This window comes from Andrographis paniculata, unplaced genomic scaffold (genome assembly GCF_009805555.1).
Source record: "Andrographis paniculata isolate CXL003 unplaced genomic scaffold, ASM980555v1 Contig64END, whole genome shotgun sequence".
Lineage (NCBI taxonomy): Eukaryota > Viridiplantae > Streptophyta > Magnoliopsida > Lamiales > Acanthaceae > Andrographis > Andrographis paniculata.
The window spans coordinates 2,569,334-2,641,422 of NW_026137600.1; the positions used below are offsets into that span (position 1 = coordinate 2,569,334).

The window sequence follows — 72,089 nt, forward strand, 5'->3', positions numbered from 1 at the left end:
ATTTTAATTTAATTCAATTTTTATATGTTTAAGTTTTAATTTTTAATTTTTTTTATTTAAAAAAATAAAAAATTATCCACATGGCGCTTACTTTGCCAACATATGTCCGTCAACATGCCACGTAGGTACCACATAAGCGTTCAGAAGTAAATTGAAAAAATTTTTCACTTACGGAACTATTTTAAGACCTCCTCCAATTACACGACTAAAATGATAAAGAAATCCAATTACGGAATTAAAAAAAAAAACGTTTACCTTAAAATTACTAATTATTTTATATAGTATTTATTTTATTTGTAAAATATATTAATTTATTAAATTAAATAAAAATATAAATATTACTCCCTCCGAGTTCCCTTTAGCTTAGACATAGAGTTTATATAATTAGTAAAAAATTAGGAGTATATTAGTAAAAATAATTATAATTTAATAAAAATAATTATAAATTAATATTAAAATGATTAAATAGTTTAATTAAAATAAAAAAATTATAAATTATGAATTTTAAAATGTGATTAAAGTGTATAATTATATTTTCAAATTAGGAATGGACAAATTACGTGGGACAGATAAAAATAAAAAGAGTAGACAAATTACGTGAGACGGAAGAAGTATTAATTTATTTATATATACTATTTATTATATAAATTTTATATTAAAAACAAATAAAATAGATTAAAATATATAATAATAAATAAATTAATAATTAACATAATTAAAATACATAGATTTTATAGTATTTTCAATAAAAAAAACTATTATATTTTTTAATATTTTTTTTCTTTCACACAAATAACTTAAAATAGTAAAATAAATATATTTATTACACTTTCATAATTTTTGATAACCAATAATAAAAATTATCAAAAATTTGAAATTCAAAATAATACAATTGAATACTTTTAAAATACAATATAAATGTTATCGATTGTCATTTTACCTATGAACAACTATTATATCCAACAGTTGTTTTATCAAATACATTTAAAACCAACCGCTGATTGAATCAGTTAGTCAAACAAGATAACTGAATCAACTAAAAATTAACAGCTAATTGAATTAGTTAACAACTAAAAACTATTAACTAATTGTCTTTTTATTTAATTTATTTTTATCCTATTTAGATTTTTTTTTTTTTTTTAGCGCAATTATTTTCAGCGCCTTTTTTGTTATTGTTCCCACCATTGCTATTGTCCCCACCTCTGCTGTTGTTATCTTGGTAGTGATCTCCATTCTCCGGGAGAGTATGTGAGTCTGGTCGATTGGTAGAAAGTCACTGGTGATGGAAGAAAGAACGTTGGTGTTGAGCGACGTGATGGTGGATGACAGTTTGTCACTCTAGTAGTATGGGAGGATTGAGCGGAAGGTGGCAGCGATAGTGATCGGAAGAGTAGTGGAAAAGCTTGTGTCAACAATTGATGCCGTGTTGAATAATAGAGTATAAAATGATCTCTCATGCACATCTAAATGGTGAAATCAATGAAATAAAATGATGATTTATTTTAATTAATAATAATATGAATGTTTTTATATAATAATGAATGCTCAATTTTTTATTTTTTTTTCATCTTAAATTTAACTACAAACTCCTAGTATGTGCATATTTACAATAGAAATTGCAAGCATCATTTGGTTTTGTTAATTTCATTGTATACCAATCAAAGGATCATGTTTACATTAGATGCAAAAATGTAAAACAATATGTTGTCAATTCAATAAAAAAATATTGTCACACATTTTAAAAAATATTGATTTTTGTATCGGGGTTGTATATATGATATAAAGGGTAAACTGATTTTTTAGTTCCGTAACTGAGCTCATTTATCATTTTAGTCCCGTAACTGGAAGCTGTTTTAAAATAGTCCCGCAAGTGAAAATTTTTCTCAATTTAGTTCTCAATGCCTAGGTGGCATCTGCGTGGAAGACTGACAGACACGTGTCAGCCAGCTCAGTGCCACGTGGCTGATATGTGTCCGCCACGTGAATTATTTTTATTTTTATTTTTTTCCAATATAAAAAATTACAATTATAAAATAAAAATAAAAATAAAATATAAAAATATAAAAATAAAATTAAAAATAAAAATAAAAATAAAATAAAATAAAAAATAAAATTATTCATATGTCCGTCAAATCAGCACTATGTGACTTTTAATAATTTATAATATTAGTATATGTTCTAATATATTTTTTATATTTTATTTTTTTATTTTTAATATGAAAAATATAAATTTTCCACGTAGCGGCCACGTGGCGCTATCTGACGGACATGTGGATAATTTGTAATTTTTAATTTTAATTTTTAATTTATTTTTTTTAATATTTTAATATTTTATTTTTTATATATTTTATATATTTAATTTTAATTTTAATTAGTTTTTATTAAAAAAATAAATTAAAAAAATAAAAATTATACACGTGGCAAGACACGTGTCAACCTCGTGGCGCTGATCTGGCCGACATGTGTCAATCAGCATGCCACCCAGATGCCACATAGGCATTGAAGACTAAATTGAGAAAAATTTTCACTTACGGGACTATTTTAAGACAACCTCCAGTTACAAGACTAAAATGATAAAGAAGTCCAGTTACGAGACTAACAAACAGTTTACCCTAATATAAAATGGTCTCTCATGAACACACAAATGCTAAATTCAACTGAACGAAATGCTAAAATATTTTAATAATTTGAGTATTTTTATACAACCATGAATGCTGAATTTTTTATGCATCTTAATCCTAATAACAAATTTCTATTATATACATACTTACAATAGAAATTGTAAAATTTTGTTAATTTTATTGTATGTCAATCAATGTATTATATTTATATTAGATGTTAAAAACATCAAACAATATGATGTATGTTGAATATTAACATACTATCACACATTTTAGAGAGTGAAGAGTTTTATATCGAGTTGTATAATATAGTATAAAATGCTTCATATGAACACGTTAATGCTAAATTCAACAGAATGAGATGCTAATTTATTTTAATTAACAGTAATTTATATATTTTGATACGCAAACGATCGTTAATAAACATGTTGATGTATTTTTTCAACAAACAAAAAGTAAAATTCGAAAATGAGAAAAATCTCCGAATTTGATTAATTAGTGCCTGAGATTAGGAATTTCTAAACACTGTTGGGTACAGAAAATAAACTGGAAAATAAAAGACTGAAATTTAAAGTGGTGATCCCCAAATCTGACTTTGCTTTGTTGAAGTTGATTGAAGATGCCTTGCCAAATGATGATCCGAATCCTTAAATATTCTTTGAAGAAAACGTTTCAAAACCGTCGCCTGGTTGGTTACAGCAACTACTCTTAACCGCCCATTAATTGACACGCGTCTCCACCGTTTCACCAACCGTTCCCACCAGTTACAGAACTCAGAACTGCCTCTTACCCCGACCTGCAGTCCACTGCCATATTTCTTTTGCCCGACTTCGTCCTTCGCCCGACCTATTAGTCACCCAATCTGGGTGCACAATTTTCTGACTTCGCCCGACCTCCTGCATCAGCCGACCTTCTTCTTCGCCCGACCTCACTTAGTCCTAACTCCGTATCAACCGACCTCCGTCATTCTTTCGCCCGACCTATGCGTCACCCGACCTGGGTGTACATATTTCTAACTTTGTTTCGCCCGACCTGAATACATATCTTTTCCTTCTTCGCCCGACCTTGTCGCGCTCGACCTGAGTGTAACCCGAACTGAGTGCATACTCTTTCCTTCGTCTCCAGACTTCCTCTTTCAACCGACCTCCGCGTCTGCCATCCTTCGCGCCCGACCTGAGTGTAACCCGAACTGAGTGCATACTCTTTCCTTCGTCTCCAGACTTCCTCTTTCAACCGACCTCCGCGTCTGTCATCCTTCTTCGCCCGACTTTCTGGGCCGTTTGGCGTATATTCAAACCCATCCAGAATCCTACTGTCATTATTACTATTATTATTATTTTTTGTGCGTAACAAAACAGTTTGTGTGTTCTTTCTCTGTCTCATGGTGATTGTTTTGGATTTATAGTAAGTGTGAGTCGTAGGCTGCCTGATTTATATTCGCTTTCTTGTTTCTTGGCATAGTCACCGGTTTTTGTTGGGTTTTTTAAGGACTTGAGCCTTATTTGTAATAAATTTATTTTATTTGAGGTATGTGATGTGAAAATTCACAGAATCGTTTTGTTTGTTGTTGATTCTAGTTAGATTTGTAAATTTGTTGGGTGAAGATTTGATTTCTATTCAATACGGTTTTAGATTGTTTTCTAACGGTCTTTATATTATTAAAATGACGATTTTAATCCCTTTTAGTCATATTTATGTCAATTTTAATTCTTTTGTTTTTAAAATGACAATTTTTTATCCCTTATATATATATATTACTATAGTTCAAAATTTAGTGTTTAACTATCATTTCCTTAAAAAAATTATAAATATACTTATCATATTTGTTGTTACCCAAAACACCATTTTTTATTTCATCTATAAATTAACATATATTATCTGTACTAAAATTGCTCATTTCTCACCAAATTTTAAACTAATTATATAATATGTAAACAATGTGTATATGCAATGTTATCGGGAAAATTGCAAAATATATCTCACACGTATACTTCATTATCAATTTTGTTTAGTATTTATACCCATGTTTGCAAAAGTCGTTATTTTTATCCTTTGGCCGTGCGTGGTCCGTGCGTGATCGCGCGTAACCGCGCATGGTGTGAATGTCACACGCGGACAAAAGACATAAATAGCAACTTTTGTAAACATGTGAGATATATTTTGTCAGTGAGATAAATTCAGGACAAAGTGATAATATGGTATAAGTATGAGATATTTTTTGCAATTTTCTCCCATGTTATCCTTCTTACAAAATCCATTTGTTAAAGTACAATGCCAAAAAAATTCAATTTTTCTTTATTTATCTTTATCTTTTTATTAAAAAAAAAAAAGAATCGTTTCACAAAAATTATTCTCTTTATACCTATAAACAAAAGATGTATATGCCACAAAAAATTTCCTTTCGTTTTCTTATACTAACAATTTAAAACAAAACTAGCAATTATATTGTTTAGACAAATATTTTTTTAAATCGAGGGTTTGTTTGTTCATACTTTTTTTTCGATACGATTTTCAATAAATATATTTTATTTCTGAACAAAAGTCTTAATATAAAATATTATTTTTTAAATAGTACATACCTTAACCCAGGCCCGGCCCTGGGCCAGGGCCATAGGGGCCCTTGTCCAGGGCCCATTCCCTCTAGGGGCCCATAAGGGGCCCCAATAATATATAGACACTCCTATATATTAATATATATATATTATTAATTTTCTTTATAGGATATATAAAATAAAATTTTAAATAAAAAAAAAATTATTTTATAATTATTTTTTAAATAAATGATTTCTACATTAATTTTTAAATTATTTATTTGTATGTTTTAGTGTGTTTATTTAATAGTATGATTTTATATATTTTTGTGAATTATGTAAAATTAAGAAGATATGATAGAGTAATATTTTGTGTGTTCTTGTTATTTTTATTTTTATGTTTATATGTTTAAATTTGTATATTTTATTATATTTTTTAGTAGTATTTTTAAAAATTTATGTATTGTATAAACACTGAGTTTGTTTTTTTAATTAAACTTTTTAATTTTTACTATTAGGACTATGTGTTTGTCGAAAAAATACATTTTTCTCTCTCACAAACATCCCATCAAACATTATTTTAATCTCAAATTCAAACCCAATTTTTCCCTAAACCAATCAAAAGAAACAAACCCTTAATAAACATTGTTGTTTGAAATTTTCTTTTAAAGACTTTTGATTGTTTATAAAAATATTCTTTAAAAAATATTAATCAAATATATATTTTTTTATTTTTTATATTATACTAAACACGTCACATTAATTTTATATTTATATTTTTATCTTTTAATATATAAAAAAAATATTTTATTAATACATTTATATTAAAAAAATATATAAAATTATTATATTATTATTATAATAATATAATAAATATATTTAAAGGCCCAATATTTTAATTTTGCCCCGGGCCTAATAAAGGTCAAGAACGGGCTGCTTAACCCCCACCTCTCTTATGTTTATAATATGAAAATTTTGCTATGTTCTTTATCTACAAGTCAATTTTTTTCATTTTCTTCCGGAGTAGGCGACGGCTCGAACAAAAAACCTGGGTTACAAAAATTTCTACCGTGCTTGTCGAAGAATGCTAGGATTTGAAGAAGCCCTACGTTTGAAATGTTTCTAATCCCTTTTCTATTTGTGATTTATGTTATTTTTCAATTATTTCGGTATACGATTTCAATTTTTTGAATTTGATTAGTTTATTGTATATTTACTAAGAAATTGGCAAAAAATATGACAATAGATTTTCCTAAATTTTTGCCTCGTTTTGGATGTAGTTGTAATCACTCAATATATTGCGAAGTTGTTCCACATATCCTATTGCATTGCAAATTTTTTGGGAAGATAAGAACTGTGCAGAGAAAAAAAAAATGATTTGTATTTTTACTAATGTTTTTTTTTTTTTTTTTTGCAAATCGTTTTGTAAGTATTATTATTTTTTTATTTTTCAGTAATGGCTTTTTTTTTTTTTTTTGTCTTTTCTGGATGAATTGATTTTTTTGATATTTTATTCTATTTTAGAATAAATTGAAAGTGATTTCATTGATCAAAACCATTGATGAGGATGGATGCAAATGGAGGTAATGAGAGTGTTGGATGTGTGGATGGAATTGTGGAAGAAATATTGAAGTTTCCGACACGAGAAGACCACTCGAGAAGATTGTGGAAGAAATTGGCTTGAAAGAATGTAGGGTTGAAGCTGTGAGAATGGATTTGAAGATGCACAATATGAACTGAGTGGTGAGATACACAATTGTTACAATGAATCTGGTTCTAACAATTCATCTTTAATGTACGGTGGATTAGAAGGCCCATTAGATGATGACATATTCATTGAGAAGAAAGGTACCGAGGAACAAAGGATGAAATTTTTTTTGAAAGAATTAAGAACTTTTCGAAAAGAACAAAAAAAAACATAAAAAAATAAGAGCATCTATGTCAAAGGAGGCCTAGTTAATCTGATTGGGGTGATATAGGCTGGTGTAGTGATGTTGGTGAATAATGAGAAGATTTAGAGATGCCTATAGTTTCAGAAGATAATAGTAATATATCATATCGGTACAAAGAATGGGATGAGACATTAGACATGGACAATTTGATATGGTTGTAGGTATGAAATTCTCTTCCATAAATAAATTTAAAAAATCTTTGAAAGATTAGGTTTTTTGAAGAGAATGAGACTTGAAGTATCTCAAAAATAAAAAATATGTGGTCAATGCAGTTTGTAATAATTGATGGTTGTTACGTACAAAATAATAATAATAATAATGATAATAGTAGCAGGGTCAAAAGAAGGTCGGGCGAAGTCGGGAGGAGAAGGAAAAAATATGCACTTAGGTCGGATGGTCCACAGTTGGATGAGCAGGTCGGATGGTCCGCAGTCGGATGAGTAGGTCGGATGGTCCGTAGTTGGTTAAACAGGTCGGATGGTTTGCAGTCGGTTGGTCCGCCGTCGAATGGTTCGCAGTCGGGTGGTCCATAGTCGGTTGGCCCGTGGTCGGACCAAATAAAGTTGGGCGAAGATGGAGGTCGGTTGATACGGAGTTCGGACCAAGTGAGGTCGGACGATACGAGGTCGGACAAGAGACTAGATGGTGGTCGCTTGGTTGGGCGGCCAAGGAGTCGTTTGGTCTAGCGATCAGTTAGTCTCTGGATTGGTCGGCTGGGTATGCGGTTGACAAGACGGTTAAAGACACGTGTCATTGAGGAATTAGTGGGCGGTTGCTGTAACCAACCAGACGACGGTTCTGAAACGTTTTCTTGAAGGAATATTTAAGGGTTTGGATTTGTTATCTTCAATCATCTTCAATCGACATCAAATTCAAGAGAATTGCCTTTGGGGATCACCACTTTATTTTTCAGTCTGTAGTTTTATTTTCCTAGTTTATTTATGTATCCTACAATGTCTAGAGATTCCTAATCTCAGGCATTCATTTTATCAAATTCGAAGATAATTTATATTTTCGGATTTTAATTTGTTTTGTTGAAAAAATACATCAACAAATTGGCGACCACAGTGGGAGAAAGGCAAGATTACTGATCCTACGTAAAAAGAGAATTTTATACAACTGAGGTCCGGCCGAATCATCAGAAAGATCAATATGGCAGACTCACAGCCCTGAGTATCTTCAACACCGGTGGGAGAAACAATTTCACCACCTGCTATGCTGAATGCAGGGGACGCACCACAAGTACCTGCCGATTGGATGTCTTATGTTCAACAATTGAACAATCAGCATACTCTGGCTATGCAAAACACGTTGCGTGAGCAACAAAATTTAATGCAGAACATGTTGCGTGAGCAACAAAATCTAATGCAGAACATGTTGGATCAGGCGTTCTCCAAAATCACACTACATTCAAACATGCCTCCAGCCTTGTCACCTTCTCGGTTTCAGGCAACTTTTCCAGGATCAACGTTTGCAGGGCCAACATACGTTGATAGTACATTTCCAAGCGCCACAACTTTCAACCGAACAGATAGGGAAGACTCCTCTAACTTTCCCCGATAATGTTCCTTTGGGACCAAGAGTTGATAATACTCAGCCGAATATCGTAAGGGAAGAGATGTTGGGGGGACAGGATCATAATCCCATCCCAGTCGAGCCAACCGTCCCCAGAGAAGAAAGATTGGGAGATCAGATTCATAATATTCCAGCCGCGCCAGCCTTCGCTAGTGGACTGGTCCATAATCTCATTCCGGTGTTTGACCCACTTCCACCCAGGATAGATCCGGAGGACATCGCTCAAGTTCTGCGGGTACATTTTGGAATGAATCCGCAAACGGTGAACCGACCGGCGTATCAGAGGCCATTTCCAAAGAGAATCATCAATGATTATCCTCTCCCGAGAAATTATTGACCACCAGACTTTCATGTTTTCTCAGGAGAAGACGGATCCTCCACCATAGAACATGTGGGTCGGTTCACAGCACAGTTAGGGGAAATCGGTAATAACCCTTTTTATAAGCTGCAACTATTTTGTTTGTCTCTTACCAGAACAGCTTTTTCGTGGTTTGTAAATCTGCCACCTGGGCAAATACAAACCTGGGAAGGTTTAGAGATGGCGTTCCATGCTATATTCTTCAACCCTTTGCCAACTGTTTCTCTTACCGATTTGTGGGAAATAAAGCAATTTCCAGAAGAATCCGCCTCACAGTTCATCGAAAGGGTACGACTGATGAAGGGACGTTGCCCAACAATCATTGAGGAGAGCGAGATGACCAATTTGGTGGTCAGGAATATGCATACACCACTACGGGAGGCTTTAACAGCTCACGACGTTCAAGATCTGGCCAGTTTAGCATCCAAGGCAAGAAGGTTAGAATCCTTTTTTAGAGAAAATGATCACGACTTCCGTCGGGGGGGGTGTTGAAGAAATGGTAGTGCAAGGTCGACCAACGCGCAGGCCACCATCAGTCTACGATAAATGGAGGTCGGGTCCAACGTAGCCTCGAAAGATGGAGGTCGGATCTGAGGCTGACGTGGCCTCGGATGGCGGCCTGCTAACTCCTAAACATCACAAGAAGTGACGCTTAGGAGTCTTGCGGAGGAGGCAAGTTGTTACGTACAAAATAATAATAATAATAATGATAATGGTAGCAGGGTCAAAAGAAGGTCGGGCGAAGTCGGGAGGAGAAGGAAAAAATATGCACTCAGGTCGGATGGTCTACAATCGGATGAGCAGGTCAGATGGTCCACAGTCGGATGAGCAGGTCGGATGGTCTGCAGTCAGTTAAGCAGGTCGGATGGTCCGCAGTCGGTTAAGAAGGTCAGATGGTTCGCAGTCGGTTGGTCCGCCGTCGGATGGTTCGCAGTCGGGTGGTCCGTAGTCGGTTGACCCGTGGTCGGACCAAATAAAGTTGGGCGAAGACGGAGGTCGGTTGATACGGAGTTCGGACCAAGTGAGGTCGGACGATACGAGGTCGGACAAGAGACCAGATGGTGGTCGCTTGGTTGGGCGGCCAAGGAGTCGTTTGGTCTAGCGATCAGTTAGTCTCTGGATTGATCAGCTGGGTATGCGGTTGGCAAGACGGTTAAAGACACGTGTCATTGAAGGAAGAATTATTGGGCGGTTGCTGTAACCAACCAGGCGACGGTTCTGAAACGTTTTCTTGAAGGAATATTTAAGGGTTTGGATTTGTTATCTTCAATCATCTTCAATCGACATTAAATTCAAGAGAATTGCCTTTGGGGATCACCACTTTATTTTTCAGTCTTTAGTTTTATTTTTCTAGTTTATTTATGTATCCTACAGTGTCTAGAGATTCCTAATCTCAGACATTCATTTTTCTAGTTTATTTATGTATCCTACAGTGTCTAGAGATTCCTAATCTCAAGCATTCATTTTATCAAATTCGAAGATAATTTCTATTTTCGAATTTTACTTTGTTTTGTTGAAAAAATACATCAACAATGTGATTGATCCATTCGTGGTTCAAGTATCTGAAGGAGAATACTTTTTAAATTAAGACTTTTAAGGGGAAAACATACTTGTGCACACATGACAAAAAACTCACAAGCAGACTTCAAGTATTATTTTGTATATTACACATATTTTATGGTTGTTTTCTATGAGAAATACAATGTAGTTGATTTTTATTTTCATATATATTGCGATGAAATAGATTTTTAACACAACATTATGTTTGTGGAATGGTATAGGTATTTGGCGAAAATGATCATGAATTATCTAAAAGATAATCCAAATAAATCCATTGAAAATCCTTGCGAAGAAAAATCAGACGAGATGTTGATGTTGAGGTTAGTAAATTTAAAGTATATCGAAGCAAAACAACATGCCCTTGGTATTAAGTTTGGCCGGGGGTTTACTCAAAGTACACTTTCGGGTAGCGGCAACATGCCCTTGAATTACTTAGAGGAGGTGTTAAGAAACAACATGCAAGACTCTACGAGTATTGCCACACAGGTGTAAAGTGTAATCCACAAAGTTATTGTATTTTACATGTTGATCTAGACTTGAATCCACCAATTCTACGAATGATGCATATGTGTTTGAAACTTTTGAGTAATGGTTTTAAGTCCGGGTATACACCAATTATTGGTTTAGATAGTTATTTTTTGAAAAGTATGTACAAAGGTCAGCTGAAAGTGATAGAAATGACAACATCTACCAATGAGTATTATATTCTAATATTATAATAGAACAAAATAATTTTTTGTTTATTTTATTCACATTCATGCCAATTTTAATTTCTATAACGATTTTGATCTATTTTATTCATAGTTGTATCAATTTTAGTTCTTTTATTTTTAAAATGATAATTTTGATCTTTATCTATTAATATAGTTCAAATTTAGTACTAATTATCATTTTCTTAAAAAATTAACAAATATACTAATTGTATTTGTTGTCATTTTATTTCATCTTTAAATTAATTTATATTATTTGTATTAAAATTGCTCAATTATCACCAAATCTTAAACTAATTATATTATATCTAAACAAATGTGTATAGACATGTTATATTGCCAAAAAGTTCAAATTTTCACTTTTCATCTTTATCTTCATTAGAAAAAAATAAAATTATTTTACAAAAATTATTTTCCTTAAAAGTACCTATCAACAAAAAATGTATATGTCACTACATTTAATATAATGCCTTATCCACAAAAATTTCTTTTCGTTTTCTTATACTTAAAAAAAAAAAAAATAATAATAATCAATTATACAGTTTAGACAAATAATTTTTTAAATTAAGTATTTAAATTTATTTTGAAGCGACTTACCTAAAGAAATATGTACATAAAAATGATTGAAAAAAAATATAAATTAATTTAAATAATAAAAAAATTATACTTTTGGGTGAAAATCATATATTACTTCTATCGAGGAAAAAAAAAGTAAGTTTAAAATTTTTAGACACAAATTTTAATGTTGTGTGCATTTTGTTGTCCTTTAATAAAAAAAGGGAATATAATTTTATTATAAACCTTGTCCTTGTGTCCAAGTAAATAATAGGAGTACTTGAAAATTGAAATAACGCCCAAACAAAATGTATTTGCCCTTCTTTCTTCTTCCATTTCTTTATTCGTATCTTCTTCTTTTATCTTCTTTTCGGTTTTCAAAAATAAAAAATAAAAAACAAAAAAAATGCTGAACCGCGGTTCTAACTGGCAATTTAATGTTCGAAGAAAATACGAAACGAAATCGAACCGGTTTCGATTTCGGTTCGGTGGCGGTTCCGGTTTGAACCTGAAGCACCCGTTTGAACTCGCCACCTAAGTCTAACTCTAACATGAATGTTGATAGAAACTAAAGGGGTAATGTGTAATATTTATTGCCGATTAAATATTCATTTTTAACTCGGTATCGGTAGCACAAAATCTCCGGTCTTCATTCGCTCGCCCAAAATCAGAATCTGCTTCCAATTTCAATTTCAATTTCAGATAGTCGAATTAAAAATTGTGTTTGTTTGACTTCAATGAATTTCGTGTTACGAGGGAGGGTTCTCTGTTTGATATTGTTCTCTTTGTTTTAATTGATTGCTTATGTGAAATTGTGATGTTTTTATGAATCATTGTTCTGGCTTGTATATATATATATATTATGTTGATTAATGAATGAAGTGATAGAGCATGGAATATGGCTAAATGTATAAACGGGGCTGTCAGATTGGGGTTCTGTCCAGTCGGAGTTGACAAAAAATTGTTTAAAGTGTTGCCTACTGTGTCTCTCCAATATGATGCATCTTTTATGATTGATTGAAAAGCTTCGTGCATTAGATTATGACATTATAAGCACAGGACAGAGTGTGTATCTCACACCATTTTCCTGAACTAACATATGCTAACAGTTACAACACATTGCTATCATGTTGCAGCTTGGTTTAATTATTTTAATCATATTCTTATTTCTAACCACTTTATTGTTTAGTGATTCAGCACGTTTAGCAATTTTTCTTATTTTGATATTGTTCCTTTCTTCTCATAATGTCATTGTCAGGATGGAAGGTATCAGATGCATCTATTTATGCTGGTCTAGAGCATGCTTATTTGCTTGGTAGGAGCCAATTTTTGAGAAACAAGGAAGCTGAAATGCTAGGAATTCAAGGAGCAACTTTACTGCTCGATGGAGGTAAATATTTTCCTTTCATACTCTATATCTCTAGGCTTGCAAAAATTGTAGATGTTTTTTGAAGTTTTCTATCTAAAATGTTTGAAATATGTGTAAGTCTAAAATATAGATTCATGAAACCACCAAAAATATCTGCATAATCTGGGTCTCTTTTATGTATATATCATTCCATCCAACCTGATATATTGTTTTCATCATACTGTTTTGGGTGAAATTAGGTATCATGCTAGGCACGTAATTGGAGTTTGTAGGATGAGACATTTCAACATTATTCTGGGATGTTTTTTTTTCCATAATTCCATGAAAAATATTATTAATTAATTTTAGTGGAACACTAATAGCATATAAAACTCAATCTTTTGGGTTGACATTTTTAAGTTTCTTCTTCTTTTCTGTGAATAAAATACATACTAGTATATATCCAATCTATCCCACATGGTACGGCCGATTGAGCTCAATTTTAGCCTCTGTATTTTATTCCACAATTCATGAATCACATATCAGTTAGTCATATTTACCTTAATATTAGATTTCTGAAGTTATTCCGAACTTCTTTGTCGAGGATAATTGCCCCTGCCATGATAAATAGATGATTGAACAGAAAACAGGCTTATGTTGGTTGTGTGGTTCAAGTCACAGAACTTTTGCCTCCTGAATGTGCTTCCTTTTATTATTATTTTCATTTTGCTGCTGCTACAATCTTGTAAATACTTGGCAGCTATTTACAGTTGAATATGGTAGCCAATTTAAGGCTATGAACTAATGATAGGTAGGCAGGATGAAAACTAAATGAAAGGGCCTTTCTGGTGAAGAGATAACAACGTGAAACGCTTTTGTAAGGTTGTGCAACACCTGTATAGTAAATTGTAATACTTTATTTGGGTTTTCATTTTATTTTATTTTATTTTATTTTATATTCTAATTTATCTTATTTTTCCATAATGCTTCACATGCAATCCTGCCATCTAGTTAAAAAAAACCCACTCTCCTTTGCAGCTGGATGTCTGGATGCCTCTGTGTTTCACTGAAGTTGATATTGCTGGAGATAGATACCGAACGACTTCATCATCTCCTTTGAAAGATACTTGGATACAAACATGTTGCGTGACAGGTGCTGATTTTCTCAACTGCAAAGCAGAAAAGTATGACTTGACCGAGGATCAAAAAGATATGATAGGAAATCAGTCTATTTTATTCATGGAGGGATCTTTAATGGCTTCTATGAAATTTGGAAGCAAAATACTTCGTGCAAAACATGGAGCCAAACAGGGAATACTAGTTTTCACTGGATCTTTACATATAGTTTAAGCTATTTTAGGCTCCATCAATGGGTAGGTTAGAGTTTGTTATTTATTTTTTCTGTTCATTAGACGTATGAACTTTACATCAATTAATTAGTCATGCAACGGTAACCTTGAGGTTGTTCATATTGAGCGCTCGAGCTGAAGTTGTAAAGGATTTATTTTTCAATGGATCATCGTGTCATTGGTAGCTTATTCATTAAATGATGGAAGTAATCCCTGCTTGTCAGGCATTTCATTTTGAACTTGGCAAAGTTTCAGTGCAATGCATTTCTTATGGATTTTCATCTTTGTGGTGAGGTAGGGTTAATCAAAAGAGAACTTTATTCCAATAAATGGAATCACATAGGGAAATCAATTTGTTCTGTAACTAAATACCAAACTAATGATTGTCTACCCTAACAATAACATGACTTAGATATGCTCTATATATATACATATATAGGCAGACTCATGGCCAAGCTCAAGACTCATAATTAAGAACTAAATAGGAATTAAAATAATAAGAAATAAAAAAATAATTATCCGGTGTTTCTCCCTCTTCTAGTATAGATTTTGACCTTACCCCACTCTATAACAACTCCATCACCCTTGAAAACCGCCTTGTTCTCAAGGTGGAAGTCGGGAAACCGGAGGCGCAATTCCTCGCATCAACCCAAGTCGAATCCTTGTCCGTTAGTCTGCTTCAACATATCAAATCGAGAGGAATGAGCTTGCCGTCTCGCCTCTACCGCGATCTGTTGGAGCTCGGCGGATCTGACCTCATCTTGTGTCTATCCCTCGACCTCGTCCATCTCTTTAAGCTCGGCCACCCAATTCGTGTTTGGGGTCCACCACACAAGATCGAAGGAATTTGCTGGCACACTTATGCAATGATGTATAAGGCTTCTTGCAACGATAACAAAATCGCTTAGACTCAATTTCCAAAAGGGGACCGACCGGGGGACTGGTCCATCACCGCCTGGTGTCCGCCAATGGAGTTGCTATCTGTGCCTGGTCTACTGTTCCCGGAACCGCTCCCAAGACTAGAGGGACCTGCCGGAGGCGGAGGTCCAGTCTGCGGCCCACCGCTAAGGCGCAAACTCGCAAACTGTTCAGGCGGTTGTCCTGGCTGTTGATATGTCGTGGTGGAACCAACATTGAATTCCCACTCAATGTGCGGCTGATTTGGATAGCTGAATTCAAATCTTTAGGGTCTAGTGTCCTTAGACGATTGCGGATGTTATGCTACAACCCCCATGAAGTATCCGAGGTAGTGCTCATCTGTCAAGCCTGGCACCTGTGTAGCCAAGTGGATGAGTTCGTTGATACACTGATCAATTTCCCTTTTTTGTCGAAGTGTGGCAAGATGCTCGTAGGGACTCCCCACGTAACGATCATCAAAACGAAGTATTAGGGCTTGGGAAATCTCCGCCCAAGTGGCGGCTGGATGGCGAAAATGCTGCCATCGAGACCAATGCAGCTCGCTGTGCCTTCCATGGCGATACGCGCTAATGCAATCTTTAAATCTGATCGCACTTGGTGGAGTTCAAATTATTGTACGGCGCGAGCAACCCAACTAATAAGGCTCCGTCCCATTAAACGGTGGTAGCCTGACTTCCGAAAGGAGCAGAGTGACGAAGCCGCCGTGGCAGGGGGTTAGGCCCCCGAACAGTTGAGAATCCGGTGCGAGTGGGGGCGGCGATGCTGGGGCGCCAGAAATTGCGTCGGTGCTGACCCACTGACGCAGTGGCATCTGCAGCGGCGCTGATGCCGCCTGGCGCTGCCGTAATCGCTGCGAGCTCTGAGTAGCTTAATAGAATGGTGGATACATATATGTTTAAATATATGTTTTACATCACATTCCTTTAGATGATAATTTGAATTAGTTTTCACGTTTTTATTTTCCAATATTTTTTCTTATGGAGTTTCTTGCTACTGTTGGTCTCAGGGAATGAACATGCTTTCAGTCATATTTGCATAATAGAGCATTAAGAAAAAAAACAAAAAATCGTTGGAAAGAAAAAATAGGAAATTAAAACGCCAAACTTGGTATATCCAAGTCATTCTTTGCATAAAAACTGAATCTGCCATTTTTACTAACCTTCGCCTTTTAGCCTAAGATTTTTGGAGCTAACATCTTTGTCTCCACATTTATGTAGTCTTTACTCACTCCAACAAATGCACGCCTATCAACATTTGTGGAGTTTCAGTATGTTGTCTGCATATTCAAAGTAATAGTACTCATGAGACAAGGTTTACTTTCTTTATGTTTTTTTCATTTCATCATTGCCAAACATGCATAAGCAAACTGTATATATATTGACTTGTTATCAACTGTTGATTACCTCTAATTTATAACTTATATGTGGTCCTTTGGAGTTTGCTTGGGTTAGGGTCAGAAAAAAACTATGTTTCACCTCTACTGCACCAGGGCATTGCAAAGGGCAAGTTTACGGTGCTGATACAAATTACTATTACACACAAATAAAAAGTGTGTTGTATAGAAATATGACATGTGCTAAAATCAACTATTGTGTACGTTGTATGAGACTATAGTATGTGCTGTATTTATTTTATATTAACATATACAATGTGTTGTCTGTAGTAATATTGTGTGTTACTTGTAGTAATGGTTGCTCTAATTACTCTACCGAAAACCAATATTCACTCTAGCCGATTTATTTTAATATGATGGTTGTGTTTTTGAGTAGTAGACGTATTTTTATATTTTATTGTCTAATTATAAAATAACTAATTTAAAAATATTATTTTTTCTACCGATATTCTTATTTTATCATCAAATTATTATTTTTACACCAAAAAATAATGACAACATTATCTTTACATTATTTTTAACTACCTATTACAATTAAAATATTATTATATTTTAATCTTCATGCTCAAAAGTAAAATATATCCTTTGTGACTGAATTGAAAAAGTATTATTTAATCTAATAAAATATCACATCAAATCCCTATTATACAACTTCAAATTAAACTAAGCCATGATATTTTATTCAACTCGTTTCTAGAATTTTACAATTTATTTTAAAAGTTTACCTTAAAAAAATTATCCGATCAGCTATTAAAAATCCAAGTTACTATACTTTTATGTTTAATTTATTTGTCTACTATAAAACATAAAATATATTTAAAAAACAATTATTTAGTGTACAATTTAAAAAAATAAAAATTCATTATTAAGCTATTAATCCTATGACTTTAAAAATGTGGAAAAATTGGTTTTCGGCATTCGATTTCCCCATAAATTTTTGTTTTCTTTTTAATAAATAATATTGTAAAATCTAAAAAAATAATTTTATTTGGAAAAATTCATGTAGAACCTTCTAAATTTATATATATTTTTTAAATAGGAATTATTTATTTTAGAAAACAAAAATTCATGTGGCGCTATATGGCTTTATATGTCAGCTCAATCAATTCGATGTTGGAGAACTTATAAATTTTGCTATATCTTAAAATTATAGAACTAATATTTCAATATACTGAGAGTTTATTTATAAGTTTAAAATGATAAAAAGAAAAAATAAAGGACAAAATAATAATTAAACTTTTATTTAATGTTTATTTTTAATAAAAATGTCAAAACAAAATAAACACATGTAAACATTTGGGAGTCAATAGGAGAGTGATAGAGCACTTAATTTGGATTGAATTTCAATGCTCTAAAATGTAATAAATAAATAAATAAATAGTTCAATCACTTGAATTACAATTTCATAACCCTTAGGCTACAATCTCTTAACCGTTGTTATGTGTTTTGTTTGGTTTTGCTAAATCTTTAACACAATAAACAATCTCGTTATTATTGCAACTCCAATATAAGATTTGTTTGCCCAACAATTTTTTTTACGTAATTTGTTCCCAATATATAAAATATGTATAAAGAAATATTATGATCGAAACTTTGATTTTAAGTTCTGTAATTGGTGGATACCAAAAAAAATAAATAAATAATACTAAATAACCATATATTCAAAATATTTGAATTCATACAATATAAAAACTTAAATACTTAATAATGAAATCAACAAACAGGTGGGACACCAAAATCACTATCGGAGTCGCGTCAGTCCTTTCGGACGTTTATCCTCTCGAGCTGTTGCATAATCGTCAGGACGCAACTCTCAAAACGATGAAATCGCACTTCAAGTGTGCTAGCGGATTTTCGTTAGTCGTTGTAGCACCAAGCGTACAACCATCACTGGTGAATGAGCTACTATCCGGTAAAATGATCAAGAATAATTAATAAATATATATAATCTACCAAATTAAACACCACTTTAAGAAAGATCTAAAAAAAAAATGATTGGTGTGAAAAAAAAAAAGAAAATGATTAAGATTTTTCTGTGATTTGAGAAATTTTTTATCTGATATGGAGAAACCTCTCTATGCAAACTGTGATAATATATATATATATTTTTATTTACCATAATAGTTTAAAATTGAACTTCCAATACTAAAAATATCATTTTGACTACTGTTATTTTGATATGCTCGTTGTTATCCTTATGGATGATACAAAAACACAATTATAAACCAAATTAGAGTAAAAATTAATATTGATCCTAATCAATTTTTTTTTTAAAAAAAATGATCACATTTAAAAGTAACTATTAAAATTAGTTTCATAAAAAAAAAAAAAAAAAACATTATCATTTTTAATCTTATTGTTAAAATTTCAACGAAATGATTGTGACTTAACAAAAATTGATGCAACCCTACCTCCATCATATTGATAATATATATATTTCTTTACGACGTTCAAACCTAATACTCTACAAATCAGGTTCGATGAAAAAATTACACTAGGCGAACCATGTGCGACAGGTGACCTGACGCGTCAGAGGTTTGAACCCATGACCTCACGATCACAAGTCCAACCCCTACTGTAATGCCCCGATTTCGGAGTGTATAAAATAATATTATTATAGCAAAAAAATATTTTTATAATATTTTGGGATCAAGAAATTAATATTCTGAAACAAATTTTATTCATATTTTGTATATTGGTTATAATTATGGAGACGATTAAATGGGTAAACATCCATAAAAATAAATATGAAATATAATATATATAATAATAATATAATAATAATAATAAAGGTGATACGATGAAGATAATGTTTATAATAATAATAATAATAATAATAACAACAACAACGTTAATAATAATAGTACTCCCCCTGTTACACGAAATTAGTCCATTTTTTTTTTAATCATTCCACGAAATTAGTCTATTTTTCTATTATAGTAATAATTAATAATTAATACTTCTAATTAAAAAAATTTAACTATATTTTATTAATTTATTAATATCTTTAGTTTTATTATTTATTAATTGTAAATTTAAAAATTGGATTAAAATTTTGAATAATAAAAATAATAAATATTTAATATTATATAAATAAATAGTTATTTAATTTTAAATGAATTTCTCCAATAATATGACGAAAAAATAATATAACGTGAAAGAAAAGAGAGATGAAAAAAACCCAAAGCTCTTTCAATAAATTCTATTGAAAATTCTTGTCTCTTTTTTACTTCTAATTTTTTTTTCTAAATTTTTTTTCTTTTTTTTTTTTTTTTGCGCTTTAATTTCTCTTCTTTGTTGTATGGATGGACATTTAATATGTCTATTCTACCTCTGAAGTTTGCAAAATTTACGGGTATGCCATTGTGTCTGAGGAATCATACCTTATATGTCCGTTCTGCTCTTTTTCCTGTTGAAACCTCTTCTATCCCCCTCTCGCTCTCTCTCTCTGAAACCCTTCCATTCATTCCACTCTATTCCTCTTGTGTTTGAGAAGCAATTGACGCCTCCATCTCTTCTACCCATTACCCATTGATAGCGCTGCATCCCTGCTCGCCTCGCCGCCTTCAGCTCAGCCTTCGCACCAATTTTTGTGTATGTGAGAAATTTAAGTTTTGTTCTAGGGATTTATTGGTATTTGTTAAGCTTTTGTTCCTTTTTTGTAACCAGAGAGAGGGCCTTGTGTTTTCAAATTATGATTGCGTACCATTTCATTGTTTAAGATATATTTGTTTGTAAACAGGATGTTTTGAATATATGGGCATAACAGGGTTTGGGTTTTGGATGGTGGCCTACCAAGATGGCGTGCTTCAGGATTTGATGTTGAACTTGAAGACCACCCTCTGTAATGATGCCATGAAGAAAGTATACCAAGGGCAACATGTATGTAGATAACTCTATTTTGAAAGTTGCATGGAGAGTGCCCTCAAATCAACTATAAAGCATTCATTGTTCAGTGTTAAATATGCCCTCAAGTCTGCTCTGTTTTAAGCTTCATTTTTCTCATCTTTACTTTAGCAGGTCGGATTTGTATCTTTCAAACCAAATTCCAGCCCCATCTGATTTGGAATCTCGAGCAAGTGTTTTTCCTTACATTCTCAATTCGTAGTTGCGTCCTTTATATTCTATATATATACGATCATGAGTTGGCTTATCAATTTTATGCTTGGTTCTATTCCCACTGCCTATCTCACATCTACTTTTTAATGTTTGTCAAATGGACATTGCAGTACCTTTGGATTCGTGCTTTGCTTCTCCGGCGATTACAGCGGCGATAGGATTGAATTTCAGTAGATCTTTTCTTTCCTGTCTTACGTAAATAGATCTGCTTTGCATCGTTTCTTCGATCTCGGTTTTTGAATTTATCTTTTGCATTGCAGGTGTTGCCGGAAACAGGCCTTTGCGAGGTTGCCCTCAGCTGCCTTCTGCAGTAATTGTTTCTTGATTTATTTGACTGTTGTGAGCTTATGCATATGCTTCCATTTAGCTTATATCTCTCTTTGTTAAAATGCCACTTTTGCAAGAATTAGCATTTATAATGCTCTATGGAGTTTCATGTTTGAGAATGTTTGGTACATTATTCATCTTGATGCTATACAAATAAATAATAAAAATTATAATTTTAAAAATAAAGTTTATTCAACCGCGATGAAAAAGTGGAATCAAAATATGATATATTGTAGCATGAGCAGCAATAGTTAGAATTTTTATATGTTTTTTAAAGATTTTAGTACTATGTATTCTGGTGTGTTGATTTTGGTTAATTCACAGTTGGATTTTTTTATTGAAATTAGAATGGGACGAATATTTTGAATCCCTCTTTCCATTTGCATCTTTAATTTTTGTGTCAGTTCTATTGTTGTTGTTGATACTCATGTTTTATTATAAATGAATTTGAAAAGGGATTTCGTTCAAGTTTTATGATCTGAATTTAGGAGACTTGAATATTGTTGTATTTGTACTTTCTGGATTTAGGTGGATAAAGACTACTGTATTTTATTTTTTTATTTTATTGAATGGATGGTTTTATAAGGAAATGAGGTTGGATTATGAAATGTACAGTAGTTTGATGGAAGTTGGATGACTCTGTTAGTTTATAGCATTGGTCAAATGTAATTTCTGCATGAGGCTTGGTGTGAAATTTAGGGTGCGATTGTTTTGTGAAATGGTTTGAAGAAATATTTTTCACGTGAGGTATAGAAAATTGCGTAGGTAATATAAAAATAATGAATACGTGTAATATATTAATTTTTAAAAAAAATGTGTGTTTTTTTCTTTTTTACAAAAAGAACACACCCTCGTATTCTCTGATCTTGCTTGTGATTTCATGCAATTTCTTTCTTCCCTGAAAGTTTTTCTTTCCAACTAACTTTTGAGTTTTTCTGCTATAATGAAATAGGATGATGAGTGATTGCAAAGTGGAGATTATCAATGATGGGATGCAGGAGTTCTATATGGATTTTCAAGGCCCCAACGAAAGTAATAAATCTTCCCTTCAAATTTTATTTTTATATTTTTTTCATCTTTAGCTGTGTAATTGAAAGTTGTTTGGGAGTTTTGTTGAACACTGCTGGAAATTTTAGAGCATATGTTTTGTTAAGAATCTTGTGCAGAAAATGGGAAAGCAACTCTTTATATGGTAGAATTTAAATGTTGCACTGACATCCTAATTTTATGAAATGTTGCACTAATCACAAACTTTGACAGCTTGAGATGCAGGAAGAATGGATTGTCAAACAACATTTGTCTAACTTTAGGACATATAATGTTCTAGAAATTTTTATTCCCTCGCAAATCTGTTTGTTTGTTTTGTGAGATTTTTGGGAAAGAAATTTTTTTACGTGAGATATATGGAATTGTGTAGGAAAAATATAAAAATAATAAATATGTGTAATGTATTAGTTTCTTTTGAGAAATCGAGCACTAGTAATTTTATATAGATATGCATGTATATTAATATTTTACCCATACATTTAGATGATACACGGAGATGTGGCTAAGGCCTGCGGCAGCTAACTATGCTTCACTCAATATTTTAGATGCATTTCTTTAATAATGTTACAAAAATACAATATAAAAATATATTTACATAAAATATATAACAAAAAAAAAAAAACTAATAATTTGAGTACAAGATATTATGTTTATACTACTTCTCTGTAAGGGATGGTTTGGAGGTGCAGGGGTTGGACGTGTGATCGGGGCCGGTTCTCACATCATCTAAAAATAAATAAATAAATAAATATATGTATATATATACCTATTTCAAATCAATATACAAAACAAACACTCATTGTTCTTACACAAACATCAATGGAATATGTTTGTTTTGTAATTATAATGTGAAGTGTTTTTTTTTTTTAATGTTTAACTATTGATAAGTATGTTGATAATATAAAATTTTAATATTTTGTATTGAATTATTAAAATTTGTTTGTACAAAAGCTTTCATTCATCTAATATTATTCATTTTTTTTTAAAAAAAATTACGTCAAATACATATTTTTGTTTTTATAAAATATCAAATTAAATATTAATTTTTTATTTTTTTGATTTCTAAAATTCCAAACGTCTGTCTAAATCGAGCCTAATTTTTTGAATTTGACAGAGTATTTATTATATAGTCTATATTTATTACTACCTCCGTCAGTTAATAAATACTCTATTTGACCCAAAACAATAGTCCATTTTGCTAGTTTCGTCTGTTCCAAAATAATAGTCTCATTTCAATTTTTGGTAACTACCTCCCCACATTTTTACAAAATTATCTCAACTTTTTCACAATAATAACATAAAGTAGGGGTATTTTAGTCTTTTAAAAATACTTTTACACAAGTATCAATATAATACTATTATTCATTAATTCTCTAGTCCATTTCAAATGTCTCTATTGTTTTAGGACGGAAGGAGTATAAATTAATTTAATTAAAATTTTAACTTCTTATACATAGCACCCATGTAAAATTTCTTTATTTTTATCTATCTCCTCAATTAACAAATATTTTTATCTACTTTTAAAACTCTCATTTTTTTTTTATAAAACTAATTTATATAAAAAATTTATTTTGTATAAAATGATATTCATATTGAATATATTTTATTGAGATATATAATCTTTAAAATATTTAAATACCTATTTTAATTTTTTTTAATTATTATTAATATTTTTTATTTTAAAAACTAATAACAACACTACTTATATAAACATAATATAAATAATATTATAACTACTATAATTAACATATTAAATTATATTATTTAAAATACGGTATCTCTAACCAAATGGGTCATCTGACCCGGGACGGGGGACTATTAGTTAGAAACATTGACATAGACTATGGGTGTGTTCGTTCGGGGGAAATCCCCCAAATCTTACTATTCATCATTTTTTTTTAAAAAAAAACATAAAATCAAACACTTATTTTTCATTTTTTTTATATTATACTAAAAATTAATTTTACATTCAAAACATAACATCAACATCCATTTATATCACATCATACAACTATTACAATTCAATTTTTTTACTATTCAAATCCCAACTCAAAATCCAAACCCCCAAACAAACACACCCTATGAGATATTCCCTCTATCTCTTAACAAATTATCTATTATTTTTATATTTATTTTGGTCCGACCTATAACAAAATATTCATTTTTTTTAGTAACGGTACTATCAATCTAACATTAATGCTTTTACAATTTATAATATATTACACAAATATCATTACATTTATATTATGCAATACTAATAGGTTATTTTTATACTTTTAGCTTTATTCTTATTGCATATTAATATATACTACCCTCGTCCAATTACAAAGTTGACGTATGTTTTTTACGTGTTGATATTTGAATATTAATTATTACATCAAAAAGCAGTATAAATCAAGAGAAAATGACAAATATTTTTATTAATATCTTATAATACAAATATAATAATATTTATATAAAATAAATATAAAAATATAAAGATATTTTTTATATTAATTATAATTATGCAAAAGGTAAATATAAATTTATTAACTAGACGGAGGGAGTATAAAATTGAGTATAAAATTTTTTTGAATACTTAAGAGACATGAGAAGCAATACAATTATACTCCCTCCGTCCCACATACCATGTCCACGTTGCCGTTTCTGTCCGTCCCATATTCCATGTCACTCTTCTTTTTTGGAAAATGATTACACACTTTAATCTCATTTTAAATTTTTTAATTTTTTTTTTTAATTTTAATTAAACTAATTAGTTATTTTAATCTTAATTTATAATTATTTATATTATAGGATAATTATTTTTACTAATATATTCTTAATTATCTACTAATTACACTTCCCCTAAAATACCGTGTCTGCAGTGTAGCAGACACGATATGTGGGACGGAAGGAGTACAATGCATATATATTATAACATATAAACACGAGATTGTACGGATCTGCCACTTGAAAAGTCTATCATGTCCCTCATTTGGAAAATGACAATTTTGCCCTTTACCTACCTTCTGAACCCTAAACCCTAAACCAGTTCACCCGACCTCTGTTCCACCCGACCAATCCAGACTAACTGGTCGCTAGACCAAACGATTCCTTGGCCGCCCCATCAAGCGACCACCATCTGGTCTCTTGTCCGACCACGTATCGTCCGTCTCATTCTTCTTCGCCCGACTTCACTTGGTCCGAACTCCGCATCAACCGACCTCCGTGTCTGATCTTATCTTATCCGACCTCCGAGCCCGACTTGATCATGTCCGACTTCACTGCCCGACCTTATCAGCCGACCTCTGTCTTCGCCCGACTTTATTTGGTCCGACCACAAAACAACCGACTGCGAACGAACCGAAGGCAAACCACCCGACGGCCGTATCAGCCGACCTCCGTATTTGCCACCCCATCTTTCTTTGCCCGACTTCATCCTGACCGACCTCAACTTGCCCGACCTTCGTATTGGCCGCCTCCTTCTTCACCCGACTTCCTCTTTCGATCGATCTCCGTTAAGACCCTGCTACCATTATCATTATTTTTATTATTATTATTTTTTGTACGTAACAATATTTATATAATTTATTATATTTATTTATCTCATTTTTCTATCCCAACCGACTACCTATTGGACGGTTCTCAGTATATATATCATTTTGTAGAAAATAATTTTTTAATAAAATAGAAAAAATAATATCTAAAGAAAAATATATATTTTTTTAAATTTGTTGGTTACACAGATATAAAACAAATATATTTATATAATTTATTATATTATATTTCTTTCTATCCAATGGTCGCCCCAATCAAGCGACTGAACTACTGTTCATTTAATTGGGCGACCAATTAACAGACCTGTCTTCGCCCGACCTCCATATTGGCCGCTTCCTTCTTCACCCGACTTCCTCTTTCGACCGACCTCCGTTAAGACCCTGCTACCATTATCATTATTTTTATTATTATTATTTTTTGTACGTAACAATATTTATATAATTTATTATATTTTTTAATCTCATTTTTCTATCCCAACCGACTACCTATTGGACGGTTCTCAGTATATATATATCATTTTGTAGAAAATAATTTTTTAATAAAATAGAAAAAAAAATATCCAAAGATGTCCCTCATTTGGAAAATGACAATTTTGCCCCTTACCTACCTTCTGAACCCTAAAGCCTAAACCAGTTCGCCCGACCTCTGTTCCACCCGACCAATCCAGATTAACTGGTCGCTAGACCAAACGATTCCTTGGCCGCCCCATCAAGCGACCACCATCTGGTCTCTTGTCCGACCACGTATCGTCCGTCTCATTCTTCTTCGCCCGACTTCACTTGGTCCGAACTCCGCATCAACCGACCTCCGTGTCTGATCTTATCTTATCCGACCTCCGAGCCCGACTTGATCACGTCCGACTTCACTGTCCGACCTTATCAGCCGACCTCTATCTTCGCCAGACTTTATTTGGTCCGACCACAAAACAACCGACGGCAGACTAACCGACTGCGAACGAACCGATGGCAAACCACCCGACGGCCGTATCAGCCGACCTCCGTATCTGCCATCCCATCTTTCTTTGCCCGACTTCATCCTGACCGACCTCAACTTGCCCGACCTTCGTATTGGCCGCCTCCTTCTTCACCCGGCTTCCTCTTTCGACCGATCTCCGTTAAGACCCTGCTACCATTATCATTATTTTTATTATTATTATTTTTTGTACGTAACAATATTTATATAATTTATTATATTTATTTATCTCATTTTTCTATCCCAACCGACTACCTATTGGACGGTTCTCAGTATATATATCATTTTGTAGAAAATAATTTTTTAATAAAATAGAAAAAATAATACCCAAAGAAAAATATATATTTTTTTAAATTTGTTGGTTACACAGATATAAAAAATATATATTTATATAATTTATTATATTATATTTCTTTCTATCCAATAGTCGCCCCAATCAAGCGACTGAACTACTGTTCATTTAATTGGGCGACCAATTAACAGACCTGTCTTCGCCCGACCTCCATATCGGCCGCCTCGTTCTTCACCCGACTTCCTCTTTCGACCGACCTCCGTTAAGACCCTGCTACCATTATCATTATTTTTATTATTATTATTTTTTGTACGTAACAATATTTATATAATTTATTATATTTTTTAATCTCATTTTTCTATCCCAACCGACTACCTATTGGACGGTTCTCAGTATATATATATCATTTTGTAGAAAATAATTTTTTAATAAAATAGAAAAAAAAATATCCAAAGATGTCCCTCATTTGGAAAATGACAATTTTGCCCCTTACCTACCTTCTGAACCCTAAAGCCTAAACCAGTTCGCCCGACCTCTGTTCCACCCGACCAATCCAGATTAACTGGTCGCTAGACCAAACGATTCCTTGGCCGCCCCATCAAGCGACCACCATCTGGTCTCTTGTCCGACCACGTATCGTCCGTCTCATTCTTCTTCGCCCGACTTCACTTGGTCCGAACTCCGCATCAACCGACCTCCGTGTCTGATCTTATCTTATCCGACCTCCGAGCCCGACTTGATCACGTCCGACTTCACTGTCCGACCTTATCAGCCGACCTCTGTCTTCGCCAGACTTTATTTGGTCCGACCACAAAACAACCGACGGCAGACTAACCGACTGCGAAAGAACCGATGGCAAACCACCCGACGGCCGTATCAGCCGACCTCCGTATCTGCCATCCCATCTTTCTTTGCCCGACTTCATCCTGACCGACCTCAACTTGCCCGACCTTCGTATTGGCCGCCACCTTCTTCACCCGGCTTCCTCTTTCGACCGATCTCCGTTAAGACCCTGCTACCATTATCATTATTTTTATTATTATTATTTTTTGTACGTAACAATATTTATATAATTTATTATATTTATTTATCTCATTTTTCTATCCCAACCGACTACCTATTGGACGGTTCTCAGTATATATATCATTTTGTAGAAAATAATTTTTTAATAAAATAGAAAAAATAATACCCAAAGAAAAATATATATTTTTTTAAATTTGTTGGTTATACAGATATAAAAAATATATATTTATATAATTTATTATATTATATTTCTTTCTATCCAATGGTCGCCCCAATCAAGCGACTGAACTACTGTTCATTTAATTGGGCGACCAATTAACAGACCTGTCTTCGCCCGACCTCCATATCGGCCGCCTCCTTCTTCACCCGACTTCCTCTTTCGACCGACCTCCGTTACGACCTTGCTACCATTATCATTATTTTTATTATTATTATTTTTGTACGTAACAATATTTATATAATTTATTATAATTTTTTATCTCATTTTTCTATCCCAACCGACTACCTATTGGACGGTTCTCAGTATATATATCATTTTATAGAAAATAATTTTTTAATAAAATAGAAAAAATAATATCCAAAGAAAAATATATATTTTTTTAAATTTGTTGGTTGCACAGATATAAAAAATATATATTTATATAATTTATCATATTATATTTCTTTCTATCGCAATGGTCGCCTCAATCAAGCGACTGAACTACTGTTCACTTAATTGGGCGACCAATTAACAGACCTGTCTTCGCCCGACCTCCGTATCGGCCGCCTCTTCTTCACCCGACTTCCTCTTTCGACCGACCTCTGTTAAGACCCTGCTACTATTATCATTATTTTTATTATTATTATTTTTTATACGTAACAATATTTATATAATTTATTATATTTTTTAATCTCATTTTTCTATCCCAACCGACTACCTATTGGACGGTTCTCAGTATATATATCATTTTGTAGAAAATAATTTTTTAATAAAATAGAAAAAAAATATCCAAAGAAAAATATATATTTTTTTAAATTTGTTGGTTGCACAGATATAAAAAATATATATTTATATAATTTATCATATTATATTTCTTTCTATCCCAATGGTCGCCTCAATCAAACGACTGAACTACTGTTCACTTAATTGGGCGACCAATTAACAGACCTATCTTCGCCCGACCTCGTATCAGCCGCCTCTTCTTCACCCGACTTCCTCTTTCGACCGACCTCCGTTAAGACCCTGCTACCATTATAATTATTTTTATTACTATTATTTTTTATACCTAACAATATTTATATAATTTATTATATTTTTTAATCTCATTTTATATAAATATGTTTGTAAATTTAGAAGAGATATAAAAGTAGAATATATATAAAAAATTCAGCCTACCTCCGTATCAGCGCCCCAATGGTCGCCCCAATCAAGCGACTTAACTACTGTTCACTTAATTTGGCGACCAATTAACAGATCTGTCTTTGCCCGACCTCCGTATCGGCCGTCTTATCCTTCTTCGTCCGACTTCCTCTTTCGACCGACCTCCGTATCAGCCCCATCTCATCCTTTTCGCCCGACTTCTGCGCCCGACCGACCTCCGTATCGGCTGTCTCCTTCTTCGCCCGAATTCCTATTTCGACCGACCTATGTATCGGCCGTCTTATCCTTCTTCGCCCGACTTCCTCTTTCGACCGACCTCCGTATCATCGTCATCTCATCCTTTTCGCCCGACCGAATGCTTTCGCCCGACCTCCGTATCGGCCGTCTCTTCCTTCTTCGTCCGACCTCATTTGTTCCGACCTCTTTCGTCCCTCATCTTTCTTCGTCCGTCTTCCTTTTGTCCGACCTCCGTTTCGTCCGTCTCATCCTTCTTCGCCCGACCTCCGTATCGGCCGTCTCTTCCTTCTTCGCCCGACCTCATTTGGTCCGACCTCTGCCGTCCCTCATCTTTCTTCGTCCGTCTTCCTTTTTTACTTTTCTCCTTAGAATATATTTATATTATTTTTTCCTCATTTTCTCTCATTCTCTTCCTCTTTCGTAAAACTATATCGGTCAATTTTTTTTTCTTTTTTTTTTCCTAAAATATATTTATATTATCTTTTTTTTCAATAAATAAAAAATGTAAAATATGTACTGCTAATGAACTCATACAATATATTTATATGTATAAAAAAATAATTAAGTTTTAAGGATAAATAAGAAATAACCAAAATTAAAATGAAAAATTATTTCAAAACGCTGGGTAAATAAGCTTTTCAGAAATTAGCTTTTTAATCCAAAAAACTCTTTCAAAAAAGCTAATTTACCAAACACCTATATTAGTTTTTTGAATAGTCAAACAGCTAAAAGCTATTAATAAACTAAAAGCTCTGTTTCTCAAACACCCTCTTAAGCTGAAATCATTTTATGGAAATGGGCGTCTATGGTTTAGGCTTAGCTTTCTTTACTTTCAATCTCACTTCCAGCCACTAGCATTCCTGGTCTCTCCAAGTACTGTAAGTGACCTAAAATTTGCATCACGTTTTAAGTTAAATGTTGAGGTTGTTTTACTTTAATTTTGTTGCAATCGAACTTGTTTACTTGTTTTACATGTGTATGTATATGTTTTATACGAAATTATTTTTATTGTACACACCGGCGCGGCATCGCGCGCGCCGGGTTCTAGTATATATATATATATATAAAAGCTACAAATAAGATATATTTTGTCCATAGTGTGTAGACATGTACTAACACAAAAGTAGAGACAAACACCCCATCCCACCCCACTCCACCCCACCCCACCCCATTCGATTGTGTACTTGTTCCTTTAGTTAATTATATTGGGAACATTGGAAACGGACAAAGGTGAGATTTCTCACTTTATTGTACTCCCTCCGTTCCACATATTTTATTGTACTTCTTCCATTCTACATACAGTGTCTGTTACACTATAGATACGGAATTTTAGGAGGGGTGTAATTAATAGATAATTAAGAATATATTAGTGAAAAATTATTTTATAATATAAATAATTATAAATTAAGATTAAGATAACTAATTAGTTTAATTAAAATTTAAAAGAATAAATTAAAATTTTTAAAATAAGATTAAAATGTGTAATCATTTTTCAAAAAATAAAAGTGATATAGAATGTGAGACGGACAAAAACGGCAACGTGGATATAGTATGTGGGACGGAGGGAGTAATAATAAATACTCCCTCCTCCACCTTCGGATCATAAGACCGTTTTGATTAGGAACATAAATAATATTTTAGGTAGTGTAATTTAATAGGTTAATCATATTAGTTATAATATTATTTTATTATTTTTATATAATTAGTGTTATTATTATTTTTGAAATAAAAATTGATATATATGATTAAAAAAATAAAATAGGTGTTTAAATATTTTAAAAATGATAGGATATTATTTTATTTTAGAATTAAATTTTATATAATATAAATAAATATATCATTATCATAAATTAGTTATAAAAAAATAGATAATTTTTAAAAGTAGATAAATCTATTTGTTAATTGAGGACATAGATAGAAATAAATGATTCTAGTGAATCTTAAGTATAAGATGTTAGAATTTAATTAAATTAATTTATATTTTTTTAATATGTTTAATAATGTTAGATTTACTAAAAATAAATAGAGGTAATTTTATGTGAGACGAACTAAAAAAAATAAATCATTTGTGACGGGACAAAGAAAGTAATAATAACTACGTATTATTTATTTATTTGATTTTCGTTTTCTTACTGTTTTTACACCAAAATTGAAACACACTAAAAAAACAAGAGAAAAAAAAAATATTGGAAAAGGAATAACAGTTTATTCGTATAATAATTTGCTGAAATTAATCTTAATCATTAATTATTTTAACTAAATAAATAATATAATAAATTAATGGTGCTGATCAAATTTAGCTACGATGAATCAATGAATTCAACAGCTGGTCCAATTCGAAAAATATTTTAACATTACTTTGCAATAATTATCGTTAAAATATTAATATTTTTTAAATCATGTATCAATGTGCAATAAATTCAATACAAGGGAAGTAGTTTGTTTGTTTAGTATTTTGATTTGATTTTTTATATGAGGTATAAAGAATTGTGTCAATAATCTAAAAAATAATATTTTATGTTGAATGTTAACTTTTGTATTTTTAACTATAAAAAAGAAACAAAATTATTAATTATCATCAGTTTATCCGTCGAAGTTAAATTAGTTTTTTTGAAGGCTTTATGAATAATTTATTTATAGTAAATTATTTTTAAGTGCTCATAATTTTATAACATCCACTTTATAAATAATAAAAGAATTGCCATATATTTTTTTTACTTCATTATTATTATTATTATAATTATTATTATTATTATTATTATTATTATTATTATTATTATTATTTTATAAATCTTTTAATAATTTTACTCTAATTGATTTTGACATTGTTTGTTTTGTGAGATTGTTTAAAAAAATATATTTTTATAGTATTAGTTATAGAGAATTGTATATGTAATATAAAATAATGAATGTATATAATATATTAGCTTTTTTGAAAAATATATACATTTTATATATATATATATAAACACAAACTTTATATCTACACTTTTAATAGTTAAATATTATTACTTTTTAATTTTTGTATCAAGTCAACCCAGCAAAAATTTTCTTGATGTAAGGAGTACTACCAATTGATACTTAAGTATGTATCTAAAAGTATGAATAAACTCTCCCCTCCCAAATCAATTGGCATTATTATTATTATTATTATTATTGTTATGTAATAATAATAATATAATTGTAAGTATAATATATATATTTATATATATATTGATAGCAATAAATATGAATATATGTATGTATTATATATATTAAGAGAGAATGCAAATAAAGTGTAAGGATTGAGAGAAATGAAGAAACTTTGTGTGTTTATTGTTGTACATATTGAATGAATACAATGGCCTATTTATAGGCAAATGAGAGAATAAATGTGGGGTTAGTAATCATGCCAATAATTTGCCTAACATGTAAGCTAATAATTTGCCTAACATGTAAGCCAATAATGCTTCTATTATATGGCCAATAATGCATCCATTATATGTACACATATGTGAGATGTGTACAACACTCCCCATTGGATGCTTTATACGAAGAATGTGCCTCGTTAAAACCTTACAAGGAAAAAAACCCTGTGGGACAAAAAAAATCCTAGTGAAGGAAAAAGAGTACAACATTCTCGATTCGCTCCCCCTGATCTGAGCATTATTTGAGATCCCTTAATCGACGCATCCCGATTTTCTTCACCAGTTTTTCAAATGTTGCAGTCGGCAATGCCTATGCCTTGGTTAATATATCCGCCAAATTATTATCGAATTTGCTGCACATCAATTTCACCATTCTGCTGAAGATCATGAGTAAAGAAGAATTTTGGTGAAATATGTTTCGTTCTATCTCCTTTAATGTAACCCCCCTTTCAATTGGGTTATACAAGCCGTATTATCTTTATACAATGTAGTTGGGGGAATTTTATCGTCAGGTATTAACCCGCAATTTTTCAGAATATGTTGAGTCATTGACCTTAACCAAACACATTCTCGACTAGTTTCATGTATTGCCAATATTTCAGCATGATTTGAAGAAGTGGCAGTTAAAGTTTGTTTCATCGATCTCCAAGAGATCACTGTTTCGCCACAAGTAAATATATAGCTAGTTTGTGACTTGGCTTTATGAGGATCAGATAAATATCCTGCATCGGCAAAACCAATCAATTCATGTCTAGAATCTTTCGAGTAAAATAACCCGAGATCAATTGTTCCTTGGAGATAGCGAAAAATGTGCTTAATCCCATTCCAATGTCGTCGAGTAGGCGATGAACTGAATCTTGCCAATAAATTTACAGCAAATGATATATCAGGTCGGGTGCTGTTAGCAAGATACATTAATGCGCCTATAGCACTCATATATGGCACTTCTGGGCCAAGTGTTTCTTCATTTTCCTCTTTTGGTTTAAATGGATCCTTTATTGGATCGAGTGCCCTGACGATCATTGGGGTACTTAGCGAATGTGATTTATCCATCAGGAACTGTTTTAGTACCCTTTTGGTATAATTTGATTGGTGGATGAAGATTCCACTTTCCAAGTGCTCAATTTGCAAACCAAGGCAAAATTTAGTTTTTCCAAAATCTTTGATCTCAAACTCCTTTTTCAGATATTCAACAGCTTTCTGAATTTCATCAGGAGTTCCAATTAAATTGAGATCATCGACATATACAGCGTTGATTACGAATCCTGACCTATTTTTCTTTATAAAAACACATGGACAGATAGGGTCATTTATGTGACCTTCTTTGGTTAAGCTTTCGCTGAAACGATTGTACCACATTCGGCCTGATTGCTTGAGCCCATACAAAGATTTTTGCAATTTGATAGAATATGATTCTTTTGGCTTTGATTTGAATGATTCAGGTATATTAATCCCTTCTGGGATTTTCATGTAGACATCATTGTCTAAGGAGCCATAAAGATAGGCAGTAATCACATCCATTAATCGCATATCAAGATTATTGTGTACTGCTAGACTCACAAGATACCTGAATGTTATTCCATCCATGACCGGAGAATATGTTTCTTCAAAATCAATACTCGGTCTCTGGGAAAAACCCTGGGCTACAAGTCTTGCTTTATATCTTATGATATCATTATTTTCATTTCTTTTTCTCACAAACACCCACCTGTAACCAACAGGTTTCACATTTTCACGTGTTTGGACTATAGGGCCGAATACTTGCTGTTTTTTCAATGACTCCAATTCAGACTTAATTGTGTCTTTCCATTTTGCCCAATCATCTCTTTGCCGACATTCATCAACTGATTTCGGTTCACAATCCTCGTCATCTTTCATTATATCGAGTGCTACAGAATATGCAAAAGCATTATCAACATTTGTTTTCTTTCGGTTCCAATATTTACCATTGGTGGTATAATTAACAGAAGTTTCAATAACTTCATCTTCATTTTCATCAGAATTTTTAGTATCAACCTCTTCAGGGGTTGTACTGACCTTTTCAGGTATCTGATCATTGTTGATATCTTCACCAGTATTTACAATTTTCTTCTTTTGCGGATTCTTATCCTTGGAACCCAACGGTCTGCCACGTTTTACGCGGGCAGTATGCTCATTAGCATTCGGCACTTTCCCTTCTGGGATATTTATTTTAGCTGGTGCATTTGCTGCTGCAATATATGATTTCGTAACTCTGGCAGCATCATTAAAAGCATCAGGCAACTGATTTGCAATTTTCTGCAAATGCACAATTCTTTGAACTTCAAGTTCACTATGTTTCGTACGATGATCAAATTCAAGTGGTATTTTCCACAAAATTTCTTTTTTCAGTTGATTACTGTCTCCCCCTAATGTCGGGAAATGAGATTCATCAAAATGACAGTCTGCAAATCTTGCAGTAAATAAATCACCCGTTGTTGGTTCAAGATATTTTGCGATCGAGGGTGATTCATACCCGACATATATACCCAACCTTCTTTGAGGTCCCATTTTCGTGCGTTGAGGTGGTGCAATTGACACATAAACAGCACACCCAAATATTCGCAGGTGAGATATATTTGGTATTTTTCCAGATACCAATTGAGTAGGAGAATAACAGTGATAACTTGTCGGCCTTATTTTCACGAGGGCTGCTGCATGCAATATAGCATGTCCCCAACATGATACAGGAAGTTTAGACCTCATCAATAATGGTCTAGCAATTAATTGCAATATTTTGATAAGGGATTCAGCGAGGCCATTTTGCGTATGTACATGGGGAACAGGATGTTCCACAGTAATTCCAATTGACATGCAGTAATCATCAAATGTATGTGATGAATACTCTCCAGCATTATCTAGACGTATTTTCTTTATCGGGTGATCTGAAAATTGTGCTCGCAATTTAATTATTTGTGCAAGTAGTCTAGCGAAAGCTAGATTGCGAGTAGATAACAGACATACGTGTGACCATCGCGTTGACGCGTCAATTATTACCATAAAGTACTTGAAGGGTCCACACAGTGGATCTATTGGTCCACAAATATCACCCTGAATTCTTTCTAGAAAAGCTGGGGATTCAAATCCAACCTTTGTTGGAGATGGCCTGATTATTAACTTCCCTTGGGAACAGGCAGCACAAGCAAATTCATTCGGACTCAAAATATTTTTCTTTTTCAATGAGTGGCCATTTGAATTTTCAACAATTCGTCTCAGCATTACATTTCCAAGATGCCCAAGTAGATCATGCCAAGTTTTAAATTCGCTAGTAGCCATTTGGTCTACTAGATGATATGTTTCAATGGCACTGATTTTTGAATAATATAAGCCGGAAGAAAATGATGGCAATTTTTCTTTCACAATTCTTTTGTCATTCACAATCTGAGTTATCAAGAGATACTCATTTTCTGCCTCATTCAATGTTTCAATGTGATATCCATTTTTCCGAATATCACTGAAGCTCAGTAAATTCCTTCGAGCTTTGCTCGAGAACAAGGCATTTTCAATTGCCATTTTTGTCCCTTTTGGGAGATATACAGTAGCTTTTCCTGAGCCTTCAATCATTTTCGATACACCACTGATAGTAACAATTGTGGTCTTTCCCATATTCAGATGGGAGAAATAACTTTTGTTTTTCAAAATGCTATGAGTCGTAGCACTGTCGATAAGGCAGATGTTGTCATTGGCTCCAAAATATTTGGTATCCATATCTTGTGGGAAATGAAATAAAGTTTCGTGCTGATAACGTGTTATGTAATAATAATAATATAATTGTAAGTATAATATATATATATTTATGTATATATATGTTGATAGCAATAAATATGAATATATGTATGTATTATATATATTAAGAGAGAATGCAAATAAAGTGTAAGGATTGAGAGAAATGAAGAAACTTTGTGGGTTTATTGTTGTACATATTGAATGAATACAATGGCCTATTTATAGGCAAATGAGGGAATAAATGTGGGGTTAGTAATCATGCCAATAATTTGCCTAACATGTAAGCTAATAATTTGCCTAACATGTAAGCCAATAATGCTTCTATTATATGGCCAATAATGCATCCATTATATGTACACATATGTGAAATGTGTACAACAATTATTATTATTATTATTATTTTTTTTTTAATTTGTATCGTTTTAATTGACATATTTTTATTTAAAATAAATTATACTAATTTAAAATATATTTAATAAATATAAATCAACTTAATTAACTTTATAATATATATAATTTCATATATTTTATAGATTCATTTATAATCCCTTTATTTATATCTTTTTTAAATAAATAAATAGTTTTATATAATTAATTTATTTTATTTATAACTAAATATTTTTATAATTATAATAATTTAATTTTAAAAATTAATAGATTTATAATTTGGAATTCTTATTTCTTTTCCAATTTTCTATTGTTTTATATGTTACCTGGGTTCATATATATATATATATAATAAATTATATACCTTTTTGTATTTTCATAAAAATGCATGTATGTTTTTTTATTTTTTTTATTGCATAAAATTTCCTTATATTATATGTAGACCTGTCAAACGGAATAGTGGGGCGGATTAGTCCACAACCCACTCTAACCCGCAAATAAGCGGGTTGTTTGCGGGCCAACCCGCGGCGGGGCGGATCAAAATTTCATCAGCCCAACTCAACCGAAAATAGCCCACGGGCTTTTTAAAAATATTAAAAGAATATTAATATTATAAATATTTTCGTAATTAATATTTAAAAATAGCTAAAAATAGTTTTATTGTAAAATTTAAATAATAAATATTTTAAAATAAATAACAAATATAAAAATTCTCAATTCTAAATATTATTAATTGGTGTATTTAAAAAAATTAATAATAAAAAATACTCTATTTTAAAAATAAATCATAATTAATTTTATGAATTTGTAAAATTATAAAATAATAAAATAGAAGACGAACAAAACATATAATGAAAAATCGAAACAACTAACAATGCCATGAATAACATAGTTAGAGAAGAAAAACAACGTGTAGACAATATTGATGATTTATTTAAGTTAATGATAATATAAATTTTATTTTATTCGTCTTAACTTAAATTATTTCTTTTCAATAGATTAAAATAATCGTATGTTATTTGTTAAATAAAGTGTACAAGATGATTTTAATATTTTTACTCTTTGTACGTTATTTATAAATTAATTGTATTTATAATGGTATATTTATAATTTATATAAAATTAAAATATATTCTTATATTTACTTGATTCGCGGGCTAACCCGCCCCACTGTGGGCTAACCTACCCTCAACCCGCGGTTAAGGGTGTCAAAAGTAAACCCGACCCAAAAAATCGAACCCGTTCGACCTGAAATTTTTCAGGTTCGGGTTTGGGTATTTCGGATTTGAAAAAAATCGGGTCGACCCGAACCCGAAACGAAAAAAATTCGTGTCGTGTTCGGGTCGTGTTTCGGGTTGACCTGATAACCTGAAATATAAAAATCATGTTAGATTTTGGGTTTCGTGTTTCGGGTTGACCTGAGATTTATATTATTATTATTTTAATTTATAATATTTATATTATTTTAAATATAAAATAATATAAAATTTTAAATAAAAATGATATTTTTTAGGTCAATTTAATTTTTTTTAAAATTTTCGGGTCTGTTTCGTGTCGGGTTCGTGTCGGGTTTGTTCGGGTTTCGGGTGACCTGAAACTAATTCAGGTCAACCTGAACCCGACCTGAAAGAATTCGTGTCGTGTTCGGGTCTAGGGTTTCAGGTCAGATTTCGGGTTCGGGTCAGGTTCGGGTTGACAGTTTTTTTGTTTTCCCCATGGCTCAACCCGACACGAACACGACCCAAAAACACGAATTGACACCCCTACCCACGGTCCACGCGGATTGGCCCATTTAAGCCCGCATTTTAACGGGTTTAAAAAATCACAACTCATTTATAATATAAAATTGATTAATTAATTAATTTGTGAGTCTAGTTAGGGTGTGTTTGTTTGGAAGATTGGATTTCAAATATACTATTCATCCTATTTTTTCCCCCAAAAACATCAAATTAAATACCTATTTTTTATTTTTTATATTATATTAAAAATTAATTTTACATTCAAAACATCACATCAACACCTATTTATATCACATTATACAACTATTCAAATTCAAAATGCAAACACCCCAAACAAACACACCCTAGTGTGCTTAATGGAGTACTTGCGAACTATTGGGTTACGTATAAAGCCTGTGCAAAAGAACACAATAAAAATCATATGGGTCTGTTTATCTGTGTGATTTATCTTTGATTTTATTATTATAATTTTTTTTCTTCAAAAATATCAAATTAAATATTTATTTTTTATTTATTTTATTACAGTAAAATCTAATTTTACAGTCAATACATCACATCAATATATATTTATATCATATCAAATAACTATTTTAATTTAAAATTACTATTAAAAAAAAAAAAAAAACCATAATCCTGAAGATAAACGCACCCGTTGTCATATGTTTGTAGCTAGCACACATCAAATAAACACTCAATTTTACTATTAAAAGTGTGTGTTTGTACTTACAAAATAAAGTGAGATATCCCCCTCCTTTAATTAATTATAGATATACTCTAGTTTTATTTTTATTTATTTTATATTTAGATAAATTTTAAATAATAAGTTGATTTTTTCTTTTCTTTTCTTTTTTTTTTTTTTTATCAAATTGTGTCTTTGTACTTGAACATAAATTAATTTTACTATTAAAAGTGTGTGTTTGTACTTACAAAATAAAGTGAGATATCCCCCTCCTTTAATTAATTATAGATATACTCTAGTTTTATTTTTATTTATTTTATATTTAGATAAATTTTAAATAATAAGTTGATTTTTTCTTTTCTTTTTTTTTTTTTTTTTATCAAATTGTGTCTTTGTACTTGAACATAAATTAAGGGTGTGTTTCTTAAGGGAATTTGCCTCAATTTACTGTGCACATATTCTTTTTTTTTTCTTTTTTTAAAAAAAAATTTAAAAATTTATTTAATATTTATTATAATTAAATGAAAAAAATATATATACAATATATATATTATTTTGTAGAGGATAAAATTTTTATAATACAAATAAATAAAAATTTAAATATATATTGGGTATAATATAAATTCATAATAAAATGTACAATATAAATTTTATCAATTAAATTTAATACACATTTATATTATTTTATTCATTATCCATCAAATCAATACACATCAAAACTCTTCAAACCCAAACCAAACCCAAACATGAAAGAAACAATAAAATCCAAACTCATCCCAAAATTCAAATAAAAACCAAACTCAAATCCAACTTTCCCCAAACTCCCCTAAAGAAACATAGCCTATATACATATATATGACTCAGATGGACTTTCGTACTGGTGTACATTCAGGGTGTGTTTGTTTGGGGGATTTAATAAGATTTCTACTATTCATCCAATTTTTTCCCCCCAAAAACATCAAATCAAACACCTATTTTTCATTTTTTATATTATACTAAAAATCAATTTTACATTCAAAACATCACATCAACACCTATTTATATCACATCATACAACTATTCAAATTCAAAATTTTTACTATTCAAATCCCAACTCAAAATCCAAACCCCCAAACAAACACACCCTCAGTATCGCCAAAAACTCTCTGAGACAGAAACACAGAGAGTGAGAAGCAGAGAGAGAGAGAGAGAGAGAGAGAGTGAAGGCAAATCTCAGTTCAGATTCATATTATCTACATTAATACTTACAACTCTGATTTGCTCTGCAGTCTCTGTCTCTCCTCTCTCTCTCTCTCTCTATATATATATATATCTATAATTTGTATGTATGCATGTATGTAGTCTGTTTGAGTGGATAGAGGATTGCCAGGATTAGTTAGGGTTTCACAGAAGCTGTATAAAGCCGCAGCTTACAGTTGCTCCAAAATCAATATTTTGTTCTATTACCTTTTCATTAATTATATTAATTAGATCAAAATCCATATCCATCTGATCTTCATCGTCTTCCTCTTTTGTTCTTCTTGGGAAAATATTCAAAATCCAATGCTCATCATTACTGCTAGTTTCTCCCACGAGTAGTTTTCACAGCTACAAAAGTATTCACTCCGTCCCACGTACCGTGTCTGCTACACTGTAGACACGGTATTTTAAGAGGGGTATAATTAGTAAATAATTAAAAATATATTAGTAAAAATAATTATCCTATAATATAAATAATTATAAATTAAGATTAAGATAACAAATTAGTTTAATTAAAATTAAAAAAAAATTAATTAAAAAATTTAAAATGAGATTAAAGTGTGTAATTATTTTCCAAAAAAAAAAATGACATAGTATGTAGGACGGACAGAAACGTAACATGGACATGGTATGTAGGACGGAGGGAGTAGCAAGTAGCCTCTACTGTGTTAGGTACACCATCTGATCTATATCTCAACTCTCTCGACATATATACATAATACTGGATTTTCTTTTCTTTTTTTTAATAAATAAAATAAACTAAACCAAACTAAGTGTGTTTGTACTTATTATTTAGATATATTTATTATTTATTTATTATGTAAAAATTATATATATAATTAATTAATTAGATTGTTCAAATATAAAAATAATTAAAATAATAAATTTAGCAAATAATTAAATCTAATTTTAAATAAAAAATAAATTATAGAATTATTAGTGTAATAGGTAATAAGATAATTTAAATTAAATATAATTATATAATAAAAATTTACAAAATTCAAAATATAAATAAAAAATTATTATTATTTTTCAATATCATTAATAATTATTTACATTTAATAATATTAGTATTATTTTTACTTTTATAAAAATTTAATAATATATAAAAAATTTAATTATAAATATATTAATATTTACACATCAACAACAAAGCACCAAGTTCATTTTCTTCTTTCATCCATCTATTCCTTTCTTCTTCCATCTTCTTCTTCTTCACTCCTTCGTCTTCTTCACTTCTTTCTTCCATCAGCTTCTTCTTCTGCCTGCTGCTTAGACTTGCCCAAACAGTTCAAACCGTCGGTTACGGTTTATCAAAATGTCAAATCGAAACCAAACTTTTCGAATGACGGTTTCGATTACAGTTTGACGATTTCAATTACGATTTATAAACCGTCGATTTCGATTTATAAACAGCCGGTTACGGTTTGAACCGTCGGTTCATATATATTTATTTTTAATATTTTTTATTTTCTAATTTTTTAAAATTTGAATTTTATTTAAAAATAATTATTTTTTTTAAAAATAATTATTTTTTTTATTTTATTTAAATTTATTTATTATTTATTCATTATATGAATAATAATTAATTAGATTGTTATAATGTAAAAATAATTTAAACAATAAATTTAATAAGCAATTAAATTATAAATTAAAAAAATACAAATAAATTATAAAAATATTGATAATATAATAAAAAATTACAAAATATAAATAAAAAATAATATTATAGTATTAGTATTAGTATTTTTTAATATTATTAATAATTTTTATTTAATAAAAAAATTGATAATATATAAAAAAATTTAAGTTAAACATATTATTACAATTTTAAAACATATAAATTTGTCCAAAATCCTAGTAAATCATTTCACACCCACCCACACCACAGCCGCACAGCCACCAGGTTCTTCCTCTTTTCTTCACCTTCACCGATTCTTTCCTTTCTTCTCCGATTCTTCTTCTTCTTCCTCAATCTTCTTCTTCTTCACCTCTTCTTCTTCTCCTGCCTGCTCTTCTTGCGCGACGGCCAGATTTTAAAAAAAAAACAATTATGGCCAAACCGCCGGTTCAAACCGTAAACCGGCGGTTTGAACCGACGGTTTCGGTTCGGTTTGCATCCGGTTTCGGTTCAAACCGTAAAATTCCACACAATTATGCCCTATATATGTATATATTTCATGCATTTTTCTTTTATCTTACTAACCTTCTTTTTCATGGACGCTGTGGTCAATAGAGTTCTAAGAATTGCGCGTGAAGATGGAATATCAAAAATAACTTGGAAATGGTCAATGGTTATAGTGATATTTGTGCTGCACAGAGCGGTGACACTAGATGAGAACTTTCGAGCGGCTTCTGTGATGACTGTGGTAGGAACACTCATTGGTGACATTTTAATATTTTCGAATCGAACCAAGGAGAGCCGCTTGGCCAAAGGAGCAGAAATGATAGGAATCTTCGTGGTGTGGATTTCTATGTGGGGATACGTGATTTCTTCTCTTGATAATGAATACTTCGGACTGTTTATTTCTCTTTGGATTTCTATGATAGTTTGTTGGTCGCCTTTTGTTGTTGCAGGTGTAATCCTTATTGTATCACAGCCTGAAGCCCCTGAACGTGTTTAATTATGTTCTAATGTTCTAGTGAAATTTTTTTTGTGTTTTTTTTTTTTTCTCAACTTTGGTTAATTCTGATATGTTAGTTATGAAAATAAAATCCAAAATCAATGATTATAAAAAAGGCCATAGTTCTTTATTTATTTTTGTTACCGCAGCTTACTCCAGTCAACTTTAACTTTGGTGTACGTGGTTGCTGCTGGTTATTGTATATCTGTTTTGCTGCTTTATCATCAACAAATGGGCAGCCATGCAGTATGCAGTCATAAACTTCATAGCTGCCCATTTGTTGATGATAAAGCAGCAAAACAGATATACAATAACCAGCAGCAACCACGTACACCAAAGTTAAAGCTGACTGGAGTAAGCTGCGGTAACAAAAATAAATAAAAAACTATGGCCTTTTTTATAATCATTGATTTTGGATTTCATTTTCATAACTAACATATCAGAATTAACCAAAGTTGAGAAAAAAAACACAAAAAAAATTTCACTAGAACATTAGAACATAATTAAACACGTTCAGGGGCTTCAGGCTGTGATACAATAAGGATTACACCTACAACAACAAAAGGCGACCAACAAACTATCATAGAAATCCAAAGAGAAATAAACAGTCCGAAGTATTCATTATCAAGAGAAGAAATCACGTATCCCCACATAGAAATCCACACCACGAAGATTCCTATCATTTCTGCTCCTTTGGCCAAGCGGCTCTCCTTGGTTCGATTCGAAAATATTAAAATGTCACCAATGAGTGTTCCTACCACAGTCATCACAGAAGCCGCTCGAAAGTTCTCATCTAGTGTCACCGCTCTGTGCAGCACAAATATCACTATAACCATTGACCATTTCCAAGTTATTTTTGATATTCCATCTTCACGCGCAATTCTTAGAACTCTATCGACCACAGCGTCCATGAAAAAGAAGGTTAGTAAGATAAAAGAAAAATGCATGAAATATATACATATATAGGGCATAATTGTGTGGAATTTTACGGTTTGAACCGAAACCGGATGCAAACCGAACCGAAACCGTCGGTTCAAACCGCCGGTTTACGGTTTGAACCGGCGGTTTGGCCATAATTGTTTTTTTTTTAAAATCTGGCCGTCGCGCAAGAAGAGCAGGCAGGAGAAGAAGAAGAGGTGAAGAAGAAGAAGATTGAGGAAGAAGAAGAAGAATCGGAGAAGAAAGGAAAGAATCGGTGAAGGTGAAGAAAAGAGGAAGAACCTGGTGGCTGTGCGGCTGTGGTGTGGGTGGGTGTGAAATGATTTACTAGGATTTTGGACAAATTTATATGTTTTAAAATTGTAATAATATGTTTAACTTAAATTTTTTTATATATTATCAATTTTTTTATTAAATAAAAAATTATTAATAATATTAAAAAATACTAATACTAATACTATAATATTATTTTTTATTTATATTTTGTAATTTTTTATTATATTATCAATATTTTTATAATTTATTTGTATTTTTTTAATTTATAATTTAATTGCTTATTAAATTTATTGTTTAAATTATTTTTACATTATAACAATCTAATTAATTATTATTCATATAATGAATAAATAATAAATAAATTTAAATAAAATAAAAAAAATAATTATTTTTAAAAAAAATAATTATTTTTAAATAAAATTCAAATTTTAAAAAATTAGAAAATAAAAAAATATTAAAAATAAATATATATGAACCGACGGTTCAAACCGTAACCGGCTGTTTATAAATCGAAATCGACGGTTTATAAATCGTAATTGAAATCGTCAAACTGTAATCGAAACCGTCATTCGAAAAGTTTGGTTTCGATTTGACATTTTGATAAACCGTAACCGACGGTTTGAACTGTTTGGGCAAGTCTAAGCAGCAGGCAGAAGAAGAAGCTGATGGAAGAAAGAAGTGAAGAAGACGAAGGAGTGAAGAAGAAGAAGATGGAAGAAGAAAGGAATAGATGGATGAAAGAAGAAAATGAACTTGGTGCTTTGTTGTTGATGTGTAAATATTAATATATTTATAATTAAATTTTTTATATATTATTAAATTTTTATAAAAGTAAAAATAATACTAATATTATTAAATGTAAATAATTATTAATGATATTGAAAAATAATAATAATTTTTTATTTATATTTTGAATTTTGTAAATTTTTATTATATAATTATATTTAATTTAAATTATCTTATTACCTATTACACTAATAATTCTATAATTTATTTTTTATTTAAAATTAGATTTAATTATTTGCTAAATTTATTATTTTAATTATTTTTATATTTGAACAATCTAATTAATTAATTATATATATAATTTTTACATAATAAATAAATAATAAATATATCTAAATAATAAGTACAAACACACTTAGTTTGGTTTAGTTTATTTTATTTATTAAAAAAAAGAAAAGAAAATCCAGTATTATGTATATATGTCGAGAGAGTTGAGATATAGATCAGATGGTGTACCTAACACAGTAGAGGCTACTTGCTACTCCCTCCGTCCTACATACCATGTCCATGTTACGCTTCTGTCCGTCCTACATACTATGTCATTTTTTTTTTTTGGAAAATAATTACACACTTTAATCTCATTTTAAATTTTTTAATTAATTTTTTTTTTAATTTTAATTAAACTAATTTGTTATCTTAATCTTAATTTATAATTATTTATATTATAGGATAATTATTTTTACTAATATATTTTTAATTATTTACTAATTATACCCCTCTTAAAATACCGTGTCTACAGTGTAGCAGACACGGTACGTGGGACGGAGTGAATACTTTTGTAGCTGTGAAAACTACTCGTGGGAGAAACTAGCAGTAATGATGAGCATTGGATTTTGAATATTTTCCCAAGAAGAACAAAAGAGGAAGACGATGAAGATCAGATGGATATGGATTTTGATCTAATTAATATAATTAATGAAAAGGTAATAGAACAAAATATTGATTTTGGAGCAACTGTAAGCTGCGGCTTTATACAGCTTCTGTGAAACCCTAACTAATCCTGGCAATCCTCTATCCACTCAAACAGACTACATACATGCATACATACAAATTATAGATATATATATATATAGAGAGAGAGAGAGAGAGGAGAGACAGAGACTGCAGAGCAAATCAGAGTTGTAAGTATTAATGTAGATAATATGAATCTGAACTGAGATTTGCCTTCACTCTCTCTCTCTCTCTCTCTCTCTCTGCTTCTCACTCTCTGTGTTTCTGTCTCAGAGAGTTTTTGGCGATACTGAGGGTGTGTTTGTTTGGGGGTTTGGATTTTGAGTTGGGATTTGAATAGTAAAAATTTTGAATTTGAATAGTTGTATGATGTGATATAAATAGGTGTTGATGTGATGTTTTGAATGTAAAATTGATTTTTAGTATAATATAAAAAATGAAAAATAGGTGTTTGATTTGATGTTTTTGGGGGGAAAAAATTGGATGAATAGTAGAAATCTTATTAAATCCCCCAAACAAACACACCCTGAATGTACACCAGTACGAAAGTCCATCTGAGTCATATATATGTATATAGGCTATGTTTCTTTAGGGGAGTTTGGGGAAAGTTGGATTTGAGTTTGGTTTTTATTTGAATTTTGGGATGAGTTTGGATTTTATTGTTTCTTTCATGTTTGGGTTTGGTTTGGGTTTGAAGAGTTTTGATGTGTATTGATTTGATGGATAATGAATAAAATAATATAAATGTGTATTAAATTTAATTGATAAAATTTATATTGTACATTTTATTATGAATTTATATTATACCCAATATATATTTAAATTTTTATTTATTTGTATTATAAAAATTTTATCCTCTACAAAATAATATATATATTGTATATATATTTTTTTCATTTAATTATAATAAATATTAAATAAATTTTTAAATTTTTTTTTAAAAAAAGAAAAAAAAAAGAATATGTGCACAGTAAATTGAGGCAAATTCCCTTAAGAAACACACCCTTAATTTATGTTCAAGTACAAAGACACAATTTGATAAAAAAAAAAAAAAAAAAAAAGAAAAAATCAACTTATTATTTAAAATTTATCTAAATATAAAATAAATAAAAATAAAACTAGAGTATATCTATAATTAATTAAAGGAGGGGGATATCTCACTTTATTTTGTAAGTACAAACACACACTTTTAATAGTAAAATTAATTTATGTTCAAGTACAAAGACACAATTTGATAAAAAAAAAAAAAAAAGAAAAGAAAAGAAAAAATCAACTTATTATTTAAAATTTATCTAAATATAAAATAAATAAAAATAAAACTAGAGTATATCTATAATTAATTAAAGGAGGGGGATATCTCACTTTATTTTGTAAGTACAAACACACACTTTTAATAGTAAAATTGAGTGTTTATTTGATGTGTGCTAGCTACAAACATATGACAACGGGTGCGTTTATCTTCAGGATTATGGTTTTTTTTTTTTTTTTAATAGTAATTTTAAATTAAAATAGTTATTTGATATGATATAAATATATATTGATGTGATGTATTGACTGTAAAATTAGATTTTACTGTAATAAAATAAATAAAAAATAAATATTTAATTTGATATTTTTGAAGAAAAAAAATTATAATAATAAAATCAAAGATAAATCACACAGATAAACAGACCCATATGATTTTTATTGTGTTCTTTTGCACAGGCTTTATACGTAACCCAATAGTTCGCAAGTACTCCATTAAGCACACTAGGGTGTGTTTGTTTGGGGTGTTTGCATTTTGAATTTGAATAGTTGTATAATGTGATATAAATAGGTGTTGATGTGATGTTTTGAATGTAAAATTAATTTTTAATATAATATAAAAAATAAAAAATAGGTATTTAATTTGATGTTTTTGGGGGAAAAAATAGGATGAATAGTATATTTGAAATCCAATCTTCCAAACAAACACACCCTAACTAGACTCACAAATTAATTAATTAATCAATTTTATATTATAAATGAGTTGTGATTTTTTAAACCCGTTAAAATGCGGGCTTAAATGGGCCAATCCGCGTGGACCGTGGGTAGGGGTGTCAATTCGTGTTTTTGGGTCGTGTTCGTGTCGGGTTGAGCCATGGGGAAAACAAAAAAACTGTCAACCCGAACCTGACCCGAACCCGAAATCTGACCTGAAACCCTAGACCCGAACACGACACGAATTCTTTCAGGTCGGGTTCAGGTTGACCTGAATTAGTTTCAGGTCACCCGAAACCCGAACAAACCCGACACGAACCCGACACGAAACAGACCCGAAAATTTTAAAAAAAATTAAATTGACCTAAAAAATATCATTTTTATTTAAAATTTTATATTATTTTATATTTAAAATAATATAAATATTATAAATTAAAATAATAATAATATAAATTTCAGGTCAACCCGAAACACGAAACCCAAAATCTAACCTGATTTTTATATTTCAGGTTATCAGGTCAACCCGAAACACGACCCGAACACGACACGAATTTTTTTCGTTTCGGGTTCGGGTCGACCCGATTTTTTTCAAATCCGAAATACCCAAACCCGAACCTGAAAAATTTCAGGTCGAACGGGTTCGGTTTTTTGGGTCGGGTTTACTTTTGACACCCCTAACCGCGGGTTGAGGGTAGGTTAGCCCACAGTGGGGCGGGTTAGCCCGCGAATCAAGTAAATATAAGAATATATTTTAATTTTATATAAATTATAAATATACCATTATAAATACAATTAATTTATAAATAACGTACAAAGAGTAAAAATATTAAAATCATCTTGTACACTTTATTTAACAAATAACATACGATTATTTTTAATCTATTGAAAAGAAATAATTTAAGTTAAGACGAATAAAATAAAATTTATATTATCATTAACTTAAATAAATCATCAATATTGTCTACACGTTGTTTTTCTTCTCTAACTATGTTATTCATGGCATTGTTAGTTGTTTCGATTTTTCATTATATGTTTTGTTCGTCTTCTATTTTATTATTTTATAATTTTACAAATTCATAAAATTAATTATGATTTATTTTTAAAATAGAGTATTTTTTATTATTAATTTTTTTAAATACACCAATTAATAATATTTAGAATTGAGAATTTTTATATTTGTTATTTATTTTAAAATATTTATTATTTAAATTTTACAATAAAACTATTTTTAGCTATTTTTAAATATTAATTACGAAAATATTTATAATATTAATATTCTTTTAATATTTTTAAAAAGCCCGTGGGCTATTTTCGGTTGAGTTGGGCTGATGAAATTTTGATCCGCCCCGCCGCGGGTTGGCCCGCAAACAACCCGCTTATTTGCGGGTTAGAGTGGATTGTGGACTAATCCGCCCCACTATTCCGTTTTGACAGGTCTACATATAATATAAGGAAATTTTATGCAATAAAAAAAATAAAAAAACATACATGCATTTTTACGAAAATACAAAAAGGTATATAATTTATTATATATATATATATATATGAACCCAGGTAACATATAAAACAATAGAAAATTGGAAAAGAAATAAGAATTCCAAATTATAAATCTATTAATTTTTAAAATTAAATTATTATAATTATAAAAATATTTAGTTATAAATAAAATAAATTAATTATATAAAACTATTTATTTATTTAAGAAAGATATAAATAAAGGGATTATAAATGAATCTATAAAATATATGAAATTATATATATTATAAAGTTAATTAAGTTGATTTATATTTATTAAATATATTTTAAATTAGTATAATTTATTTTAAATAAAAATATGTCAATTAAAACGATACAAATTAAAAAAAAAAAAATAATAATAATAATAATTGTTGTACACATTTCACATATGTGTACATATAATGGATGCATTATTGGCCATATAATAGAAGCATTATTGGCTTACATGTTAGGCAAATTATTAGCTTACATGTTAGGCAAATTATTGGCATGATTACTAACCCCACATTTATTCCCTCATTTGCCTATAAATAGGCCATTGTATTCATTCAATATGTACAACAATAAACCCACAAAGTTTCTTCATTTCTCTCAATCCTTACACTTTATTTGCATTCTCTCTTAATATATATAATACATACATATATTCATATTTATTGCTATCAACATATATATACATAAATATATATATATTATACTTACAATTATCTTATTATTATTACATAACACGTTATCAGCACGAAACTTTATTTCATTTCCCACAAGATATGGATACCAAATATTTTGGAGCCAATGACAACATCTGCCTTATCGACAGTGCTACGACTCATAGCATTTTGAAAAACAAAAGTTATTTCTTCCATCTGAATATGGGAAAGACCACAATTGTTACTATCAGTGGTGTATCGAAAATGATTGAAAGCTCAGGAAAAGCTACTGTATATCTCCCAAAAGGAACAAAAATGGCAATTGAAAATGCCTTGTTCTCGAGCAAAGCTCGAAGGAATTTACTGAGCTTCAGTGATATTCGGAAAAATGGATATCACATTGAAACATTGAATGAGGCAGAAAATGAGTATCTCTTGATAACTCAGATTGTGAATGACAAAAGAATTGTGAAAGAAAAATTGCCATCATTTTCTTCTGGCTTATATTATTCAAAAATCAGTGCCATTGAAACATATCATCTAGTAGACCAAATGGCTACTAGCGAATTTAAAACTTGGCATGATCTACTTGGGCATCTTGGAAATGTAATGCTGAGACGAATTGTTGAAAATTCAAATGGCCACTCATTGAAAAAGAAAAATATTTTGAGTCCGAATGAATTTGCTTGTGCTGCCTGTTCCCAAGGGAAGTTAATAATCAGGCCATCTCCAACAAAGGTTGGATTTGAATCCCCAGCTTTTCTAGAAAGAATTCAGGGTGATATTTGTGGACCAATAGATCCACCGTGTGGACCCTTCAAGTACTTTATGGTAATAATTGACGCGTCAACGCGATGGTCACACGTGTGTCTGTTATCTACTCGCAATCTAGCTTTCGCTAGACTACTTGCACAAATAATTAAATTGTGTTACGTACGAAATTTAGAATTAGGTTAAAAGCCCAAGGTAAAAAAGAAGAATGGGCCTGGCAATAGGGTTGATTGAACTGGCTGAAGGACACCGTGAGGAAATCAAGGAAAATAAATTTATTTATTTATTTCTAAGGAAAATACAGGACGGAAGGTTCTCAGGTCGGTAGGTCCTCAGGACGGAAGGACTTCAGGTCGGTAGGTCCTCAGGACGGAAAGACCTCAGGTCGGAAGGTCTTCAGGTCAGTAGGTCCTTAAGACGGAAAGTCATTAGGACGGAAGGACCTCAGGTCGGTAGGTCCTCAAGACGGAAGGACCTCAGGTCGGAAGGTCTTCAGGTCGGTAGGTCTTCAAGACGGAAAGTCATTAGGACGGACGGACCTCAGGTCGGTAGGTCCTCAAGACGGAAGGACCTCAAGTCGGAAGGTTTTCAGGTCGGGAAGTCCTCAAGACGGAAAGACCTCAAGTCGGAAGGTTTTCAGGTCGGGAGGTCCTCAAGACGGAAAGACCTCAAGTCGGAAGGTTTTCAGGTCGGGAAGTCCTCAAGGCGGAAAGACCTCAAGTCGGAAGGTTTTCAGGTCGGGAAGTCCTCAAGGCGGAAAGACCTCAAGCCAGATGGTTCGCAAGTCGGGAGGATTGGCGGTCGGACCCATACTATTGTAGATTGGCAGTCGGGCCAAAAGAGCGGAAGGTCTGTGGTCGGCTCAAGGAGTGAAATATAGGGAATTTTTGGTCTGCTGGGGACACGTGTCAGCATAAGAAAGGTTGGAAGACGGTTGAGAAGGAGACGTTGTAACCGTTCGGGTGACGGTTTTCAGTACGGTTTCCCAGGGAATATTTAAGGATTTGGATCATCATTTGGCAAGGGATCTTCAATCAACTTCAACAAAGCAAAGTCAGATTTGGGGATCACCACTTTAAATTTCAGTCTTTTATTTTCCAGTTTATTTTCTGTACCATACAGTGTTTAGAGATTCCTAATCTCAGGCACTAATTAATCAAGTTTAAGGATATTTTCTATATCTTTGAATTTTACTTTATTTTTGTTGAAAAATTACATCAACAAATTGGCGACCACAGTGGGAGCAAGACAAAATTGCTCATTCCAATTCCGGCGATAATTTCATACGTCTTAGATCCGGCCGAATCATCGGAAGGGTCCATATGGCAGGGTCACAACCGCAAGCATCTTCGACACCGGTGGGAGAATCCGTTCCACCACCCATTGTGCCAAATGCCGGGGACATCCCACAACCACCAACTGATTGGTGGTCTTATGTTCAACAAATGAACAACCAGCATACCTTGGTTATGCAGAATATGTTGCGTGAGCAACAAACGAACATGTTGCGTGAGCAACAGAGTCAGTTGCAGAACATGATAGATCAAGCATTGTCAAGGGTTAGTCTTCAACCCACTCAAACGCCACCAGGAGTGTCACCGTCCAGACCACAGGCAAATTTCGCAGGGCCATCATTCGTGGATAGTACATTCCCAAGTGCCACAAATCCCAACCGAATGGATCGGGGAAAAACTCCTTTGACTTTTCCCAACAATGTTCCACTGGGACCAAGGGTTACCAATTCGCAGCCGAACAATACAAGGGAGGACAGGCCTGAAGGATATATACATGATCCGATTCATATTCCTGTGCAGGATCCGTTCCAGGTTCCTGATCATCAACGCTTTCATGTAGATCCTGATGAGATTGCACATATATTAAGGGATCAGTATGGATTAACTCCTCAGATGGCTAACCGCCCTGCATATCAAAGACCTTTCCCAGAAAGGATCATTCATGAACACCCTCTCCCAAGGAATTTTCGACCACCCGACTTTCATGCATTCTCAGGGGAGGACGGATCTTCCACCATAGAACATGTTGGTCGGTTCACAGCACAATTAGGAGAGGTTGGCAATAACCCTTTTTATAAGTTACAGCTGTTTGGTTTGTCTCTTACCAGAACGGCGTTTTCATGGTTTGTAAGTCTACCTCCTGGACAAATTCAGACATGGGAAGGATTGGAAATGGCATTTCACGCTAGATTCTTTAATCCTTTACCAGTTGTTTCTTTAACTGATTTACTTGAATTGAGACAGTATCCAGAAGAAACTGCTTCACAGTTTATAGAAAGGGTACGATTGATGAAGGGACGATGTCCTACGGTAATCAGTGAGAAAGAGATGACCAATTTAGTGGTCCGGAATATGCATAATCGCTTAAGAAAGGCACTCACTGCCCTGGATGTTGAGGATTTGGCAAATCTTGCATCCAAGGCAGGACGTCTAGAGTCTTTGTTCAGAGAGGAAGAGCAGCATAACAGGCGTAATAGAGGCCAACATATGGCGAGTATGGGAACAGAAACATGCGACTTTGATTTTAATCAGTCAGAAGAGATGGCAGCCGAAATCCTTTCTGGAAAACCGTATGTATGTCCTAAATTGAAGCCAGTACCAGGATCTGAAGGAAAGGAGCAACCGACCTTTGATAGTTCGAAAGCTGATGAAATCTTTGATATCCTACTGACTGATGGGCAGATTCGTATTCCAAAGGGCCAAAGACTTGCCACTAAAGAAGAAATCAAAGGGAGACCATATTGTAAGTGGCATAATTCTTTCACACACACTACAAGTCAGTGTACTCATTTTAGGAAGGAAATTCAAAAAGCCATCAAGACAGGTCGGCTCAAATACATCACTTTAGGTGTAGACCAGCAACCATTTCCGAAACTAACAACTGCAATGGTTGACATCCAACCAAGTTCGGAAACAAGGAAAAGTTCGGTCAATAGTGGACAAACAGGGGAGCAAACTAGTCCCGGAAAAAAGAAAGGGAATCAGCCAAACAGCAGCCGACCGGAAGAACGACTCAAGGTTGTTGAAAGGCCAGTCGCTGAAAAATGGGACCGTCCAGACGGTTCTTTTAACGTGGAAGTGAAGGAAAAGGTTTTAGTGAAAGACCACCCGACCAGAAAAACGGGTTCAGTCGGGAACGAGTGGGCTCGAAATAAAAAGCCTTTACCCGTTGATATAGATCCTCGTTTCCCAGGTATGAATCGTACACAGATTCGCAATGCCAAACGCAGGTATGCTGCAAAGTATGGGAAACGAGTTCCTGCAGTGCAACAAAGAACCGACGAACAAACTGCGGCCGACCACTTGACAGGAGATCAGTCCATTAGAGTCTTTACAGAACAAACGACCGACGAGCAGGGAGCGGCCATTCAGTCTCCAATAAGTCGGTCCAGTCGGGTCTGGTCAGGAAAGCAACCGAAGGACGGATTAGGAGCTTCCGACTATACCAAAAGAAGTTCGTCGGGACAGGGGAAAGGTAAGGGAATGGCACATGAAATAATTAAAGGTTTTAGATGCCAACATTGTGAACGGATCAACATCAATCCATCTCTGGAAGAATTTCGTATTGAATCCTTGACGGTTCAATCTCGAAATGAGACGAAGGAAGAAGTGGTGCCTACAGAGGAAAATTCAAGATCTGTTAAATCTCGTCTGGGACCACGAATCCCTTGTCGAATGACAGAGGTTAACCAGATGAGTGATGAACCGACGTGGGCGAGTCTGGTAGATGATATTATGGACGAACCTTTATGGGCATTCTTGGCAGATGGCGAATTAGAGGAAACAGAGTGGGCAAAGATTACAGATTCTGAGCCTCAGTCGGAAGCACCTTCAATTGTGTTTCCTCCTATTCCAGAGGGTGCGAACTCCCATTTGAAACCCCTGTATGTTAATGCTCACATTTGTGGGAAACCAATCACAAAGGTTTTCGTGGATAATGGAGCAGTCTTTAATGTTATGCCATTGAAGACTCTCAAGAAGCTAGGGAAAGGAATTCATGATCTGTCCCCTGTGGAATTCGAAATGACAAGTTTTACAGGGCAGCCGACCAAGCCTGAAGGTATGATGGTTGCCACAATTGAGGTCGGACCAAAGAAAATTTCCACTGTTTTCTTTATTGTGGACGCAGATACCACATACTCTCTTTTGCTGGGACGAGATTGGATTCATGCCTCTCAATGTGTGCCATCAACCTTGCACCAACAGTTAATGTTCTGGGAAGGAAATCAGGTCTTTAAAATGGAAGCGAATGACAACCCATTCGACGTAACAGAACAAGTGGAAGAGTCAGTGTTTTATTCTAGTCATTTGGCTCCGATGTCTCAGTTGTATATGGCCAGGGAATACCCAAACAAGGGTTATAAAGTCACTGGCCAGAACTCGATGTTCTATTAAAAGAACACCTTTATTGTATGGCTCATGATAAAGCCACACCCATTTCTGTATAAGTTGTTTGTAATGGAAGATACAACTTTAGAAGTATGTAGTTCTCTTATTAATAAGTTCTATTTAAAGCAGTTATTACATAAAGTAGAAAATAATAAAGAGATTCTGGATGTTCACCTCCAAGAAGATGAACAATTTCGTTGGCCCGACTTATTAGAAAAAACAGAACCAACAGCTTCATCACAAGACCCGTTATTGGAGTTTAATTTAGGAACCGAATTGGTTCCAAAAGTGATCAGGTTAAGTGGTTATTTGTCTAAAGAGCAACAAACAATGATGCTTGAAGTTATTAGAAACAACATTGATTGTTTAGCGTGGGATTATTCAGAGATGCCTGGTTTGACAAGAAGTCTAATAGAGCATCGATTGCCCATCAAAGAAGGTTGTAAACCTTACAAACAACCTCCAAGGCGAATGAGTCCAGATCTGATGCCTCAAATCAAGGAAGAAATCCAAAAACTTCTCAAAGTGGGTTTCATTCAACCTTGCCGTTATGCGGAGTGGCTGGCTAATATTGTGCCAGTGGTCAAGAAAAATGGTAAGATAAGGATATGCATCGACTTCAGGGATTTGAATCTAGCTACCCCTAAGGACGAATACGTGATGCCTATGGCCGACATGCTGATAGATGCAGCAGCAGGGCATAAAATCCTTAGTCTGATGGATGGCTATGCAGGTTATAACCAAATATTCTTGGCAGAAGAAGACATTCCTAAGACAGCATTCAGATGCCCAGGGGCTTTGGGTATTTATGAATGGACAGTCATGCCATTCGGGTTAAAGAATGCAGGGGCAACTTACCAAAGAGCCATGAATTCAATCTTTCATGATTTAATTGGCAGATCTATGGAAGTGTATATTGATGATGTTATAGTTAAATCTGCCAGTTTTGACGAACATTTGAGAGATCTTGAAGAGGCATTTGAAAGAATGAAGAAGTACAAGTTGAAGATGAATCCGACCAAATGTGCTTTTGGAATATCAGCCGGGAGCTTTCTAGGATTCTTAGTTCATGAGAGAGGAATTGAAATTGATGCCAATAAGGCTAAAGCCATTCTTGATAGTCGGCCACCCAAGACGGTTACAGAAATCCAAAGTCTGTTGGGTAAGGTGAATTATTTGAGGCGTTTCATTTCTAATGCTGCTGGCAAGGTCAGACCCATTACTAAATTATTGAAAGCTGGAAAAATTGCCTTTGAATGGGGTCCCGACCAACAAACGGCTTTAGATGCTATCAAGCAGGCATTGGTTCATCCTCCAGTCTTGATGCCTCCCAAACAAGGTCGGCCACTCAAACTTTATTTGGCAAATACATATGAAGTGGTTAGTTGTTTATTGGCGCAGGATGGTGATGACGGGAAGGAAAGGGCAATTTACTATCTCAGTAAAACCCTTACAGGACCAGAACTGAATTACACTATGCCAGAAAAAATGTGTTATTCATTGGTCTTCGCTTGCACTAAACTCGAGCATTATTTGCTGCCCAGAAGAGTTGAGGTCATATCAAAGGTGGATCTCATCAAATTGATTTTACAGAGACCTACTATGAAGGGCAGACTCATGAAATGGGCCATCAAATTGGCTCCTTTCGATCTTCAACATTCCCCGCTGAGGGCAATTAAGGGACAAGCAGTAGCCGACTTCTTGGCAGAATTCTCACAAGTCGGGTATTCTCTTTGTGATAGTGTCCGACCATTTAGTTGTGCATCATATCTGGATAATCTACAGGTCGGATGTGTGCCTTATATAAGTACCAGAACATGGTTGATGTTCTTTGATGGTTCTACCTCTGGAAACAAATCGGGGGCAGGGGTCTTTTTGCAAGGACCTGATGGTCAAAAGATCAACTTACAACTACGATTGGAATCCATGACCCATAATTCGGCAGAATATGAAGCTTTAATTTTGGGTTTGGAGGCTTTAATTGCCAGGAAGGTCCAGTCTGTAATCATAAGGGGGGATTCTCAATTAGTAGTCAACCAGGTAAACAATCAATATGTGTGCAATTTCCCTCATCTTCGCAGATATAGGGACATTGTGAGTCGGCTACTGACAAGAATCTCAGAGGTAATAATTGAGTTCATTCCGAGGAAAGAAAACCAACGTGCTGATGAATTGGCTCAAAGGGCATGTAAAGGAATTCTGGAGGATATGTGGTCGGAGGTCAAGTCGGGCATAGAAGGAAAGACAGACCCGATCTGCGAAGTTACGGTCGGGCAGGAGACTATCGGACAGGACCCCGACTGCGAAGTTACGGTCGGGCAAGAGGATATCGGACAGGACCCCGACTGCGAAGTTGCGGTCGGGCAAGAGGATATCGGTCAGGAGTCCGACTGCGAGGTTACGGTCGGGCAAGAGGATAATGGACAGGAGCCCGATTACGAAGTTTTTATCGGACAGAAGTCCGATGGCGAAACAGTGTCCGATTGGAGAACAGAGCTTATCCTGTATTTACAGAATCCTGGTGCGAGTGTTTCAATTGCGACACGATTGAAGGCTTTACGTTTTCAATTGATAAATGGAATTTTGTACAAGAGATCATTTGAAGGTTTACTTTTGAAATGCTTGGGATCTAAAGAAGCTCTAGAAGTGATGACAGAAGTACATGGTGGGATATGTGGAGCTCATCGGGCAGGTCTCAATATGAGATGGGCCATTCATCGCTTGGGTTTTTTCTGGCCTAAGATTTTTGAGGATTGCATACAATTTGCAAAAGGCTGCCTGGAATGTCAGAGACATGGAAACTTGAATCATTTGCCAGTAACCGAATTGCAATTCTTGGCAAAACCATGGCCTTTTAAATCGTGGGCTATGGATATTATTGGTAAGATACATCCTGCTTCATCGAAACATCACTGTTTCATTTTGGTCGCGACTGATTACTTTACCAAATGGGTGGAAGCAGTTGCTTTGAAAAATGTGGATCAGAAAGAAGTGATAGACTTCGTTTTGAACCAAATTATTTACAGATATGGTATTCCTCAGTCTATAACAACCGACCAAGGCTTGGTCTTTACAGGGGAAAAGTTCTCTAATTTCTTGGCAGAATTCGGTGTTCGGTTACATCATTCTTCACCATATTATCCCCAAGCCAATGGACAGGCGGAAGCAGCAAATAAGATTATCATTGGGATTATAAAGAAGATGATTGAAGGGAACCCAAGAAAGTGGCATTTGTTATTGTCTCAGGCTTTATGGGCACATAGAAATGCCAGAAATACGGCCACAGGGTTCTCACCTTACCAACTTACGTTTGGCCAAGATGCTGTTTTACCAGCCGAAATTCGAGTGTCATCTGGCCGAACAGAATTTACTGATAGTGATCTTACAAAGGAATACCAACAAATTATGTTGCAGCAGTTAGAAGATTTGGATGTTAACCGTCTCCATGCAATAGATCGAAGTGTGAAACAGAGTGAAATCAGAGCAAGGAGTTATGGAAAGAAAGTTCTTCACAGGACATTCCAAAAAGGAGACCTAGTCTGGAAGACCATTCTTCCTACATATAAGAAAACCGATCAATTGGGAAAGTGGTCACCGAATTGGGAAGGACCATACATTGTTCAAAAAGATATTGGAAATGGCGCGTTCATTATTGTAAATCATGAAGGTAGAAGAGTACATGATTGTATTAATGCTAAATATCTGAAGAGGTATTATCCTGCCTTTTCAGATAACAAAACTGCCTGAAACCACATATTATTCAGAACCCATTTATGGGGGTTCGAACCTACTGGAAGGTTCATTTCTGTTAGTCATCGTGTAGTTGTGAGAAATTTTCTGTCTCTGAATCAGACTTTTCATCCCAGTGAGTGGATATTAGCTCTGGTTCTTCTTCAATAAGATCTTCCAAGTCTGGTCGGTACCTTTCCCATTGGCTTTGCATGTCATCTAGATCTTGATGGGTACGTGCTTGCATGTCTGTTAGGGCTTGATGTTCACGGTCAACAATGGTACGCAATCTTGAAAAGACTTTTCGTTGATTGGAAAATATGTTATCCCAACCAAGGTCTGGAAGTATGGTTGCTGCATGATTTTCAATCATTTCCATGTGATGATGGAGATCAGGGATGCGGCTGAGGATGTCATGAAGAGGTTCATACCCCTCAATGACTTTTTCCATCAGGAGGATGACGCGATGAATAGTTCTTCTACCTCGTTGGGAGAATCGGAATTTGAAGTCTAGTTGCTTGAGTATATATAACAAGTCTTCTGCATGGCCTCCAATAGGGTGATTACCTACAAAGAAGGGTTGAAGAACACCCTCCCAGTTGCTTGATGGAACATGAGGTCGGTCATTCGCCATGTTTGTTCACACTTTCAGTGTTTTGATTTTTAAAATATGCTTGGGAATATGTTTCTTAAAATGTGAGAAACAGTGTTCTTTTAAAGAAGGAGTTTGGTTCGTTTCCTATAAAGTTGGGAATTGAAAGGTGATCCTTGTTTTGAGAGAAGAAAGAAAAAAATGGATTACTAAGTCAGTTGTTGTTACAAAGGGGGAAATATTACAACAGTGCCCCTAGGGCAGTTTTTATTTGTGTCCATTTGTTTTCATCCCTGGATAGCCTTCTGGTAATGGCAGCCGTCTGATATCTTCTGATGAATTGGGATCGGGCTTGGGTTTTCAGCTCTTGATCCAATTCAGCCTCATTTTTGGTATACTTCTCAAGCAGATGCTGTTCATTGGTAATTTGCTTATCCAGGGTAGACTGTTCTTTCCTCAGCTCCCGCAATTCTGCCTCCTTTTTCTGAATGGCATCATCAACCAGAGCTTTCGTGATATGAATCTTCAGGAGTAGTGCAATATGGACGGATCGTCGGAGTTAGTACTTTCGAGGCTGAAAATGGACCTTCTGGAAGGGTTCCGTCGAAAGGAAGGGCAGGCATGTATTGATTCGCCATAGTTAGAATGTTTTGGGATTGTGATTCACACAGGCTTGTATTGCGAAGATGGAAGTTTATCAGGCGTGTTTCAGTAACTGGTGCAGTTGCTAAGGGAGTTTTTCAAGAGGGTAGTGATTTATGAACTTCCAAACATTGATTGTTAAATGGCGTTTGAAAGTCCCTTGGCGGCGGGCAAGTTGTTACGTACGAAATTTAGAATTAGGTTAAAAGCCCAAGGTAAAAAAGAAGAATGGGCCTGGCAATAGGGTTGATTGAACTGGCTGAAGGACACCGTGAGGAAATCAAGGAAAATAAATTTATTTATTTATTTCTAAGGAAAATACAGGACGGAAGGTTCTCAGGTCGGTAGGTCCTCAGGACGGAAGGACTTCAGGTCGGTAGGTCCTCAGGACGGAAAGACCTCAGGTCGGAAGGTCTTCAGGTCAGTAGGTCCTTAAGACGGAAAGTCATTAGGACGGAAGGACCTCAGGTCGGTAGGTCCTCAAGACGGAAGGACCTCAGGTCGGAAGGTCTTCAGGTCGGTAGGTCTTCAAGACGGAAAGTCATTAGGACGGACGGACCTCAGGTCGGTAGGTCCTCAAGACGGAAGGACCTCAAGTCGGAAGGTTTTCAGGTCGGGAAGTCCTCAAGACGGAAAGACCTCAAGTCGGAAGGTTTTCAGGTCGGGAGGTCCTCAAGACGGAAAGACCTCAAGTCGGAAGGTTTTCAGGTCGGGAAGTCCTCAAGGCGGAAAGACCTCAAGTCGGAAGGTTTTCAGGTCGGGAAGTCCTCAAGGCGGAAAGACCTCAAGCCAGATGGTTCGCAAGTCGGGAGGATTGGCGGTCGGACCCATACTATTGTAGATTGGCAGTCGGGCCAAAAGAGCGGAAGGTCTGTGGTCGGCTCAAGGAGTGAAATATAGGGAATTTTTGGTCTGCTGGGGACACGTGTCAGCATAAGAAAGGTTGGAAGACGGTTGAGAAGGAGACGTTGTAACCGTTCGGGTGACGGTTTTCAGTACGGTTTCCCAGGGAATATTTAAGGATTTGGATCATCATTTGGCAAGGGATCTTCAATCAACTTCAACAAAGCAAAGTCAGATTTGGGGATCACCACTTTAAATTTCAGTCTTTTATTTTCCAGTTTATTTTCTGTACCATACAGTGTTTAGAGATTCCTAATCTCAGGCACTAATTAATCAAGTTTAAGGATATTTTCTATATCTTTGAATTTTACTTTATTTTTGTTGAAAAATTACATCAACAAATTGCGAGCACAATTTTCAGATCACCCGATAAAGAAAATACGTCTAGATAATGCTGGAGAGTATTCATCACATACATTTGATGATTACTCCATGTCAATTGGGATTACTGTGGAACATCCTGTTCCCCATGTACATACGCAAAATGGCCTCGCTGAATCCCTTATCAAAATATTGCAATTAATTGCTAGACCATTATTGATGAGGTCTAAACTTCCTGTATCATGTTGGGGACATGCTATATTGCATGCAGCAGCCCTCGTGAAAATAAGGCCGACAAGTTATCACTGTTATTCTCCTACTCAATTGGTATCTGGAAAAATACCAAATATATCTCACCTGCGAATATTTGGGTGTGCTGTTTATGTGCCAATTGCACCACCTCAACGCACGAAAATGGGACCTCAAAGAAGGTTGGGTATATATGTCGGGTATGAATCACCCTCGATCGCAAAATATCTTGAACCAACAACGGGTGATTTATTTACTGCAAGATTTGCAGACTGTCATTTTGATGAATCTCATTTCCCGACATTAGGGGGAGACAGTAATTAACTGAAAAAAGAAATTTTGTGGAAAATACCACTTGAATTTGATCCTCGTACGAAACATAGTGAACTTGAAGTTCAAAGAATTGTGCATTTGCAGAAAATTGCAAATCAGTTGCCTGATGCTTTTAATGATGCTGCCAGAGTTACGAAATCATATATTGCAGCAACAAATGCACCAGCTAAAATAAATATCCCAGAAGGGAAAGTGCCGAATGCTAATGAGCATACTGCCCGTGTAAAACGTGGCAGACCGTTGGGTTCCAAGGATAAGAATCCGCGAAAGAAGAAAATTGTAAATACTGGTGAAGATATCAACAATGATCAGATACCTGAAAAGGTCAGTACAACCCCTGAAGAGGTTGATACTAAAAATTCTGATGAAAATGAAGATGAAGTTATTGAAACTTCTGTTAATTATACCACCAATGGTAAATATTGGAACCGAAAGAAAACAAATGTTGATAATGCTTTTGCATATTCTGTAGCACTCGATATAATGAAAGATGACGAGGATTGTGAACCGAAATCAGTTGATGAATGTCGGCAAAGAGATGATTGGGCAAAATGGAAAGACACAATTAAGTCTGAATTGGAGTCATTGAAAAAACAGCAAGTATTCGGCCCTATAGTCCAAACACGTGAAAATGTGAAACCTGTTGGTTACAGGTGGGTTTTTGTGAGAAAAAGAAATGAAAATAATGATATCATAAGATATAAAGCAAGACTTGTAGCCCAGGGTTTTTCCCAGAGACCGAGTATTGATTTTGAAGAAACATATTCTCCGGTCATGGATGGAATAACATTCAGGTATCTTGTGAGTCTAGCAGTACACAATAATCTTGATATGCGATTAATGGATGTGATTACTGCCTATCTTTATGGCTCCTTAGACAATGATGTCTACATGAAAATCCCAGAAGGGATTAATATACCTGAATCATTCAAATCAAAGCCAAAAGAATCATATTCTATCAAATTGCAAAAATCTTTGTATGGGCTCAAGCAATCAGGCCGAATGTGGTACAATCGTCTCAGCGAAAGCTTAACCAAAGAAGGTCACATAAATGACCCTATCTGTCCATGTGTTTTTATAAAGAAAAATAGGTCAGGATTCGTAATCAACGCTGTATATGTCGATGATCTCAATTTAATTGGAACTCCTGATGAAATTCAGAAAGCTGTTGAATATCTGAAAAAGGAGTTTGAGATCAAAGATTTTGGAAAAACTAAATTTTGCCTTGGTTTGCAAATTGAGCACTTGGAAAGTGGAATCTTCATCCACCAATCAAATTATACCAAAAGGGTACTAAAACAGTTCCTGATGGATAAATCACATTCGCTAAGTACCCCAATGATCGTCAGGGCACTCGATCCAATAAAGGATCCATTTAAACCAAAAGAGGAAAATGAAGAAACACTTGGCCCAGAAGTGCCATATATGAGTGCTATAGGCGCATTAATGTATCTTGCTAACAGCACCCGACCTGACATATCATTTGCTGTAAATTTATTGGCAAGATTCAGTTCATCGCCTACTCGACGACATTGGAATGGGATTATGCACATTTTTCGCTATCTCCAAGGAACAATTGATCTCGGGTTATTATACTCGAAAGATTCTAGACATGAATTGATTGGTTTTGCCGATGCAGGATATTTATCTGATCCTCATAAAGCCAAGTCACAAACTAGCTATATATTTACTTGTGGCGAAACAGTGATCTCTTGGAGATCGATGAAACAAACTTTAACTGCCACTTCTTCAAATCATGCTGAAATATTGGCAATACATGAAACTAGTCGAGAATGTGTTTGGTTAAGGTCAATGACTCAACATATTCTGAAAAATTGCGGGTTAATACCTGACGATAAAATTCCCCCAACTACATTGTATAAAGATAATACGGCTTGTATAACCCAATTGAAAGGGGGTTACATTAAAGGAGATAGAACGAAACATATTTCACCAAAATTCTTCTTTACTCATGATCTTCGGCAGAATGGTGAAATTGATGTGCAGCAAATTCGATCAGATAATAATTTGGCGGATATATTAACCAAGGCATAGGCATTGCCGACTGCAACATTTGAAAAACTGGTGAAGAAAATCGGGATGCGTCGATTAAGGGATCTCAAATAATGCTCAGATCAGGGGGAGCGAATCGAGAATGTTGTACTCTTTTTCCTTCACTAGGATTTTTTTTGTCCCACAGGGTTTTTTTCCTTGTAAGGTTTTAACGAGGCACATTCTTCGTATAAAGCATCAAATGGGGAGTGTTGTACACATCTCACATATGTGTACATATAATGGATGCATTATTGGCCATATAATAGAAGCATTATTGGCTTACATGTTAGGCAAATTATTAGCTTACATGTTAGGCAAATTATTGGCATGATTACTAACCCCACATTTATTCCCTCATTTGCCTATAAATAGGCCATTGTATTCATTCAATATGTACAACAATAAACACACAAAGTTTCTTCATTTCTCTCAATCCTTACACTTTATTTGCATTCTCTCTTAATATATATAATACATACATATATTCATATTTATTGCTATCAATATATATATAAATATATATATTATACTTACAATTATATTATTATTATTACATAACAATAATAATAATAATAATAATAATGCCAATTGATTTGGGACGGGAGAGTTTATTCATACTTTTAGATACATACTTAAGTATCAATTGGTAGTACTCCTTACATCAAGAAAATTTTTGCTGGGTTGACTGACTTGATACAAAAATTAAAAAGTAATAATATTTAACTATTAAAAGTGTAGATATAAAGTTTGTGTTTATATATATATATATAAAAAATGTATATATTTTTCAAAAAAGCTAATATATTATATACATTCATTATTTTATATTACATATACAATTCTCTATAACTAATACTATAAAAATATATCTTTTTAAACAATCTGACAAAACAAACAATGTCAAAATCAATTAGAGTAAAATTATTAAAAGATTTATAAAATAATAATAATAATAATAATAATAATAATAATAATGAAGAAAAAAAAATATATGGCAATTCTTTTATTATTTATAAAGTGGATGTTATAAAATTATGAGCACTTAAAATAATTTACTATAAATAAATTATTCATAAAGCCTTCAAAAAAACTAATTTAACTTCGACGGATAAACTGATGATAATTAATAATTTTGTTTCTTTTTTATAGTTAAAAATACAAAAGTTAACATTCAACATAAAATATTATTTTTTAGATTATTGACACAATTCTTTATACCTCATATAAAAAATCAAATCAAAATACTAAACAAACAAACTACTTCCCTTGTATTGAATTTATTGCACATTGATACATGATTTAAAAAATATTAATATTTTAACGATAATTATTGCAAAGTAATGTTAAAATATTTTTCGAATTGGACCAGCTGTTGAATTCATTGATTCATCGTAGCTAAATTTGATCAGCACCATTAATTTATTATATTATTTATTTAGTTAAAATAATTAATGATTAAGATTAATTTCAGCAAATTATTATACGAATAAACTGTTATTCCTTTTCCAATATTTTTTTTTTCTCTTGCTTTTTTAGTGTGTTTCAATTTTGGTGTAAAAACAGTAAGAAAACGAAAATCAAATAAATAAATAATACGTAGTTATTATTACTTTCTTTGTCCCGTCACAAATGATTTATTTTTTTTAGTTCATCTCACATAAAATTACCTCTATTTATTTTTAGTAAATCTAACATTATTAAACATATTAAAAAAATATAAATTAATTTAATTAAATTCTAACATCTTATACTTAAGATTCACTAGAATCATTTATTTCTATCTATGTCCTCAATTAACAAATAGATTTATCTACTTTTAAAAATTATCTATTTTTTTATAACTAATTTATGATAATGATATATTTATTTATATTATATAAAATTTAATTCTAAAATAAAATAATATCCTATCATTTTTAAAATATTTAAACACCTATTTTATTTTTTTAATCATATATATCAATTTTTATTTCAAAAATAATAATAACACTAATTATATAAAAATAATAAAATAATATTATAACTAATATGATTAACCTATTAAATTACACTACCTAAAATATTATTTATGTTCCTAATCAAAACGGTCTTATGATCCGAAGGTGGAGGAGGGAGTATTTATTATTACTCCCTCCGTCCCACATACTATATCCACGTTGCCGTTTTTGTCCGTCTCACATTCTATGTCACTTTTATTTTTTGAAAAATGATTACACATTTTAATCTCATTTTAAAAATTTTAATTTATTCTTTTAAATTTTAATTAAACTAATTAGTTATCTTAATCTTAATTTATAATTATTTATATTATAAAATAATTTTTTCACTAATATATTCTTAATTATCTATTAATTACACCCCTCCTAAAATTCCGTATCTATAGTGTAACAGACACTGTATGTAGAACGGAGGAAGTACAATAAAATATGTGGAACGAAGGGAGTACAATAAAGTAAGAAATCTCACCTTTGTCCGTTTCCAATGTTCCCAATATAATTAACTAAAGGAACAAGTACACAATCGAATGGGGTGGGGTGGGGTGGAGTGGAGTGGGGTGGGATGGGGTGTTTGTCTCTACTTTTGTGTTAGTACATGTCTACACACTATGGACAAAATATATCTTATTTGTAGCTTTTATATATATATATATATACTAGAACCCGGCGCGCGCGATGCCGCGCCGGTGTGTACAATAAAAATAATTTCGTATAAAACATATACATACACATGTAAAACAAGTAAACAAGTTCGATTGCAACAAAATTAAAGTAAAACAACCTCAACATTTAACTTAAAACGTGATGCAAATTTTAGGTCACTTACAGTACTTGGAGAGACCAGGAATGCTAGTGGCTGGAAGTGAGATTGAAAGTAAAGAAAGTTAAGCCTAAACCATAGACGCCCATTTCCATAAAATGATTTCAGCTTAAGAGGGTGTTTGAGAAACAGAGCTTTTAGTTTATTAATAGCTTTTAGCTGTTTGACTATTCAAAAAACTAATATAGGTGTTTGGTAAATTAGCTTTTTTGAAAGAGTTTTTTGGATTAAAAAGCTAATTTCTGAAAAGCTTATTTACCCAGCGTTTTGAAATAATTTTTCATTTTAATTTTGGTTATTTCTTATTTATCCTTAAAACTTAATTATTTTTTTATACATATAAATATATTGTATGAGTTCATTAGCAGTACATATTTTACATTTTTTATTTATTGAAAAAAAAGATAATATAAATATATTTTAGGAAAAAAAAAAGAAAAAAAAATTGACCGATATAGTTTTACGAAAGAGGAAGAGAATGAGAGAAAATGAGGAAAAAATAATATAAATATATTCTAGGGAGAAAAGTAAAAAAGGAAGACGGACGAAGAAAGATGAGGGACGGCAGAGGTCGGACCAAATGAGGTCGGGCGAAGAAGGAAGGGACGGCCGATACGGAGGTCGGGCGAAGAAGGATGAGACGGACGAAACGGAGGTCGGACAAAAGGAAGACGGACGAAGAAAGATGAGGGACGAAAGAGGTCGGAACAAATGAGGTCGGACGAAGAAGGAAGAGACGGCCGATACGGAGGTCGGGCGAAAGCATTCGGTCGGGCGAAAAGGATGAGATGACGATGATACGGAAGTCGGTCGAAAGAGGAAGTCGGGCGAAGAAGGATAAGACGGCCGATACATAGGTCGGTCGAAATAGGAATTCGGGCGAAGAAGGAGACAGCCGATACGGAGGTCGGTCGGGCGCAGAAGTCGGGCGAAAAGGATGAGATGGGGCTGATACGGAGGTCGGTCGAAAGAGGAAGTCGGACGAAGAAGGATAAGACGGCCGATACGGAGGTCGGGCAAAGACAGATCTGTTAATTGGTCGCCAAATTAAGTGAACAGTAGTTAAGTCGCTTGATTGGAGCGACCATTGGGGCGCTGATACGGAGGTAGGCTGAATTTTTTATATATATTCTACTTTTATATCTCTTCTAAATTTACAAACATATTTATATAAAATGAGATTAAAAAATATAATAAATTATATAAATATTGTTAGGTATAAAAAATAATAATAATAAAAATAATTATAATGGTAGCAGGGTCTTAACGGAGGTCGGTCGAAAGAGGAAGTCGGGTGAAGAAGAGGCGGCTGATACGAGGTCGGGCGAAGATAGGTCTGTTAATTGGTCGCCCAATTAAGTGAACAGTAGTTCAGTCGTTTGATTGAGGCGACCATTGGGATAGAAAGAAATATAATATGATAAATTATATAAATATATATTTTTTATATCTGTGCAACCAACAAATTTAAAAAAATATATATTTTTCTTTGGATATTTTTTTTCTATTTTATTAAAAAATTATTTTCTACAAAATGATATATATACTGAGAACCGTCCAATAGGTAGTCGGTTGGGATAGAAAAATGAGATTAAAAAATATAATAAATTATATAAATATTGTTACGTATAAAAAATAATAATAATAAAAATAATGATAATAGTAGCAGGGTCTTAACGGAGGTCGGTCGAAAGAGGAAGTCGGGTGAAGAAGAGGCGGCCGATACGGAGGTCGGGCGAAGACAGGTCTGTTAATTGGTCGCCCAATTAAGTGAACAGTAGTTCAGTCGCTTGATTGAGGCGACCATTGCGATAGAAAGAAATATAATATGATAAATTATATAAATATATATTTTTTATATCTGTGCAACCGACAAATTTAAAAAAATATATATTTTTCTTTGGATATTATTTTTTCTATTTTATTAAAAAATTATTTTCAATAAAATGATATATATACTGAGAACCGTCCAATAGGTAGTCGGTTGGGATAGAAAAATGAGATAAAAAATTATAATAAATTATATAAATATTGTTACGTACAAAAATAATAATAATAAAAATAATGATAATGGTAGCAGGGTCTTAACGGAGGTCGGTCGAAAGAGGAAGTCGGGTGAAGAAGGAGGCGGCCGATATGGAGGTCGGGCGAAGACAGGTCTGTTAATTGGTCGCCCAATTAAATGAACATTAGTTCAGTCGCTTGATTGGGGCGACCATTGGATAGAAAGAAATATAATATAATAAATTATATAAATATATATTTTTTATATCTGTGTAACCAACAAATTTAAAAAAATATATATTTTTCTTTGGGTATTATTTTTTCTATTTTATTAAAAAATTATTTTCTACAAAATGATATATATACTGAGAACCGTCCAATAGGTAGTCGGTTGGGATAGAAAAATGAGATAAATAAATATAATAAATTATATAAATATTGTTACGTACAAAAAATAATAATAATAAAAATAATGATAATGGTAGCAGGGTCTTAACGGAGATCGGTCGAAAGAGGAAGCCGGGTGAAGAAGGAGGCGGCCAATACGAAGGTCGGGCAAGTTGAGGTCGGTCAGGATGAAGTCGGGCAAAGAAAGATGGGATGGCAGATACGGAGGTCGGCTGATACGGCCGTCGGGTGGTTTGCCATCGGTTCGTTCGCAGTCGGTTAGTCTGCCGTCGGTTGTTTTGTGGTCGGACCAAATAAAGTCTGGCGAAGACAGAGGTCGGCTGATAAGGTCGGACAGTGAAGTCGGACGTGATCAAGTCGGGCTCGGAGGTCGGATAAGATAAGATCAGACACGGAGGTCGGTTGATGCGGAGTTCGGACCAAGTGAAGTCGGGCGAAGAAGAATGAGACGGACGATACGTGGTCGGACAAGAGACCAGATGGTGGTCGCTTGATGGGGCGGCCAATGAATCGTTTGGTCTAGCGACCAGTTAATCTGGATTGGTCGGGTGGAACAGAGGTCGGGCGAACTGGTTTAGGCTTTAGGGTTCAGAAGGTAGGTAAGGGGCAAAATTGTCATTTTCCAAATGAGGGACATCTTTGGATATTTTTTTTTCTATTTTATTAAAAAATTATTTTCTACAAAATGATATATATATACTGAGAACCGTCCAATAGGTAGTCGGTTGGGATAGAAAAATGAGATTAAAAAATATAATAAATTATATAAATATTGTTACGTACAAAAAATAAAAATAATGATAATGGTAGCAGGGTCTTAACGGAGGTCGGTCGAAAGAGGAAGTCGGGTGAAGAAGGAAGCGGCCAATATGGAGGTCGGGCGAAGACAGGTCTGTTAATTGGTCGCCCAATTAAATGAACAGTAGTTCAGTCGCTTGATTGGGGCGACCATTGGATAGAAAGAAATATAATATAATAAATTATATAAATATATTTGTTTTATATCTGTGTAACCAACAAATTTAAAAAAATATATATTTTTCTTTAGATATTATTTTTTTTATTTTATTAAAAAATTATTTTCTACAAAATGATATATATACTGAGAACCGTCCAATAGGTAGTCGGTTGGGATAGAAAAATGAGATAAATAAATATAATAAATTATATAAATATTGTTACGTACAAAAAATAATAATAATAAAAATAATGATAATGGTAGCAGGGTCTTAACGGAGATCGGTCGAAAGAGGAAGTCGGGTGAAGAAGGAGGCGGCCAATACGAAGGTCGGGCAAGTTGAGGTCGGTCAGGATGAAGTCGGGCAAAGAAAGATGGGGTGGCAAATACGGAGGTCGGCTGATACGGCCGTCGGGTAGTTTGCCTTCGGTTCGTTCGCAGTCGGTTGTTTTGTGGTCGGACCAAATAAAGTCGGGCGAAGACAGAGGTCGGCTGATAAGGTCGGGCAGTGAAGTCGGACATGATCAAGTCGGGCTCGGAGGTCGGATAAGATAAGATCAGACACGGAGGTCGGTTGATGCGGAGTTCGGACCAAGTGAAGTCGGGCGAAGAAGAATGAGACGGACGATACGTGGTCGGACAAGAGACCAGATGGTGGTCGCTTGATGGGGCGGCCAAGGAATCGTTTGGTCTAGCGACCAGTTAGTCTGGATTGGTCGGGTGGAACAGAGGTCGGGCGAACTGGTTTAGGGTTTAGGGTTCAGAAGGTAGGTAAAGGGCAAAATTGTCATTTTCCAAATGAGGGACATGATAGACTTTTCAAGTGGCAGATCCGTACAATCTCGTGTTTATATGTTATAATATATATGCATTGTACTCCTTCCGTCCCACATATCGTGTCTGCTACACTGCAGACACGGTATTTTAGGGGAAGTGTAATTAGTAGATAATTAAGAATATATTAGTAAAAATAATTATCCTATAATATAAATAATTATAAATTAAGATTAAAATAACTAATTAGTTTAATTAAAATTAAAAAAAAATAAATTAAAAAATTTAAAATGAGATTAAAGTGTGTAATCATTTTCCAAAAAAGAAGAGTGACATGGAATATGGGACGGACAGAAACGGCAACGTGGACATGGTATGTGGGACGGAGGGAGTATAATTGTATTGCTTCTCATGTCTCTTAAGTATTCAAAAAAATTTTATACTCAATTTTA

General features: G+C 33.1%; 1 protein-coding gene and 1 long non-coding RNA gene across 9 annotated transcripts; both read left to right on the top strand.

The window, feature by feature from the left end:
* The first annotated feature begins 12,478 nt into the window (after window positions 1-12,478).
* On the top strand, window positions 12,479-14,734 carry LOC127261852 (uncharacterized). The gene is made up of 3 exons (XR_007840999.1): window positions 12,479-13,252; window positions 13,994-14,092; window positions 14,249-14,734. It is a non-coding gene; the product is annotated as an uncharacterized LOC127261852 (long non-coding RNA).
* A 5,538-nt stretch (window positions 14,735-20,272) lies between these two features.
* LOC127261929 (uncharacterized) lies at window positions 20,273-22,549 on the top strand. Of its 8 annotated transcripts, none has more exons than XR_007841017.1 (6): window positions 20,273-20,464; window positions 20,613-20,752; window positions 20,888-20,977; window positions 21,100-21,159; window positions 21,250-21,299; window positions 22,269-22,549. XR_007841017.1 is itself a non-coding variant. In XM_051290373.1 (6 exons), coding segments are annotated over exons 2-6 (240 nt in total). In that variant the 5' UTR covers window positions 20,273-20,464; window positions 20,613-20,750; the 3' UTR covers window positions 22,281-22,549. The 8 variants fall into 8 exon arrangements, 3 of the variants coding, with proteins under 3 accessions (XP_051146330.1, XP_051146329.1, XP_051146328.1); XM_051290373.1 differs by having other exon boundaries at window positions 20,891-20,977; window positions 21,250-21,328; XM_051290372.1 differs by having other exon boundaries at window positions 20,640-20,752; window positions 20,891-20,977; window positions 21,250-21,276.
* The last annotated feature ends 49,540 nt before the right edge of the window (window positions 22,550-72,089 follow it).

Coding starts and splice junctions, on each gene's coding strand:
- LOC127261929 (XM_051290372.1), top strand. Junction 20,978..21,099: donor CCTTACATTCTCAATTCGTA/GTTGCGTCCTTT, acceptor TGGACATTGCAG/TACCTTTGGATTCGTGCTTT. Junction 21,277..22,268: donor CGGAAACAGGCCTTTGCGAG/GTTGCCCTCAGC, acceptor ATAATGAAATAG/GATGATGAGTGATTGCAAAG.